At 41.4% G+C, this 72089-nt stretch overlaps 1 protein-coding gene across 1 annotated transcript; it reads right to left on the reverse strand.

Annotated features, from left to right (window-relative positions):
* Window positions 1-1323: 1323 nt before the first annotated feature.
* On the reverse strand, window positions 1324-55578 carry LOC139658270 (neurocalcin-delta A-like; the record flags this gene model as incomplete). The annotated part of the gene is made up of 5 exons (XM_071536355.1): window positions 55457-55578; window positions 53758-53850; window positions 51990-52116; window positions 2744-3158; window positions 1324-1351 (listed from the first exon to the last, which is right to left on the reverse strand). Coding segments are annotated over exons 4-5 (410 nt in total), but the record flags the coding sequence as incomplete, so codon positions are not given.
* Between the last annotated feature and the right edge of the window lie 16511 nt (window positions 55579-72089).

A 72089-nucleotide genomic window follows, 5' to 3' on the forward strand; every position in this document is an offset into this window, starting at 1 on the left:
TTCTGCACCTGCACCTCAAACCCTACAGAGGTTATTAAAAAATTACATTACAAAAAAACAAAAACAAACATGAACTGGCATGGTATGACTGGACCAACATTTCTGTGTTCAAACTGCAGCTAATTAGCAACTATCACTCATACAAACAAATTCACCCACTCACAAACACACACACGTGCACGCACACACACTCTCACTCATTAAGGTATAGCTATTCTACTTATTCAGACACTCTCATCCTCTCTCTCATCCTCCCTTCAGAGAGCCAGACATGGGGATTTGAGTCATGCTTTCTATTCTTTTGTCCTCGGAAACAGCAACACCTTTTAACGGAGGGTGGGCAGACGGTTTATGTCGACAAGGAGATGAAGAAAGCAGCGGTGGGTTGGAGTCTGAATCACTGCAGTCTTAGGGTAGGGAGGCTAATTTAACTTTGAGGTGATGATACGTGGGCAAATATTTTGAGGCATTATAGATTCATATTTCCTGGGACTGGCTGTTGCATCAGGGACAAAATCACTGTGGTTAACACTGCGGATTGTACACAGGTGCAAATGCAGCATGAGAAAAAGGCTGTTAGTCATAGCAAAATTACAAGTCTACATTGCCTCAAAATGTATGCCATTGATATTCCCTAATAACTCTTCTCTGTTACTGACCACAAAGGAAAATATCAAACTCTTAATTCACCTTAGCAATACAGAAGAGGAGTTTGTTTGATGAGCTCAACTCTAAATCTAGCAGCACCATTAGTGAATCAGAGTATGCAGGGAGAGACTACAGCTGAATATACTAAAAATACAAACCAGAGCTCCCTGCATTCCAGTCATGAGTGAGATACTGACGACATTAAACCAGGAAGAGCACAAAGCCCGACTGAGCTTTCAAATTCCAGTTGAGCATTTATCCCACTGGGGAGAGGAGCTGTCATGGAGGGATTCCCCCTGGCCCGGACCCCACTTCCACTCTAACACATCACCAATTAAGTTTAAATATGGATGATATAACATGGCCACACAGGAGTCGGATAACATACATGGCATAAAATAACATCTCGTCATCATTAAAGTAAGTAATATTACTCTTTTCTGTGGTTCCTGGCCAACTAACTCACAAATCTATCCATACACACAAGATGAGATTTCTGCCTAAGGAGAGGTGAAACTAGGTGAAACTGAACTGGGACAAATTAGCAGCTGTTACAGAATTTTGGAGAAAGAAATAAGTGTGAGGGGGAGGGGTCTCTCTCTCTCACACACGTACATGCAGAAGGTTTGTTTACATGAAAAGCACTTCGGCAGGAAAAGCCACCCCCACTCCCACTTTTCCCTCGTCTTCTTTTTCAGGTGAACTGAACACCACTGTACAGCTCAGATAACGGATGCTGAGTCTGCTACAAATGATGACAAATGGTGTTCTGTGTTATAAAAATAAAGGAATCAATCATTCTTCCAATGGAAAAATCTATCTCAAATGATCAGGGCTGGGTTTCCCAATTTTTTTATTTTGAATAATTGCTGGATTCAGATTTATCTTATTTCCAACAAAGAGTCAGTGCTATAGAACACTAGGACTAAGAAAGTTTGAAAGACTAACCTAACCTGTCTAACCTAAAAAGGCATTTTAGTTGACATTTACCTTCATGAATTACAACAGGTTACAAGAGGGCTTTTTACTCAGTCAGTGATTAAATATGAAAGTCCCTCCTCATCACTCCAGTGCTAAGCTGTTGAGTCTGCTAGAGAGACAAATGTTGTTGTTGGCTATAAAAAGAAACTGATCACTCTCTCTACAAAATATGCTAATGCGTGTACATAAAACACACATGCATAAACAGGATAATGTGAGACTTAAATGTCTGAGAAAACTAGAAAGACTGTCTTTGTCTTTGGTTCCATTTGCACCTGGTAATAAAGTCCCGGAGCAGATGGAAAACCAATCCAGATTCTGTTTAGATGAGGATAAAGCCACATTTAAACAGAAGTAAACATGACACGTGCCTGATTTTTCCTACCCTACCTCCATAGGCAGGTTAAAGACATCAGTTTCCTCCTATCTTGGATGTTTTTATTCTTGTCTTTACGTGTGGCTTGCTGCCCTATCTAGACAATATCTAAATGCATCATTTATTTACACTGGCATTTTAATGCCAGCAGTAAATGGGTAACTAGACTAAAAATCTCAATCAATCTTTACAGAAATCCTGTGTTAGTCAGAGGCAAAGCTTAATTTGTCTGTAAGGTCCCCCTCCCCCCGCGGAGTAGAGTTGTTCGTCCTCCCGTTCTTGAAATGCCAGCACTGTTTTTCATGAGAGTCTCATAAAGAGAGTGTTATGGATACAGTGGTGGTACCGTTTATGCTGTTTGTACAACGGTGTTTAACAATCATTGCCCTGGTCAGTGTTACAGTTTGTGTATGTGTGTGTGTGTCACCTGATGGAAATGAATTCAGGTCACAAAGAGCATTTGAGGTATCGTGAAATAGGAATTCAGAACATATAAGTGCAGCCTTGTTAACCTTGTTAATGTAATTTACTTCCAACTTACACGACTGAAATAAACAGCACAGCTTTCTTGCACCATCTCTTTTAAATGTTCACTCATACATCTGAGCCTAAAACTGTATATATGAACAGTGGAATGAATATTTTTGTATTCCAGCCCATGAGAACCACTGTCAGTTCAATATAAATGTCCATAGAAATACACTGAGCATGATGCATCCATCCACCCAGCATGCGCACTCACCTGTACAATCTCCAGCATCTCGGCCTTGCTGATGTATCCGTTCCCGTCCAGATCGTACATACTGAAGGCCCATTTCAGCTTCTGCTCCAGCTTGCCACGCGACGTCACGCTCAGCGCGATGATGAACTCCCGGAAGTCTATCGTCCCGTCGCCGTTAGCGTCGAACGTGCGAAAGACGTGCTCGGCGAACTTGGACGCATCGCCGTAAGGGAAGAAGTTGCCGTAGATCTTCTTGAACTCCTCCATGGACAGGTTCCCACTGGGGCAGTCCCGCAGGAAGCCCTTGTACCACTCCTGGATCTCGTGCTCGGTGAAGTCGGTGCTCTCCAGCAGGTCCTGCATCACCTCAGGACGGAGCTTGCTGTTCTGCTTCCCCATGTCTGTCGGTCCTGTCAATCACTCGGCTCACAGCTGGGAGGAAGAGAAGTGACAAGAGTATTGTTTTAGGCTGTGATAAACATCGATAGACAAATTAACATTTTACAGTGTGCAGCACAAAAATATGCATGTCTGCCCTAATTGATCTCTTGGGTCCCAGCTGAAAAACAGAGAGATTAAAGGAAGACAACTGTTTGTCTTAGACATACAAAGAAACACACATAATCATGTATAGACCAAATACTTGAACTACTTGATTGATTGATTGATTGATATGTTTATTTGAGTGTCCTGCACCATTTATGGTGCCCAGCCCATATGGGCTTACAAGACACTAGACAACAACAACAGTCAGGATGGCCACATGACACATCATAATATACAGTTCCACAAATTCAAAAAGAGAACACTTCATAAACATTCAATTTCCATGACAGAAATGACCTATGTTGAAATGTACTTGATTTACTTGACAATTGGCACTTATATAGCCTCAAAATAGCAGGATCACTGGCTGAATGGGTCAAATTCTCAGTTCATTTTAATCTGAATGGCTGATCCAGTATCACACGACTCCCTTACAAGACCCGTACTATCACCATAGCACCGTATTCTTGTTGCTACACCATCAGTAAGTCTACATAACAGCACAGTGGGCTGTTCTGCCTCAAAAAGAAGTCTTACTTACATAAAGATGGAATCAAATGCCCCACTTTTTACTGCTTACAACAATGTATTCTTGATACACTGTTGGTCGCGCCCCCAAAGGAATTACTTGGAAATTCATATTTGTCCTCTTTTCTGCAGTCAGAAGTCATAACAAATGGTCTGACAGCCACTCCTTTGAAAAACATTTTTTGTGGTATAATATACCCATTAAATTCTACTTTATAAGATGTTGGAAGGGGGAGGGGCTCTGTAACAGCTTCTGCTGGGTATTGGCTGAAGGGAAAGCTGCTGCGTCCTCAGGTGGCCCTACTGAAGCATGAACAAAAAATGTAAGCAAGCCTTCTTTTCAGAGTTTACTAGCTAACGTTTATCAGAATTAAAAACACTCCCTTCTTCCGAACTGATGGAACTTTCCGTGGAAAACAGATCACACTGAGTACACACAGCGCCATATGCCCTACACGGATTTAACTAGTCTATAAAATCTCTTGTGCACACATTCAGCTGAGGCTTAGATGGATATTGAGGGAGCTAAAAAAGGTGGCGCAGTCAAACGGCGTTTAAAGTTGAGCTGCTCTACAAACAAACCTTCAGATTCATAATCTCTTGAGTAATCATTTCTTAATTCTCTCCCTGGCATTGTCATGTCAGTGCTTGTGGTGCAGATCTTTATGAAATGGAAAAAGCTTTACAACCCCCTTTGCAAAGAGTGTGTGCAGTGGATCACATCTCCATGCAAAAATTTGAAATCTAAAATTAACACAAAATAACAATGAGTCATCAACATAGCTGAGGCAAAATGTACAGCCATATATTCTTCTGACAACATAAAAGTCAAGTGTCCATAAAAATGACTCTGGAAGCAGTGCATTCGCTAGCTGTCATGTTGACTGATTGCTTACTTGGAGGTGTCAGACAAGAGCTAAGAAAGGATTTGGTGACCCGGATATTCAGGTCATAAAACACCTTAAGGAACAGCCTTTCAACAGAGCATTCACAACTTGTTTGACTAGTAACTATTGACTGTTTCATAGCTGCATAGCTGTAATTCATTTACGACGCTGATGCATTAGGATGGCCAGCAGGCATGAAGTAGATTAATGGTATCAAACTATCATTTGAGAGAGACAAAGTGATAGACAGATAGATGGATAGATAGCTAGATAGACAGACAGACAGACAGACCAATAGATAGATGGAAAGGGAGAGAGAAAAAGATAAGAACAGAGTGAGAGAAAGAGATGAAAAGGGACAAGAGAGACAGTAGAAGACAGTTCTGTCAGTCTGTTTTCTATCAGTCTGTTTGGTGACACTGAGAGCTACAAACAGGAAGTGCCTTCTCCTGGTCTCAGTGAGATTGTGTTCTCAGTACAATTGAGACTGTCTGTAACCATGCTCTTTGTGTGTGTATGTGTGTGTGTGTGTGTGTGTGTGCTCATATATGTGTTTGGTCTGTGTGTTACCATATCACAGTAAATTGTCTTACAACCATATAAGACTGAATGGAAATGAGTTTCCCATAAGTAGTAATCTCACTGTTACACTTGTGCTGAGTGAAGCCAGTGTTTGTGTTGAGTTTATATCCTGTATATATTCAGTCTGTATGTGTTTATGTCCAGTATGTGTTCAGCCTCTGTGCAGTGGCCTGCTGGCCTTGCCTTGGCCTTCAGTCTGAAAAGGGTCAGGAAATGAGTCCCTTGTGTGTTCAAACTAGCAAGGTCCTTGAATACAACCTTGCTAAAGGAAACCATAAAAAATGACTGCAACCGCAGCAAGTTTCTCTTTCACATCCCTGAGATCATGTCCTCCACATTGTCTAGTTAATTCCTACAATCTGAGATTGAGAGAAATGAGAGGGGAGGAGTGAGTGAGCACTCCACATTTAAAATCTACCAACAAACCAAGTCACATGGATCAAAAAAATAGACGTCCTGTACTCAAGGTCCAATCAAGGCTACCACTGAGTAGAAATTCCACACTGTAAGCAAGGATATTTGAGAAGTGATAACTTATCAGAGTGTAGATTTATCTACTTTCACAGCCTGATGGAAAAGCTCAGACTAAAGCTTTGCCTAAAACACAGTGAAATAACCAGCCAGGCGGTTAATGCTGCAGAACAGCTTCATCATGCTTTGGTAAACATGATGATGAAAACGGCTCTCATGGCTGGGTGGAATAAAATCATAATCAAGGGGAACCATCACTTGAGAGGCACATGGATGAATGGAAGAGTGATTTTTGAAATGCATTATTTTTTACACTATCGCCTCAATAAGATTTTGTTTACATCTATCACACACTCTTGTTTGCTCAGCCATACTGAGCAAGGCAAAAACATTTAAACAGCGCACTGCAGCACATCGATAATAAGGTAAGGGGAAAAACATAGCAATATTTAGCAGGCAGTATGAATATCGATAAGAACAGAAGATAACCTGGAGACTGAAATCCAGAGTACCAGCAGGGAAAAGATTCTCTGAAGGGCATGTAGACGTTAGCCAAGATAATAATACTATATTTGGAACAAGGTGTTTAATCTGCAAGCAAAACCCAGGCTGCTGATAAAAGGTTAAGAAGTGCAAACAAATTACAAACTTAAAAGGTGGATACTTGTTCAGAACAGGAAAATAAATTGTTGGTGTGTAATAATGAGTTTATCCTCTCCACAACAAGTCCTTCACAGTTCCTCAGGCAATTCCAGAGGATCCTGAGGCTATTTAGACATTAAATTTAACTGGTGGTTACTCCCAGGAGGTTTTATCCATGTTGGCATCATGTTTCACTACCTTCATTTGGTCCTCCTTTCTGGCAAACAAAGGAGGCAGGCTGTAGTGCATTACATGAATTTAAAGAGCATCAAAGCTTTTATGTCCTGGGTTCTTACATTAGGAGTCAGGAAAAACAGTCCAAAAAAGACGGTCTTCTGATGAATCCCCATTTGGCACAAGCATCATGATGTTTTCATCAGCCTGGGTCCTGTGACTACACATTTAAAACCCCCTGGCTTTAGACAATTACTGCACTGACTGCTCTTTAAGGTGCTGCAACAGCAACTGACCCTTTGAGGGATTTCATTTCCAGGCCGTCGTCAAGCTCTTGACTAGTGAAATCCACAACCATGACCCTGTCCCCTGCTATAACACACTCCACACACACACACACACACACGATCTTGATTACTGACCCACTCTGCCCTGTCACCTGTTATGATACGCTCTACTTCCAGTCTGTGCACACACACAAACACACACACACACACACACACACACTTTAACGGAACCCACTCTACCTTGTCACCCCTAATGACATGCTCAGTCAACCAATAGCTGGCAACCCACTTGTGTGATGACATGGATTTTATTTTCAGCTGCTCTTGTGTGTGCATGTGTATGTGTGTATGTGTGAGAGAATGTGTGTTGAAGTGCTACTGTGTGTATATTTCAGATTGATAGCAGATGACATGTCTCTCATTCAGTCACATTCCCTCTCTGCAGGTCAGATGGAGAACCACTTGGATCCTGATTCAAATCAAACCCACTCTAACCAAATCAAATATGATTCAAATCAGGTCTGCAGACAGAAGTGGACAGTGATTCAGATTCAAATTGAATCTAATTCACATGGAGGTGGTGAGAGATTCAGATTCAAATTGAGTCTGGACAGAACTGGTTCCATGGCTCAGATTCACATTCAAATTACATAACCTACCCTCTTCATATTTACACACACTCACCAGTAAAGCTGCACATACTTTCCAACCACATCCGAAGTGGAAAAAGCAATCTGTGCAAATGCAGGACGTGACTGTAGTGAATGGCTGAGAAGACCATGATGATGGTAATAGCGTGTGAATACGTTTATCAGAAGGCTCTCATTCACTGATATGAGAATTATCAGTGAGGAGGCTGGAGAGGGAGGTGAGGAGAACAAAGGAGTGAGAGAGGCAGAAGGGATAGGGAGAAGAATGATGGAGAATGTGATGAAGATATTTGGACTAGAATTAGGAATTAGATGTATTCTTAAACTAATACATTTATTATTATACCTACCTATATTTGAAAAACAGTTAAAGAATGTCTGCACACTTGAATGTACCCTTTAAGCGTATGTGAATGTGCAGTGTTTTAAATATGTATGTATTATATTTGTTTTTTTCTATTTCTTTTTCACCCTTTTCACACACATACGCCCTTCTTCAACTTCTTCTCTCCGCAACACACTACGTTTCCTCCACATCTGCTCTTCTTTCTCCATCTATTCTACTTTTACTGCTCGGCAAACCTTTCCTACTCTCTGCCACCCCATTCACACACTCCTCCTCTTCCTCCTCCACCTCTCCTGTACCTTATTCCCTCCTTCCTCCTCCTCCTCCTCTTTTTTAATCCTACACATGGCCACTTCACTCTCTTTTCAAGCAGTAACCATAGAAACCTTCTGCAAAGACTCCCATTGATAAGCTTTTTGGCAGAATGCACACACACACACACATACATATAAACATACACATGCACACACACACTGCTGACATTCACATATACTGAGTCACTGATTGCAGGATGTGTGTGTGTGTTTGTGTGTGTGTGTGTGTGTGGGTGGGTGGGTGGTTGTGTGGGTGCAGGTGTGTGAGGTGAGTAGCAACTACCTGACTGCGATCAGCAGTTCTATGAAGCCAGACAGCTACAAAAAAAATTCTCTATGAGAAGCAGAGTCAAAATTCTGCAGCAGTTAATTGAGGGAATGAATAGACAAAGTGCTCCAACATTATGCTAATCGACCCTGCATGCATCCTTCATTTGCAGAAGCCACTGTAGCCTATTCTTTCAGAGGTTTTACAAAATTTTTGAAGTGAAATTTAAAGGTGCTGTGTGTAACATTTTTACGTCAAAAAATCATTACCACATTAATTTGGAGACATTAGTATACTTCGCCGAGAAGACTGGCAGCTTCTACTGGCCTCTACGCTGCATTTTACATTTGCCATATTTTGTGGAAAATCTACTGGATTGCTTTATGAAACAAAGAGAAATTGCTTCACGAAACAAAACAGGAAGAGGGCCGCTGTTCTTCCAGGGCGAACTGAGCAAGTAGCAACATCCTCTTTGCAACAGGAAGCAACAGGGTTTATGGGAAATGTGGTCTTAATTCTGAGAAACACTAGCACTAACAATACCACTGGTGTGAGATAGAGGCTGCCAATTGCCTCCACTACAGTCTCATTTGTTTATGGTAACTATGCCATGCTACACATAGCTCCTTTAATAGACATACTCTGAATCTTCCTGTTAAAAAAGGATCAACATTACAATTTAAACACAACTCCTCATGGGATGGAGCATAACTACAGCAGTACTTCAGTGCTACATCCAATGACTGCAGTAAAAAGTGGGACTACATGTTACACCTGTACTACGTTAACATATTGTATCATTTAGCCAAAATCAACCACTCTGCTTTCTTTCACTGACAAAATTGAAAGAGATAGGTCATGACTCCTCTTCAAATAAACTGTAAAACAAATTATAGATGGATATAGAAACACCCAAGAACACCTTCTAATGAACCAACCCATTCCTATAAGGCCCATGCAGCCTTGGCTCACCCCCCACTCCTAAAGTAACCTCGTCCACTTTAACAGCTGCTCTTGGGGAGAGGTGGAAAGGGCTAGGGCCAGCTGCAGCAGATTCCTGTAGAGAAGGAATCTAGGATGGAAAGGAGCAGGGAAAGAGGAACTGTGTGCATGACTCTGATGTTGTGGTTGAAGTGATAAACAATCCGGTGAACTGAGAGGACGAAGAGAAGGGCGGGGCTGCCGTTTCTCACCCTGCCATCTAGCTTTAAGTCCAAATGGTTTTAAGTGCATCAGACAGCTCAGAGTAGGAGTGCTGATCTAGAACCCATTCATTCATCATAATTTTAAAGGCTTAAAACTAATCTCAGATAGCTGAGGCAGTGGTAGTAATGATAGAAGAATCCCCCACTCTCCAGCTGTACCCTGCATTAATACTGCAGGGTTTTCCAAACAATTCCTCTTTGCTGTGGGGCACCACTGCAGCACAGCAGCGCAGTTGTGGGCCAGTTATAGTGGCAACATCTGTACACAAGGGCTGGGCCCCGGCCAATGACTTAACCCCAAGGATCCCATGGTGCTAACCCGGCTTAGAGGGAAACATAACTCTGTCTTAGCTGGATTCATACAGCACTCTGTCAGCAAAGCCTTGTACATTCCTGCTGTGCTCTGGTCTGCTCAAGCTGCAGCAGAGGATTCCTTCTAACGCTCTCTCACACTCTTTCTATATCGCACACACACACACACACAATGGGAGGGATAAAAAAGGCCAGATCCCACTAGAGGATCCTGGAATGCCAGACATGCAGACTAAGGCTACAGACCCTCGAGGAAGAGGAAGAGCTCAAATCTAACACCGACACCTTTTCATTCAACTCCAACAACACACAGACCCAGATGTTTCTGGATCCCACCTTTCAACTCACACATATGCTATGGTTAGTACTGGCTTAGCCAGTGTTGCAAGGCCCACTGGTGTGCTATGGGATTTTGCGTAAATGTAAAGAAAATCAATGCAAAACAAAACTGAATTTACAATAAATTAAATTTACTGAGCATATAATACACCTTTTATATTTTTTAAATTGGGTGCAAGCACAGCAGCTGATTTCTTCCCCGACTCTATTGTATGTTCATAAAAGACTTTTATTTTGTGGTAAATTATAATTGGTTTGCTTTGTTTTGTTTTGCTGAACCTCAGCCTCAAAATGTCAAGAGCTTTCTGTATGCATACATATGGTATTTATCAAATGCAGTAATCAACCCTTATTTGACTTGATGAGTCACTGCATACATTTCTGCATAGAAATGTATATGTAGATTCTAAATTTGCAATGGAAAATAAAAGTGGTTTGGGGCTGAAACCCCCCATTAATATGAGTGGTGACTGCACAAAGGGACCATAATACTGCAACCATAAAAGAATAGTTTTGGTTTGTGGAGAAGGAAAAGAAAGAGAAAAGAGAACAGGAAAGAAAGAAAGAGAAAGTTTCTCAGGGAAAGGGAAGAGGGCGTGTTGGTTTTTTGTGTAAGACATCTGTACTCTTGGTACTCTTAGTGCAAGGCAGCAGCTTCAGTCTCCAGAACAATGGATACCAGGAACAACAGAGGGGGAGAGACAGAGAGAAGGAGACAAAGACAGAAAGAGTGTGAGAGAGAGAGAGAGAGAGAGAGAGAGAGAGAGAGAGAGAGATTAAAATAAGAAAGAAAATGAAAGAGTGCTGATGAATGGACAATGTGTCTGCCTTCTCTCCATTGGGCCCCAATAGACACATAGCTGCAGAGATCCATAGATGGACTACAGCACAGGCAAACCAGCGGGACACCATCCCTCTATTATCACGCTGTGGTCCTGTTACTCCATCATCTCACTGTTTCCATGTCCCAGCGGGCCCAGCAGGAAAACCCTAAGAGGTTTCAAGCCATGTGTAATAATAACAGATAACTCAAGCCACACAGTGCTTCAAACTAAGCTAATTAAACACCAAAGTGGCTGTTTCAGACAAATTTGTTCCAGGCAAGAGAGTGTCACTCCAAAAGCGACACTCTCTCCACAACCATACTGAGGGATTTTTACCCCCAGCCGTCTAAATTTGGAGCTAAACCAGTCCTAAGCCCTGCAACATGCTTCCATTCTAAAGAGGCTTCAAGAAGGAGAAACCTCCTTCTCTCCCCCCCCCCCCCCAAACTTCCTGACAATACTCTGAGGTGAGATGGGAAAACAGAGACAGGCACTGGCAGACTGCCATGCAGTAGCTGGCTAGAGGGTGACCCAAAACGGGGGTGGATGGGTTTGTACCACTTGGACAAAAGCCAACTCTTCCAGGGTCTGACTCCCTGATCCTTTCTTTTTTTGTAATAAAATAGACCTTACTTGGGTAAGCTCTCTCCTTTTAATTCAACATCAAACCTGAGGCAGCAGACAGCCAGCGTCTGATGTCTTGTCAGATTGATTGGGGCTGCTAGCTGGCTAGCTAGATGCTGCCCACAGTCTTTATTTTCAGCCCTTGTACTTTTAAATGGCCTCCTTAGCCTTCATTAGGTTGCTATGGTAACAGACCTGATATGAGGAGGAGGAGGAGGCAACCAAGCATCACGCCTATTGATTCAGGGGAAGGAGAGTAAACCAGTGAGGAACACAAAACATTTCCTCAAGTCATTTTCATAATCAACTGAAGGGCTGCGCAATTTTATCTATGTTGTTGGGGTCTCCTGTAGAATTTTTGCCTCATCTGTAGAATTACAGTGTACTATCAATGTTAAAAGCATTAAATATGGATTATATAATACCTTTACTATTTGTGCTCCTTGCTAGCATTGGATGTGTGAATGCATGTTAGACCCGGAGTTAAGTGCTCATAGGTTAACACTGGATAAAGCCTCAATTACATGGAAATGCATTAAGGCACAGCTTGAGTGTCTAACTTAGAGTTACTTAAAACTGTGTACTAGATTTGTACTAGATTTGAAAAACCTCTAAAATGATAACACCACTTGCAGGATAGATTCCATCAGGAGCTCCTCATGTTTGTTTTTCTCAGCTGAACCACATTTGACAACTATTTTGGTGGAGTGATATGAGAACCAGCTCTGGTTTGCGTGCATATGCAGAGTCCCTGTTCTGCTTCTCCTCCTCTTTGTCCAACAGGAAATGACCCCTGCCTTGTACTCTGGGGTCGTGACTAATTTGTTTGGCTCCCTGTCTGTGGTGCCCCGGTGGGGGCTCTCTGCCTGCCTGGCACAGGATCATTGGACCTGGTTAATTGGATGGATGACTAACCCCTGGGGCCCAACAGGGAAAACAGAATAGAACAGAAAGGCATGTCTCTATGTCTGCTTTTGTAGTTATTATGTGTCAGTGATTCAGTCAGCTAGCATCTTCAGCAGCTTCACCATAACAGGTTGTCTGGTCCGACTGCAACCAAACTGCTGTGCATGGCTCACCCGGGCTGAAATACACCAAATTATATTTGAAATGTGCTCAGTTACATTTTTGGAGTTGATTGATCTCAACTGTCAAGATAAAACCAATTTGGTTGGCACAAATCTGTAAAAAATATCAAATAAAAATATCAAATCTAACACTCCAGGTAGAATAAAGAAAACAGATAAAAATGACCCTTTCAAACTGAATTAAAAACAAAAGTACTGTCTCCTACTGAATCACACCTGCTGGAATAGCCATCAGCATGGCGAAAGATGAAGTGGGATGGCTGTGAAATCTGAAAGTTAAGGGCTGAAGCTGAGCTGTACGCGATAAAAGATGTTTGCAGAGAGCAACCATAATAGCTGGAGAATGTATGGTAGCCAGCTATCATGTCTAACATTATTAATCTAATATGCATTATGAGAAACAGAGAGGAGAGAAGGAAAAAAAGGGAGAAAGGGAGAGAGATAAAATGCAACTGGGGCAGAGCCTGAGCCTGGAGATGGCTCTGACTGAAGAATGCCCCTGGGGATCCAAACAAAGCGCGCTCCGCTTCCTGTGGTCAAAGAGAATTATAGAAACAGGAAATAGCATCACGGAAAATAACAAACAGAACGGAAGTTACATCACAGCCGAGTTCAGGGGTCAGGATGAACCCAGGGAACTGGGATGTGTTGAGCAGTGAAAACATTTTCAAGTGTTAAGATTACAGTAGAGAATACAGGCTGGTAGGTGGCTGGAATGAGTCATTTCCACACTGAAATTAAATTACGTAACACTTCACAATGTTTTCCCTGTTAGAGTAATAATCTGCAACTTTTTCATATTAATAAATATCTGTTTTGATACTCTCTATCACCAATTGATACCATACAATAGTGATTCATCCTATAGCTGGTTATGAAAGCGTTTACATTTGCTGTTCTAAACACCTATGAGCTTTCCCAGGAAAAATCCTCAGCACAGGAAGTAATGCATTATATGTTTATGGTAGCAGCAACAGCGGTTTGTTTGGAATAAACAGAAGAAGAACTGGGTAGTTAGCATGAGCAGCGATATGGCTAAACAGAAAAACCAAAGAGTGGTACCTATAGAACCTCAAATTCATCAACAGATCCAAGGAAAAGGAAAGAGTAATTGCTCAGAGGAAGGCAAGTGGGAGGGACCTGCTGTCAGTCCAGTGACATCACAGTACTGGTGACATGTTGTTAAGTGATCATTGTGAAATGCAGTGCAGAACACCAAAGCAATGACCGCTTATCACCAAAGATGTCGCCAAAATCATGAAAAACAAGAATCTCGAGGACTATCCTTCTAACCTTTAAATAGAAACCCTGCTTTGGCAACCAGGTACTTGCCACCACCTCAGTATTACCCACATCCAACAAGTCATACATCATTATCACAGAAAACTGCGATAACATCTGCTGGCTAGTGTTACATAGCCCTCATGAACTGCTTTTGATTGGCATATTCTTTTCCCTCCATGGCTTCTGTCCATGTTTTCAGGCGGTCTCCCACAGCAGTTCATTGAGCATCAAACCCAAGAACTCCCACAATGGACCAAATGGAGGCCAGTGAAGGGTTGCTGAGGTTGCTGCTGCATTTTTTCCTCTTGCTAGCATTAGTATGTACCATCATAAGTACTTTCACACTGATATATTAATGAGAATATTCCTCTGACAGTAGCTTTAAAGCTTCACTTTGTCGGCCTCTAGCTTAAACAGTAGCAGAGATCTTCATCAGCAGAACTGTCATAATTCTTCCATTGAGAAAATAAGATAACTGCATTGTAATCCATAATTATATTGATCACACATGCACGCACGCACATACTCTCTCTCTCTCTTTCTGCGCCCTCCAGTGAGAGAATAATAATTACAGTTTCTCAGGGGGAGGCAGAGTGACTAAGAAAGGTACAAGGTTAGCAAATGAAATGATCAAACAGAACAACTGACACACACACCCATTAATCAACAGTGTGTCTGGGAAAGCCACTTTGCAGCGAGCTGTACTCAGGGGAGTTGACTTCCTACTTTGGTTGTGGTTTCCTATCATTAACCTCAACAGTGAATCATCAATGTTTGGCGAATACTGGCCGTTTCTAGGAGCAAAGAAATAGCTGCAGTTATTTCAGTAGTGTAGGAAATCAATATCAGACAAGAATGTTGCTTTTTGCTTCATTAAAAAATGGTATGGTTTCACTTTAAACTCAGCTGCAATGATAAGAAGGTGCAACTACACTAGCGTTTCCAATCCACATATGACTACATATGCAGAAATAAACCTTGATAGTTTTGTGTTGTGGAATTGCCTGTATGTACAGCATATTGCCTGATTTCTCACATTTGTTCCTCTCTTTGAGACAAAAACGATTCAGATGTGCAGAACAAGAAGAATATACTGAAGTGATTGACAGCTTCCTTAACACTGTAAGAAGAACAGCTGTTGTCTCTGGTAGGCTTAACCTAGTTGGCAAAGAAGACAAATCTAAAAGTTAAAACTACAGTGTCTTCATTTCCCTAGAGCCTGCAATGTTATGCTTAAAAGACAAGATCAATAAATTACTGAGAGACAGTTGTCAGGTTGACGATGATTGTCAATGCAAGAGGGAAAAGGAAATCTGATGTCCATGTGGATAACAGACACATTTCTAACACCGAGTTTAAATGAAATGTGGATAATTCATATGTGAATACTATCTGGATATGAAGCATATGGAACTGCAAAGCGTAAAGGGAGAGTCAGTTTCAGAGCAGTTTGCTGAATGTGTGGCCAGGCGCAAATGAGTCTATGTCCTGCTATCTGTTACAGGGAATAATTGTTAAGTAATATCTCACACTGCAACCCTGGCAACCCCTTACACACACACACACACACACACACACACACACACACACACACACACATCACACAGTAATGATGCCTCATTGTGCTCTGTAGAAGTCTCTCTGGGCTGCTTTCATTACCTCTGCTGTCTTCCTATTGCTGCGGTTATATTCTCTCCTTCCCATCTCTCATCTCCTCTTTGTTTATCTCATTCTGCACTTCTATTGCTCTCTTATTATTTTACTCTCTGCATTTTACATCTTTGTCTCCCTCTCATTGGTGTCTTCTCTCTTTCACCCTTACCCTTCTTTCCTTTCCTCTTTCTCTCTCCCACCCCCACCCTCCCTCCTTCCCTCTCCACCCGGTATGAGCTGGCCCTTGGCTCTGTGCTCCCAGAGATGACGCTCCCTGATAGAGTCTACTGGTGTTAATATCACAGACAGTGTGACTCTGTCAGAGGCCTGCAGTTCAGTCAGAAAACAGCTTTGACAGATGAGGGTGCTCTGCCTCACTGACTCCAGGCCTCCCAACAGAGAGAGAGAGGGAATGAAGGCACTGTGTAGAATCAGGCAAACACACACACACACACACACACACACACACAAAGACAGAGTCATGGGTTTAAGGAAAAAATGGGCTAGGACAGGGTTAGATACCAACGCTGACACCCATCAAACTCATTCATATATACAGAGTCATGGACGATTCTCCTTGCAGAGTGACTGAGAACTCAAGAGACAATCTCAGATATCCCATGAATATTGAAGGAAAGGCCTCATCAGGCATTTGTCAAATCTAGGCAAAGCGATATTCAGAACTAGCATCAGTGAAACACTGAGCTGTGTGGCCTCACCACTATCTTTGTTGGGAACAACTTGGCACAACAACATACACCCTATCATGATAAGAAGGAACTCCATTTCAATATCCCCTCTCCGCGATAGCATCTTCATTTCTGATAGCTCACATTATACACACAGCATCAGAGAGAAATTTCCAAGGAGATATTGCATTCAAGTGATTTTCGAGTGACAATTCAGTGATAGCGCTGTTCCCTACCGCCCCACTCACCCCAGTACGGCATGCATCCTGACTGCCAAAGATCTCGGCACAAGCACAGAGGAATTCTAAGTAGCTCTGCATCCGAGATCCATCACCTCCTAGCTGCCACACTGTCATTTGGAACACTCCCTTTGGGACATAATTCATATGCTATATTGTGAATAATGCATTGTATTGTGAATAATAATATCTTCCACTGTGGTGCAGATGGGAGAGCTGCTGCTGTGCTCCATGCAGGAGCCAGGAAGACAAGAAAACAGCTAGGTTCAAATTAATGTCACCAGTAATTGGACAGCATTTTTTCATGAATATCAAATCAGAATCCTTACAAAGAGCATTTCATCCTCTGTTATTGCTTCTCTCTTCTGACCCCAAAACTGTCTGCTTTGAATAGAAAGCCCACAGGGTCAATGACAGGGTCAAGTCAGCTGTAGATTGAAACTATAGCTACTTCCTGTTATCTGGATGCTACAGGAGAATGAATGTCTTCAATTGGATTTTCAAATGGAGGAGGATAAAGCAGGCTAAAGTCAGGGCACACAGGCAACAATTTGATTTAATGCCAATGCATATTTTTTTAGAGAAACTATTTTTGCTCAACTATAATTTCTTTTGCTAGCCCCACACAGTGACTTTGTCCCATTTGAAAATCCTTTTTCCAATTTTGACCAGATTCATGATCAGAATCACTTTAATTCCCAAATACAACAAATGCTGAGGAATCTGTCTTGGTGACATTGGTGCACAACCTAAAAATGGTGCCCATTTATCTTGGATTCAAAACAACTTCAAGGCCACAGTATCTCTCCTTTTTCTCTTGACTCTGTCAGAGAAAGGGTGATCTGTTCTTCTCTGAGTGGTGATGTGAGGTAGGACAATACTGACTCAAATAACCTCCTTCATGTGAAGACAGAAGTAACCGTCAATAATGGCGGCAGGCGAGTCCCTGGCTGACCCGCCATCAGGGTGATGAAAGGTAGTGTACACTATTCCTCACAAGTATACATTAGGAAGTGACAGCTTTTGGAAAGAGGAGGAAAAAGGAGGGAGTGAAAAGAGAATTACTCTGTAGCCGTGCTCATTGGGTCAGGGCGTGTGTGACGACATGAAGACATCTGTGTGATGTACCATCATCACATATCAATGCATATACTGTAGAGCAAACAAACAAACATACAGACATGATGTAGGAAACATCACCATCCAGACAATCCAGACAACGCATATACAATAGTAACCCACCACCAACCAAACACACACACACACAGCAATATCACTAATGAGGAACTCAGCATTATTCATTACCGCTGCATAAAACAGTGTGATGTAGAGGGGAATGGAAACACCACTCATCTGCTACACATACACATAGTAAGTAGACACCTTTCTGAGACATTTATAAGAACATCTGAATAACATATTCACATCTGCACTGGGCCTAACTCTTTTGTCATTTCTTCCCTGGTGGCTGCATGAGTGCAGGCACACACACACACACACACACACACTCGCACCATCAGTATGAAATATGCATGTGTGTGCATGTCTGCTCACATGCGTACCACTTGCTGCTCAGTTTTTATCATAAGTATCTAGCATCTGTAAATTCACAATAACCATCGGTGCTCGGAGCCAGTTCATTACAGCTAACAACGTATTGTTGAATTGCCCCACTCTATATGGTGGTAGTTATTAAAGCACTTAGAGTGTAAGATTTACACATCTACTGAGCTGGCATCACACACATTAGAGGCAGTTTGTCATATCATGCTGCTATAGCCCTTTAATCATGTCACACACACGGCTGTGATCAGGATGCTACTTCATATGGGAGAGATGCTGAGGCAAGTCCAAGGAAAGAGGGGGATTCATTCACACTGCAAATTGCGGCACAGCACGGGTACAAAGGCAGCTTTCTCAGATAATGTTTTAAAATAAGAGGAGAAATTAGCATCAGGAAAAAAACATCCATTCTCATATTCAGCTTTGATCAGTAACGTCTAGGACAAATCAAGCTACAATGTCCTGATGCGTGTGATGTTTTGAAATAACCAGCAAAACATCTCCCATTTAGACCATTGTGAGGTTTTGTCATCACGCAACACACAAACCAACATGACATGACAGCGTGTGTGAATTCCACTGTGCGGCTAAAAATAGAACATCTGTTTCTCATTGTTCCCCTAAAGTGATGCATGGGAGCCTATAGTCCAAGGCAATCCTTCAAAACTGATCTATGCGTTTGTGTGTCACCCTATGTGGGACCCTTTTAGTGCGAGGCAGTCCTTTAGAGCCCTGTCCACCCCATGGAGCTGGGGCTCAGTGAGTGACCTCTGACCCCTAGATAAAGAAGCCTATTGGAGGATGACAAAGAGGACGGCTGGCCAGCTGTCCCTCGAACCCACCACTAACGTGTCTGCCTACAAGCACTCACTCAACTGGTGCATCACAGAAATGAATGCTTTCATAGGGGATGGTGAGTGAAACTACTTACTATACACTGCTGCTCTAAGGTAGACTTGTATAATTTATTCCTACGTCCAATGTCTTCTTCCTACACAACATATACTCTGGCTCCTCTCTGCGCTGACACACCATGTCTATATCCATATTGCCTTTCTACACATCTTCTGCATAAACTCAGCTGAAAAAGACTCCTCTTCCGGGACGCATTCACTAGGGTGAAGACAGATAGAAAGCATCATACGCTAGCGTCAACAAACGCACCTTTTTGTTCTCAATGGCTACAGGCAAACTAGAGGCGTTAAGTGGTGCATCAAAACAGTTTGACACAGCTCCCAGCTTCAGCTCAGAACTCGGCTCATTTTTGGAGCGTTGACACAGGGAACAGGCGACAAAAATACAGTGTTTTCTATGAACATCGATAAACTGCAGGAGTGACCAGCTGATCTGCTATTTGTCCTCCTGTGTTGAGGCTTTAAATCTCTTCATGTGCAGGAGATTTTTCATATACCGTGCATCAAAACGCTCTCCATCTGTCCAGGGATTAAGGAGCTAGCACTGCAGTTTGTCTAATGTAGTCTGCTCTTATGTTTAATGTTATAAATATGCCTAATGTCTTTTTTCTATATGCATCATTTTGCTCTGCTTACCATCACTGACAAGCCCCAGGACACAACCACTCACTTACTGCTGCTGTAGGCCAGTGCATTCCCCAGGCATCAGAAAAGTCAACAGAAAAAAATTCATTCATCATATTCATCAAATTCATCATCAAACTCCTCTTAATTCATATCTGGACGAATACAATTTTAATTTTAAAAAATCTTCTCCTAAGTTTGTAGAACAAATGAGCACTCTACACTATTAAGTTGGATCTACTAGTCCGAGGAGGGCACCTCGGACTAGAGGGGTGAACTCAGTGACCCACACTTCAACACTAGTCTAGTCTGCGTTTTGGCAACTGGTGCCTCAAATAAGTAGAAAACATACACTGACTGCACAAATACACTTGTGATTTGGTGTAACATAATTCAAGACACTGGCAATGTTGCAATCACCAACTATGAAACAAACAGCTTAGTGGATACAATGAATACACAATGAATCAAAAATACACATAATATCTCATAGTGTGTCAAACCCAAGGTGTCAAGTACCTTTTGGCCATCACTGACATCAAATTCACCAAGTGAAGTTTTTGTTCCTCATTTTAGAGCAGCAGCTCTAACGTGAATGGTGCTCACGTTGAGTGGGTGTTTATGTAAGTGCGCCTCCTAAGTAACATGTTCTAGTGCCTCCCATTTATCATCGCTGCTCAAACTCAAAGTTTAAAACCTTTTCCACTTCAAATGAAAGCCATACGCGAAACCAAACTGTAAATTACACCATAAAACATAATTTAACCTCTGTTAAGTTAGCCTTACACTGAGAGCCAATTGCTGAAAGTATTACACACCATAAGCTTTTTCCTATGGCCTATAATCTAACATTACCAGCATAAAACAAGCTGTAATTTTGTCGGTAGTTGTTGCTTTTTAAAGTGCAAAACCTGAACAAGTTTGACAGGTATGGAATGAATGGGCTGTTGGACATCTTGAACAGACAGAATCTCTTTCTCTTTGAATAATATCAGTTAAATATGCATCAAAGACAAAGTGCACTCCTTTGATATAGTGCTACAGTATTGAGAATACTCTGCACTAAAAGCAGCCATTATTTTACACCTGATAAAAGGATAAGAGGATACCAGACAGATACAACTTCTCGCCGCTACACCAAGAGCCTCTCTGTCTCTCCATCTCTTGAGTTTCTTTCTCTCTCAAACTCTTCCTTTCTCTGTCTCACTCTCTCCCTCCCTGAGTCTGGCCATAAATCACCAGTTACATAAACTGACTTCAAGTTGGTTTCCACCAATGTTACATGAGACTCCTTTTAGTGCAACACAGGATGTTATAGAACCATTACAAGACCAAAGCCTGGTTCATACGGTTCAACCAGACTCATCTTGTGTGTGTGTATATAGCAGTACGGTTTATTTCCCTGATTTGTGTGGCATAATTTATGTGGGCATAAATATATTACTCAAATGACTGTGTGTATGTGTGCTTTCCGCTGTAGAAAAATACTAGGAAGGATGAAAGTCACCTTCTTCCTATGTGACATGAAATTACAATTAAATGAGCGTCCTTCCCCTGATTGCGACAATCTATTTTAAATGCATAAAAACATTTTACTTCATTGTCTGGTTGCACTAATTGGGCGTGTGAATGGAACACAGACTAGATTGGCCTCGAAAGTGTTTTGTGTAAAACCTCATGCAGCACTGGATTTTCATTTTCTGCGCACAGATATAGACGCACACACTTGTACCACCCACATGTACACCCACCTGGAGCCACATACACTCACTCAGATATGCACACATGCAACTGCCACTCATCACTCATATATTCACCCACCTGCAACCACACACTCTCTCTTTCTCTCTCGTTCTCACACACACACACACACACACGCACACATCTCTCTCTCACACACGCACACACGCACACACGCACGCACACACGCACACACACACACACACACGCACATGTACATGTAATCCCAGGCAGTGCTGATGATCTATGTGCAGAGTTCTGCCTGTAATAACAGCAGAACAGATAAAAGACAATGGCAGCATTGGAGCTAATCACCTCCCACACATGGGAGGCTGGTTTAAGTCTCTGTCACCGCTGGCTCTGATCTGCCTGGGGACTGGACTCGCCTTTTGCCTCTGGAGGTCCACAGACCCTCCATGTACACAGCACAATTAATCAATCAATTAGATAATCGTATATCGTGATTTTATGTTTCCATGATTAATAACAGTGTATTTTGGTGATACTGAAGTTACATTTTTGATTCCCCTGAAAGTCCTGGTGTTGTATATCAAGTGCTTCCATTACGCCTGACCAATCACAACCTTTGAATGCGCAACATGCACCAGGTGACCAAAACGAAAGTTAAGATGGAGAAGCAGGCAGGTCTGGTGGGAAAGAAAGAGAGAAACCTTATATAAACAATCTTTGAAAAACATAGCAATGAGCAAAGTGGAAAAGAATGGATCAGCCTAATGTTAGAGAGGAAAACCCTGAACATAAAATCATCGTCTGTCATGTGGAGATACTTTGGTTTTAAACCAGATGCAGACAAACTACAGATTCTGTGCAAAATTTGACTTAGGGTTGCAGCTGCACCCCAAAGCAATAAAACAGTAAAGAAGTTTACTATTTGAATTTTGAAAATAAGGACTGCAATATGAATATAACAGACTTTGTAGCTGCTGCTACTTTGAGAAATATGGCACTGAAAAAAGTGAAAAGGTGAAAATATTTGTTAAGGAGCAAAACTGAAATAAAATAATTTTGTTTCCTGAACCCAAGAAAAATAATTAGGATTATCATTTTTGCCATAATCGCACAGCCCTAATGTACACCTACTGTCTGCAAACATACACAGACACACACACACGGGGCAGAAAACACACTGTAACACACACACTAAGACACATAACCCTGCAAACAAGTTGAGACGACGTCCGCAGTCATTCTTAGCTGCTACCTGCATTGTTTGGCAAAATCAGGATCTAAATATATTTCTGACATCAATTCAAAACAGTTTCCAAAGCTGTTCAATATATAATTTTACCGTGCCATAATATCACATTGTGAAAAAATTTGTGCTTGTTTGAGTTGAGGTTGAACTTCAGCCGCCTCATGTTGTTGTCTGTTGCTTGCTGGGAAACATTCACAAGCAGACACACATACATGCACTGAAAGAATCATCCTCTGCTGCAGGATGTGAGATAAAGCTATTGGCTGTATGCTAGAGGTGTGTGTGTTGGTGTTGCTTTCTTTAGAGCAACACTGTCTGCACACTCAGCTTAGTAATGAAATGTCTAAGACACACACACAAAAAGTAAGACAACAGCATGCTTGGGCATGTCAACACACAGAAACATAAAAGGATTCATTTATGGATGAAAGAGATGAAAAGACAAGACAGACATATATATATATATATATATTCATATTATCCTTCTCCATCTTTAACCAAAATGGCCTCATGCAGCTCTTTTCACAACAGGAAGACACTAGTTGTTCTGAATGATGTTCCCCCTGACTTACAAGACATTTGGAGCTGGTTAATCCTGACAATATACACTTGAGTACATACACACGTACACTCAGAATATGCACACACACATTTCTTCATTTTTTTGCTGTGTAGTTTTTATAAGCTGTTGGTGTCGGAAATCTAAATGTTATGTGTCTTATTATTTTCAAGAGTGCTTCTGAGCTCACTTCTGTCTTTCTCAGAAAGCAAGGCGAAACACTACCATCATGAAAGATCATAACAGCACAACACAAAGGAAACAGAAACATTCCTCCTCTAGGAAAGGTAAATGCAAGACCACCACCATCGATGGGAACCTTACAATGACTTGTTAGCATTTATATTTGCCTGACCTTTTTATCTGCTATTTACAGATAACCTACAGCATCCTTACAGTCCATTTAATGTGTTATGCTGCTTTAACCTGTCTCCAGAAACATTAGAAATCCAGTCGAATCAGCATGGCAACATGCTGATTTGTGTCACTACTCTACTGCACGGTGCCTGTGTATTTTATCAGATGTAGAGAATAGATATCTGCAACTCGGTTGCTTCAGTTACAGTGGCAGGCAAGACCTGTTACGCGCTCTTGGCTTGCCTCCACTTCATTAAGTTAAAGTAGGAAAGTCATGCTGAAGAGGGAATGAATGAGAGGAAGAGATAAAGTTAGAAGAAGATAAATTCTAGAAAAAGGGAAGAGGAGAGGGGGAGAGAGGGAGAGAGAGAGAGAGAGAGAGAGAGAGAGAGAGAGAGAGAGAGAGAGAGGGAGAGAACATGGAGTATCATTCAACATCCAAACCACCCTCGTTATCTCTGGTCCTCGAGGATCGTTTGCCTGCTCGCTGCGTTTCCCTTCGCTTCCACCCTGTTTGGGCTAAATGTGGGCTGGCATGCTTTTGTCTGAGGCATGCAGGGAGATGGTGGTGGGTGGGGGGGGGGGGGAGTTACATCAGACTTAGCCCAACTCTTCCAACACCATCCAAATCCCCCCCCCCCCCCAAAAAAAAGACAAAAAAAAAAAAAACTCCTACTCTCTCTTTCACACATATACTCAGACACATATGCACATACACTGCAAACATATCCATCATTTACATTAGCATTGAATCTTGAGTCTTTCTTAGTACAAGTGAAAAAAACTTGCCAATGGGAGTGAGATAATTTCACTTGTTTCCAATGCACTACTTTTTTTTTCTTCTTTTAATCAAGAAAATTCCCGAAAGAAACACTGCTCTGGAAACAAGTGGCATTATGTCATCCCACTTGCAGAAGCACCCAAGATTTAAAGAGTAACTGTGAGAGTAAATGAGTTGTTAAGACATGTTCTCTCAGGCCTCTCCACCCCCTCTGAGGGGAACTGGTGGCAGCTGCTCTGCCCCCTCTTCGCCTCTCACTCCCTGCTAGACAGAGGCAGCAGCTCCAGCCCACTACTAACATTAGCAACGCTTTGGGGGGAAAAGCCATGTGGAGCTGCCCATCACTTCCAACTACACAGCACATAACACACTCAGGCCCTGTAGTGATCGCTCTCTCACTCTCTCTCTCTCTCTCTCTCTCTTTCTATCATTCACTCACTTCCTGGAGGGGGCAGATCTGGAAACAGATCTGGCTGTGTGTGCCGTGAGAGAGAGAGAGAGAGAGAGAGAGAGAGAGAGAGAGAGAGAGAGAGCAACTAGTCCTCCAGATCCCACCCTGATCAGGGATCTCCTTCTTCAGTCCCTAGACCTGAAACCTCAAGCTACATTTCTGCAGTTCTTTGACTGTGCAGTCTCTTAAAGTTTAGCAAAATGGTTGAAGTGAATCCATTAGAGTTCCTCATTTAACCAAGAATGCACATAATCGACCCTCCACATACACACGGAAAGGCTCATTCACTCACTGCTGTCTTGGAATCCATCTGAAATACAACCTCCCTTCTGCACAAGTATGTGACTCACAACAATGCAAAAGGAAGGCAACACAAGCTGCAAGCTCTCCTATATCCAGCTCAAACTCGCTGTCCATCCCTCTGGAAGCAACCAGTGGCTGCTACAGCACACAAGAGCACACAATACACACACAAAGAGAACACACAGACAGCTTACCTCACTTCGTAGCAACGTACAAGCCTTTCAGCAGTCCATTACCCAGCACTTTCTCTCAAAACTAGGTTTTCGGCAGCAGCACCGACAGAAGAAGCAACAGGCAACAGAGAAAGGGAGAGAGCACCAGAAGGAGAAAAGATGGGAAAAAGAGAGAGAGAGAGAGAAAGAGAGGGAAAGGCACAGCAGGGGGGGAAGAGGAGGAGAAGACTGAGTGAGTGAGTGAGTGAGTGAGTGAGTAAGTGAGGCAGAGCTAGCGGCAACTGACGACTCTCAGCGACTCCCCGTCCAAGCAGGAGGTTTGTTAGAAGCCCACAAACTAACTCACTCCTCTGCCTGCCTCCCCAGCTTGACGTCAGCTCTGTCACATGACCTCTCTCTGGTGTGGTGGGGAAATGAAAGGGGAGGAGAGAGAGAGACTGAGAGAGAGAGAGACTGAGAGAGAGAGAGACTGAGAGACTGAGAGAGAGAGAGAGAGAGAGAGAGAGAGAAGCCTGCGTTACCATGGTAACGCACACTGCACCGAAATGATTTCAATAGGTCATCTGACACACACACACACACACACACACACACACACACACACAGTGCTACTTCTTATATACAGAAAAGCTGGTAAAAGACTGGCTCAGTGCTGCTCACACTGAACAATCTAAGAAGGAAGAAGGAAGAAACGGGGAAGAAAAGAGAGAAAAAGAAAGAGAAATACATAGAAATATAATTAGAGATTGATAGAAATTGGTTAAGAATGATGCATGGCTTCCAATGTGTTTCCAGCTCTCAGAAATAAATGCAATCAAAAAAGGAATGTGCACCAGTTAAACTACACTTTTGAACTCCTGTTTTGTCCTCTTGAACCAAAATAAGCAGCATGTTCTGGTATTTACATTGAGTTTGTTTTTACTACATGTCATGACCTTTTACTGAGGGGCTCAGTTCAGTACTGCCTCGTATCACATATACAATAGCAAGGGTGGAATTATTGTATTTTTAAGGCCTTTCTTATCTTATTTTTCACAGATTATTTCAATTAGATTAAGATCTCTATCAGTAACAAGACCAGTTCAATATACGTATGATGACGAACAGTATCTGTACAGGGGAGAGAAAGAATAATGCAAAAAGAACCCAGAAAAAAAAGAAAAATAAGAAATAAATAGCTCTCATTACTTTGGGGAAGTAGGGAATACAGTAGCTGCAGTTTTAATTTCAATTTTTATTTCATAGGACCACAGAGACAGGCTGCAGCAGCACACCTCAACACAAAGATACCATTTCAAGTATTTCACTTTATGATTAACAGCCGATCAAACAATAACACTGAAGAAGAAACAGGAGTGGGGGTGCGAATGTGACTGTAAGTTACAATTATATCCCATAAGCAGAGAGTATAAAGACATATTGTTGTCACTAATGAAGCGCCGCAACAGTGGTAAAGTGTTGGGAGACATTACATGTCAGAAGCTTTTGTCGATTTTCACTCAAGTTGAGTTGGGATTTTTGTTGTGAGAGTCAGCCTCTTAGGTTCTGAATGAGAAACCAAAACATAAATAAATAAACAAAAACATGAAGTTTGACAATGATGGTTCAGTTCTGTTTCAGTGAAGCCAGTTTTGATGCAACTATTATGCCAGTTTTTTCTTTTTGCTGAATGTTGTCATTTGAACTGGCAATGATACATAATTTCTCTTTCAGCTCTTGCAGTGTTGAGATAATTTAACAGAATGTCAGCTCACCCCTTCAATATTACAGATTGCCAAGCCAGGATGGTGTAACACGAGGGACTGAAAGCAAATATGAAGGGAGAGAAGGAGTTTCTGATGTGTGATGTTTGAACAAACTAAAACATTTAAGCCCATACATCTTGATTTGTGTAGGTCCACACAACATCAGAAAACCTTCTTTTGGAGGGATTACATGTCTTTCCTGCAGCAAGAAATTGAAAACATTTGCAATTTGTAAATTTCAAAAAGTGCATCAAAAGTGTCATATTTATAGTTTTCCAATTAGTTGTGCAGCCCTACTGTCAGATTCACATAGCCATTGACTTTTTGAGATTTGTGTCTGTAACAGCTTAGATGTGCCTTCTGTGGCAACTAAAAATGATTTGAAATTGGATATTTTATTTGCATGTTATATAGACAAATAGTAATGCTCTGTATTCAGTATTTCAACATTTTTACATGCTCAATAGTTGAAGTGCAACACCTCCCTTCTACATCCATAATGTGACATAGCCTAGTGTTAAGATTATCTGGGGCAGGGTTTGTATATCATACAAAAAACAAAGAATGAGGGAGGGCAGCGTGGGAAGAGAGAACTATTTTGGGGCCAAACAACATCCTTCCTTATCCCATCCCCCTCTCACCCAAGCTGTGAGTATGGACAGCTTTGGTCTTATCACGTTCATTTGAATAGCATCTGCTGGCCAGTTGAATGGAGCACAGTGGGGCCCAGAGCAGAGTGGGGTAGCGTGGGGTGGGGTAGGATGGAGGGCGGGGCAAGGTCAGCCGAGTGAAAACCACCCCCACTGGACCGCTGTGTGCAGGGGTATGTGCAGCTGGACTGGCCCGGGTGGGGGAGGGGGCAGAGGGAGTGAGGGGGGGAGAAGAGTGTATTAAAGAATAACAAACTGTGGAGAAAGCGTGAGAGTCAGATAGAAAGAGAGAGTGAGAGAGAGTCAGAAATATAGCAAAAGACAACAAAGTTCAAATGCCACATAAAGCAGAGAGGGAGAGAGAGACAGAGGCGACAGCGAGACAGAGTGCAGTGAAAGTAATTTAATAAAGCCCATAGCTGGGATAAATGAGATTGCTTGGCTCCTGCTGAAGACCAAAGCAGAGACAAGACTGAGCGCTACCAGGATATAAAGCAGCCAAGGACACACAGCTCAGATGATGTAAGAAACAGAAATGAGAGTCTGATTGTCAGGCGGGTAAATTCGTAGACGGGTAAATTATTTAGACTAAGGCCTGAGCCATGGGATTAGCTGGCTGTCTGGGAGGTGACTGCCTTGGTGTGTGTGTGTGTGTGTGTTAGGATGTAGGGCGTGCAACAGGCACTGGAGGGAATTCCTTCCTCCTGAAGCTTCAGGAAGCAACAGCATGGGCGGAAGAGAAAACAACTTCTCCTTCCAAGGTAAACCCCTTAGAAGTCGCTCCTTTGAAAAAGGAAATACTCTCCATTCTGTGCCAATATCAGAAACTCACTTTGGAATAATTCACTTATAGGAAACAGCATTTTACTCAATTCAGCTGAAGCTACCAAAAAACTGTCAAGAAAACACGGTCTGAAATGATGGGTTGGATTGGAGGGTCTTTTTTCTTTTTTCACTAAGCAGAATGACTCCAGGAAAAATATTTTAACTATGCAAAAAAACATTCTCAAGTGGACACTAAAATGAAAGGAAACTGCAATGCAAGAGCTTGTTCTCCAAATTATGATTCCTCCCAACATACATTTTTATTTCATACACTTTCATTAGACAGGTAATATTGCCTTAATCCAAAACAAAGTTATGTACAAAGATGATTTTACTAAGACTATTCTCTTTCTATTCTCGATCTGCTTGATAATTATTTAATTCATGATAGGTTATATGATCATTTTCTACCAAAAACGTTATTTTTTGGAATGAGAAAATAAGATCCTGATATGTTCCTAACTCTAGTGTATGCACTTCAGTCCACACTCAGACGCCCCAGTCACACTCTTAAAAAGGATGTGCCATTTTCAGCACATCCTTGGAAAGGAAAACACAGTGTTTCTTTTCAACTTAACACATATTAACAGTGAATTAGCAATATGTTATATCTTTTTACGAACACATCTTTAACAGGTATTGTTGAAAACTAACACAACCGGGCTACAAGCATGCTCATGGTTGTATTGAAAATAACAGCCTTTTGTAAGAGTGAAAGCTGTTTTTGGGAAATAGACCCAGAACTTGAATGTTCGACCTGTATCAAAGAGCTGCCATGTTACTCTCCCAGGCTGGGCTGGAGGTATTAGATAACAACAGATTATAGGGCGGATAATCGGCTGTCAGGGAGGGAATGTCCGGAACTGCTAACAAGGTTTGATTATGTCTTATCTAACCCATCAGTGCATGTACAAAATCATACACATACACACACACAAATGGATTTATAGATAGCTGTGGGAATTGTGTAAAAGCTCACTTAAAGCTTACACAGTAGCTCAGGTTTTCCCCATCAAGTGGAAGTTCCTGGACAAAATTTGGCTTGCAACAGGTCAGCATGTTCAGATGTAGCCGCACTGTTGCTTCATCCATAAGGGGAACTGCTTGGAAAATGCTGCATCCATGTATAATACAGGACAGATACAACATGAGGAGACTTCTACAATAGGTATCAGTGTAAAAGATGTGGTGTTACACAATTACAAGAAGTGCTGCTTTGCAATCCAACTGCCAATTACGACACGTACAGGAATCAGCAGAAAGCTGGCTAGCCGACAGGGAAGTGAATTCATCTCCCACACACCATATGTTGACTAATGTAACAATGTCCTGAGGGGACAGAGAGGGAGAGAGAGAGAGAGAGAGAGAGAGACATTCACATACACCCATGCACGCACACACAGACACACACACACACACACGCATAAATGTGCGGTCATGCATAAATTCACACACTCCAGGAAACACGCTCTGAAGCCTAAATGAGCTCTACTGTACCACGCAGTGAACGAAGACAGATTACCTCTGACGGCACACACTTATCCTACAGCCCACAGCTGTAGTCAGTTAGCCTCTTACAAACAGTGTGCGCTACACACAGCTGTTCACATAGCTTTACGTCAGTACAGTAGGTTAATTCACCGCTCACCGAAAGGAGTAGACGAGCACATCTTTAAAAAAATCTCTTTTGTGTGTTATGTAATTACAATACATGAGGTGGGCGAGCCGATGCACCTCGCTGAACAGGCTAATCCAATGTACCGCACAGCTTGCCAAAAGAATTGACGAAAGCATCTTAAATCTCTGCGTTGCTGTGGAGTTAAAATAGATGATGCTAATGTACACTAATCAAAGACAGAGGTATTGCACATGAAAGAAAAACAGAATTTGTTTACGGAAATTAAGTGGGCAATAGATTATGTCTTTTAATAGGTGTTTTACCAGGTATTATATAATTAAGACTGCATGGGGGAGGAGATGTAACCTGTTCAACACTGAAATAGCTGAAAAACCTTTGAAAAAAAGAGGTGCATTGAAAAAACACAGGAGGTGCAGTCCGGACTAAAACAATAAGGATTGTGGGTAAATGACACAGCATGCATGCAAGTTGTCGCTACAGTGTTAACCCCAGTGTGTAAATTTAGTACACATCTATCTAAGGACAAGACATCATGTGTTATTTCTGAGCATATTTTTAGTTTGCCCACAGAAAAAAACAAGCTAGCTCTCACTCAAACATCTTATGAATGAGAGCCGTGATTCAGATCCAGGAATGTAATCTTTATTGAATAACTAATATGGAGTCCACCCCGAGAGAATGAATGCTTCTTCCTCCACGCCCTCACAAAGATTTTTATGACTGAGATCAACGAAGGATATACAGTGTGTGACGGTACAGTGAGGTAATGTACTGTAATGTAATGTACCGCCTGTTAGAGTGCCAGACAGAGAGACGTGTGTCTGTTAGTGAGTCCTGAGTCGAGTGTGAGGTGAGCGGATGAAGGGAAATAAATCACAGCAACAGAGAGGACAGACTCTGAATACGAGGAGAGAAGAAGAGAAGGAGGTGGATCGAGGTCGGTTGGCAAACACACACGCACGCACGCACACACACACACAAACACATACTGACACGAAAATGCTCATGTATAAACTAAAATATACACACATACATGCACCCAAACTCTCACATACACACATGGATGAGGTGGGTGTAGTGTTAAGCGCTTGGCAGAGCTCCCTGGTATGAGAGAGAGAGAGAGAGAGAGAGAGAGAGAGAGAGAGAGAGAGATTGGCCACTATCCTCTTCCTTCTCTCCCTTCATATTTGCTTTCAGTAACCCACGTTACACCATCCTGGCTTGGCAACCTGTTATACTGAAGGAGTGACATTCTGTTAAATTATCTCAACACTGCAGAGTTGTCAGGGCTCTGGGCAGTCGGGAAAGTTTTTTATAGTGGAAGTGATGAACGCCACGTTTTCTCTGAAGCATTTATTGGGAAGCGATAAGCTGAGGCGTTTTGGCAGTAGAGAGTGAAGAACTGGTGGATGCGAGTGAAAATGACCAAGATATTATCATAAGAACTTACTTTTGCAGGAAAAATATGTTTGTTTTGCAGAGATGAACTGTCTATCCCATTCCACTGTGTTTGAACAGGTGCATAAAAAGATTTATTCCAAATTTTAAAATTTTAAGTGTCAAAACAACACTTAAGCTCATGACTCACTCCATCTGCAGTAATTCCAGTGAAAGTCAAGCTGCAGTGGTAATAAAAATGGTTGCCATCACCGTTTGCTATCCTGAAAACTGTCCTCCATCTAATCTTCATGTATTACTGAAGCAGCTGCTGTGGCTTATGCAAAAAGAAAATGACAAGCTAATGTACTTTTAGGGTTTTCACAATATTACAATTTTTACATCCAAAGATTATGGCTTGGATGAAGAAAATAAATTACAAAACAGGAGTGGAGGAAGGAATTCAAGAGCTCCAAAGAGTGTGATAAACAATGTGCGATGTGTCTCAGGGGTATCTAAGCAGAATTTATGACCCTCTCCATCCTTGGTATGCTCACCAGCTACAAAAATAAGAATAAATACTGTCCATGACTCTCCCAAACTCCTTAGCTGCTTCTGATGGGGCTATATTTCTTCATAATCCTGAGTGGTAACAAAAACATTATTCACTCAAATAATTTATTTAGACGCATTTTTACTTGGGGATTTGCAGGAAGTGGGGGTGTGAAAATCAGGAAATTAGGAGTGAAAAAAAGGATTGTTATACAATCAGTGAAGTGTCTCAAGAGCATCTCAACAGCTTTTACAACCCACTCCATCCTTGGTGATTCAGGAGCTATAAACAGCAGCCAGAAGGTAGACTGATGACCAATCTCCCCCCTCTATTGTTCTTCATGGCAGACAGCAGGCCCGATGCAGAGAGAGGATTAATCGTAGCCCACAGTCTCAGTCTCTCTCCCTTATCAGAATGGAGCAGGTTGGGAGTTGGGAGCAAGAAAAAGGCACATCACCACCTCCCCTATGAGTCATCCTCTAGTCCTCTGCTCACTACTGCTGACACACACACACACACACACACACACAGATGCACACACACGGATGCACACACATCCTCCCTGCTGTCTGCCTTGCATCAATAATATTCATACAGGAATAGAGCTGTTGTCTCTGCATATTGATGATGGTCTACTGGCAGGGAAGGGATGGATAGATGCAGCTTGCCTATCAAATGTCAGAACGGACTGGGCTCATTGCGGAGCATGGACCTCAAGGCAGCCAGCCATGACACATTTATTTTTATCTGCTAGGCTTCCTATGAGTCAGGCACTTCCTCGCAACTTGTGGACAAATACTGCGACTTATTACATTGATAATCAGAAGGTGCTATAAAGTAATTGATTGTGTTTTGACCCTAACTTTGTTTAGACAAAATGCAATTGGACAATCTCCTGATGATCAAGTTATCAGCAGGATACAAACTGCACTAACATCGGTGTACGGTTCAAATAAGGTTGATCGACAAGGGTTATGCAATGGAAAAAATGATGATAATAGTTATCGATGAAACCATCTCAAAGGGGGATGTCCAAGCAGTAATCTGTCATATCTTTGATATAAGCAGTGTATAACCATATGAGGATCTTGGGACTCATCACCACACTGGAACCACATCAGATATGAGAGGCCAAATTAAAGCCGATCAGAATGTCAGAACAGGGGAGATCAATATAATAACAGCTGCATGCTTGTTGTCTTGTGATGCTCCTTCAAAAACATACAATGCAGGGAGGCATTCCCAAGGGTGACTTAGTGACAGGAAAATGTCCCTGTTAGACTGGATTAAATTATGGATTAATAGAGGCAGTGTTAGATAGAGAGGCAGACTTGAGACTGGAAGGTTGTTGGTTTGAATCCCCGGACTGGCTGGGACAATGTGGGTGGGGAAATTGTAAAGCTCTCCCCTACCTCAACAATTAATGGTGCCCTTCTGCAAGGCACTTGAAGTATAATTTAATTTTTTCCCCTATCGCCATTAATGTCCATGAAAAGCCTAAACCGACCAAAGGAAAGTGTTGAAGGAAAGTGAATGTATTCAACTGTGTGAATGTGAAGCAGGGAGTTGCTGGAAAAGAGCAAGCATGCTCAAGTCAACTTTCCCTGGATAAATGAGGATCACAGACCACTGAAATGAGGATCACAGACCACTGAAATGAGGATCACAGACCACTGAAATGAGGATCACAGACCACTGACCACACTCACTAAGATAATGAAAGCGATCTTTTGGTGCAAGCAGGGCTGGTGATACTGGGATTCTATAACTGTTTTTTTATTTTGTAATCACAAATTTGTGTTCCACTCATATTCCCAAAATACAGACATGTGTCCATATCACCACAGGGGTAATGCTGGTGGTTCTCAAAGTGCTGTCTGCGGGCCCCTGGGGGTCCTTGAGGAGGTTCCAGGGGATCCCCAGCAAAATAAGTTAAATTTCACTATAATTTGATTCTACAATCCAAATTAGAGGATGTATATAAATGACTATTGTAATCACAAGTACAGTGTAGACAGTTACACAGTTCAATACTAATTTATCAAGAACAAAAATCCTCCCATATGGAGTCCCTGGGATTTAATTATATCTAATGGGGGTCCGTGGCCTAATGTGTGTCTATTTGAGGGTCCATGACATGGGAACATTTGAGAATCCCTGAGCTATGCTCCGGCCTTTACTCCAGAAACATACAGTACTGTACAGTATGTAGTCCAAGGAAATTTTCTCTTCCACCTCCACCAGCTCTACTCGTTAACACTTTAAGTAACACTCATCACCAGCACAGCGGTCTTTACTACTGTGAACCCCTGCTGAGAGGGAGAGCCTGTCAGAGAGGGTGAGGTAATCCTCCCCAACATAACCTGGGTCAAATCCAGCCTCAGTGGGGCAGATCCAGAGGCCGGGCTTAAGAACTGGGCAGCAAGACACAAGCATCACCATCACCCCAAATAAAGAAATAAAAATACAATATAATTTACATAAACAAATAATACAGAGTACACATACTGTTAATATACTGAAGTGTAATTATGTAACAGGATCAATTTGCCAGGTGCAGTAGCTCTGCCATATTGTAGTCTTGTTTATCGTAACATTGCTTGATCAAAGCACGTGGGACGTTCGATGTTCCTTAAAAAACAAAATCTCACCTGAAAGCAACTGAGGAAGATGTAACTTAAAAACAATCCAGGTCTCACATCCACCCACAAATACCCACACAACAACAAAACTGAGCATGTGAAAATCTTGAGCCCACATAAGTACAACTGACATTCAAATACGTACTGTACAGAGGTCAAACCCTCTTCTTCTATGGTACATTTTGCAGCAGGCCTCAGATATATGAAAACGTGACAGTATCATCACTTCGAGTAAAGTAGGGATAGATACATCAGATCCTGTGTATTGGTAACTGTATGTGTAAATAGGGTTGAGCAGTATCAACTTGTAAATAGTACATTGCAACTGACAGCTAAAATGATTTCCATATGCCACCTTCTGTCCAAAACAGCTAACCTCCATCACTTGTGCTGCTATCATTTTAATACACCATTGGTCCACTATGCTATTACCTTGGTGTAAGAGTAGTAACTAATGAGATTCAAAAACGAATGATTACCTTTGTATGATCATTTCAAAACCACACTGAATGAAGTTCCTTTGATTTTAAACAAGCTCTTAAATAAGCGGATGTCATCTAAAGGGAGTTCAGGGCCTCCACTGCCAGCAGTGACCTTCCTTAAGTGTGTGTGTGTGTGTGTGAGGGAGAGCTGCTGTTTGCTCTTAGTTTATGCAAAGGGCCTCTTGACTGGACAAGTGTGTGCAGTGTGTGTGTATGTGCATGGTTGAGAAATTAGAGTGAGCATATGTGTATGAAAGGGGCGAAGGGTATTCAGGCACGCACGGCCATTTATTTCTTTTGATGATAGTCACACACACACAGACACACACAGACTCATAGATAAGGGGCGAGTGTGTGTGTGTGTGTGTGTGTGTATGTGTGTAGTGTTCTGTGCTTGGGAGGAACTGGGGGCCTGGGAACTGTGTGGAAATCACATTGGGCTTCTCAGAGTCATGGGAAACAACACTGACCAAAAACAACAGGACTCATACGTAGCTTGACCACCCAAAATGTCACTATTTAAGACTAAATAAAATCTTACACCACTTCCTCCAATAGGTAGAAAGAAGAGAGAAGAGTACATACTAGCTACTAATCTGTGGTTTCATATCAATTTAGACAGCTTTTCAGATCCGCAGGGTGAGCTGAGGCTAAATGGAGAAAAACATAGAAGAAACCCTAGTACCATACACACTGGTCTCTGGCTTTGGTTAGTGTGTCATAATGTTCTTCATGTGAAATGTTACAAAATTGTCTGTCTCTATTGTCTGTATCTATAGAAGAATAGACGTGGCTGTGGCTTTGACTGTATCCCGGATGATTTTCCAGGGTATAAAAGTACATTTTATGTTCTTTCTAACTGATAGAGTTACCATAGTATCATGCTCTTTTAAAACTTATCTTTGGGCCACTCATACAAACACAGCAGTGTGTCAGTTTATCAAGTTCAAACAAAAGTATAGATTTTTCGCTAAAGTATCGTTATACAGTATATATATATATATATATATTTGTCCCATACATTTGATACCAGTCTCGCTATTTTGCACGAAATAGGACCACAAGTCAAACTTAACGGTGAAAAAAAACAGGAGCCTGTTTTCGGCCGCATGCTCGGACACACACACACACACACACACACACACAAACATATGTACAACCCACACTCAGATCTGTTTCTGTGCCTGTTGTACAACAGTGACTGTTATTCTTTCACTGTTTAAACTGTTCGCACTGTTTGATAGAACCTCTTCTGTTTTTACTCGAGTGACCGGCCTTTGTGCTCTGCTCTGTAGGAGTGAGACACTTCCTCACCCTGAAAGTGATTTTAAAGAAGAATACAGAGATAGCACGTTTGTTGTACTTGTCAGCTTCTACCTTTATGTTGTATGTTGTTCTTTTTCACTGCCTCTGATTACCTTGACACTATTTTCAAGGGTGAAAAGTTATTGTTTTGTTATCATAAAAAATAGCAATATAGATCATTCAAAAAACTGCTATGCTATTTTGTATGCCTATGGTATTTTTTTTTTGGTTTTTTGCTGTGGTATCAAAAATGATGTCGAATATTTATGTTTTTACTGGTTGAAGTTCAACATTTTGGTATCGCGACAACCCTAAAGTCCACAAAGTCAGTCTTCCATTCACTGTCAAAGGAACAGCTGATGTTCACAAACAAGTACAGCAAGCATGTAAAAAGTAGGACTTTTACAAGCAGATAAATTAATATAGTATTTGCAACCAAAAAGATAGGCTTGATTCTTCTTGGTACCAACCTGTGAGGTGAACTAGTGCTGTATGTTCAGGCACAATCTTCTGCCCTTCAAACCAAACAGCCGGTCAGATCTGAAAAAATGAAGCAAGTAAATCTGCATCAAATAGTTTAAAAAAAAAAAAGAGTGTCTAATTTATGCACTACATGATGTGTGAGCACTTTGTCAGGCACTTTGTCAGGCAAGTTAATTCAAGCCTCCACAATTTGATGGTGGAAAGAGCTGCTTTTTAGAGTGAATTAGCCTAATTAATCAGGAATTATTGGAATTAACCATGGTCCTTGAACCCTCTATATTTAGGCCAGAGCAGGGGAGAGATGCTGGAAAGGTTCCAATGCTCTGATCTCCTCCTGGTCCAAACAAATGCCTCTAGCCAATCTACAGCACTTAGGTTCCCAGACCAAAAAACAAAAAAGACTGGTGTGAAAATGGTGTAATACCCCCTGGCCTGCATGTTAAAAAAAAGCATCTGTTGGGAAGAGCAAGTAAGCAAAGTCCTCATGGATCCAAATGGTTGTGAGAGCCACATCCACTATAAAACATAAATATGGTACATTATATGATGTGATGTAGTTACACGTTAGAATAAAAACACTGAGGTTGCACCACATCATTTGTTTTCAAATTAATTTTTCAGTGCACTTTTACTGTACACATTTTGGTTAGGTAATAAAATATAATTAAAGTAGTTTTTTTTTTCAAATTATCTTTAAAATATTTCACTGAGCTGTGTGACTGATAATAGAGAGAGAGTAAAGAGAAGTAAAAAGAGATAAGAAATCAGAGAGAGATAGTGTAAGAGTGAAAAAATAAAAATAAAAGACCCATGTGTTTACTGGAGCATCCAATCACACCAAATGAGAAAAGAAAAAAGAAAGAAAGCCTGCTTTCTAAAGAGACTAAAGAGTAAAAAGAAAGCCTGCTACTGTCATGAGTGTAATGAGTTTCACCACAAACATGGTGGCAGAGCCGTGAATAGAGGCTGTGAAAAAATAAATGACAGTGGTTCTATTTTCCAGGAACCGAGGATTTCAGGATTATTAATGTGTGTTTCACTGAAATTATTCTTCAGCATACAATTTGAACACCAAGCTACATGGTCTGCTCTCTGAAAGCACAAAGTGTATTTCTCAAACACTACCATACAAGCCAGTGTCATTTAATCTCTTTCCTGTTAGGTGCCTGAAGGAGGGGAAGGTATGAGGAAAGCTACCTTCTGTCTTGTACCTGCTGAGGAACAGAACAGGTCCTGAGGTTCCTGTCCTCTCATTTCCCTGTACTCTCTCAAATAACATGACTCCTCTGGCAGAACACAGCTTGATAACCTCAAACTCTGCAGGCTCACTGACTGCTGTGTGTGTGTGTGTGTGTGTGCGTGCGTGCGTGCGTGTATAAGTGCAAGGGAAAGACATATCGACCATTATCCAACATTTTTGCTTGTAGAGGGGAAGAAATAATTTACTCCACACAGAGACACATACTGAACAGACAGACATACACAGACAGACAGAGACACAGACAGACACACGCACACACACTCCAGGCATGCTATTTGTTTTCAGGCAGCATGGAAAGAGAAGAATCACTCAATGTATAAAAAGTGATTCCTATTCATATACATATCAGATGTTAATTTGTCTGGTACATTTCACTCTAGTTGTTACATTCCAACTTTCTGAGTGTCAAGCACTGTCCACTGATTAGATACTATTTCTCATGATATCAAATACCGCAGTTGTCTTGGTTGTACCAAAGGAGATTACCATAATACACCAGGAAGTGTCTTTTTTATCCGTTCCAATTCTACAGCACTGCAATGCAGTAAAAAAGTATTCTTTACAATGCAATGTAAAGAATATACATCATTGTATTGCTGTACCGCTCCATTAGATTATACTGCAGCCAGTCTGAAGGCACTGCATAACTGCACTGTTAGTATCCTTCCAAGTAGCCTGATGTACTAATAATTCCACATATTTTCTAACTTGACCCGAGTTATTCAACCTGGATTACTGTTACTGGGGGAGGTCCTGTTATTGTAATTACTACAAACAACATCTGAAATTTTAATCTAGTACGAATCTGGCATTTACGTAATTTCCGTAAATCTGTAAAGAAAAAATCCAGAACAAATGACCTACTGTTTTTTTTGGTAGACTCATAGATCTGAATTGACATCTCTGCGGATGATTTTGTTGGGTGGCAGATAAGCAGAAGTGTAGACGTAATTTGCGGTAAATCACAGAGATCCTTTATCTTGTATGAAAGGTTGTCTATAATTACAAAATTTCATTACAGGACGTCTCCCAGTGAAACTAATCCAGTTTAAATCGTGCTTTATTGTGCTTGAACTACAGGATAAGAGAAAATGTGTTCACCCACTCCGCTAAGCGCTGCATCTAAAGGCAGCAAAGACTTTCCATGATGATACTTCCTCTTGGCGTCTGAAGAAGTGAGCAGTTCTTCCGCCTACCTACCATGAAAACTGCAGTAAGAGTAGAGGCTGTTTGAGGACACACACTCCGGGTGAACCAGGACCTGACGGAGGGATCTATACGCTGGCCGAGGGCCTGAAGCCGAGGGCTTACATAAGAAGACCGGCAGGCCCATACGTGTGTATAGTGTAAGAGGTTTAATACAGCTCTGACCATATGTGTATTACCAGGGTGGCCATATATGCTCTATCATATCATGTGCTATGTTTTGACTGCAGAGGTCAGGGAGGTCTGCACTCTGCTGCCCTCCTTTATTTCTCTCACGCTCTCTCTCTCGCACATACTCTCTCCCTCTTTCCCTCTCATCTCAGTGGGTTCCCATCGGTTCCTCCCACTCTTCTAATCTATCTTTCCTATCCTCTTCATCTGACCTCATCTTTTTTTTTATTCCCTTTTTCATTTACATTACATTTAGCCGACGCTCTTATACAGAACAACTTACAACCTGTGAGCAGGAAGGGATTCAGTGTGTTGCATCACATGACTGATGATGGACTCATTGGCTAAGGGGGGGATGGACCTGTGATATTCTGGTCATAGCACGGTTTCTCTAACCTCTAGGTCACCCTGCCACTCTAGATGTTATGTTGAACAGCACATGGCTGATTCTGTCTGGTGTCCTTCCCCTTGGGAGATTCAGTGTAGGTGCTGCAGACATCAAGGTTGCACTTGAAGCTGGCCTTGAACTCTGGACCCTAAGAAACTAATTTAACAACAAAGGAAAACCTACCATCTTTTCTTTCTGAACTATTTGGCCAGACATCACAGCAGATGACATTTTTGAAACTAAAGAATGCTACTTTAAAGGTGAACACAAAATGTAAATGAATTCACTGACATACCTGTCCAATAGCTTAGTGTATAACACAAAAAGACTAGGCTTACATTTACTAACAACTGGGAAAAAAATTCTTATAAAGACCTCAAATCCCCCTACATACAGTATGTTACAAATCACTGTGAACAGTAGAGACACAAAATGGCATTGGGAAAAGGAATTGCTTCTTGTCCTTCTCTATTCTTCTCTAATCTTCAGACTTTCTCCAACCCGAGATGATCAGATGTTCAGAAAACCCTGCAGTACTAACGCAGTATATATGCATGGTGGAGTAATAGCTCCGGTAATAGCTCCTACTGTAGGTCCAAACATGAAGTGTTGTTGATGTGGCTTTCCCAGAATAGTTAGTCAGTGGGCAGGATTTGCACTTTGGAAGATAATTACACACTTAAACCACATCTCATCAAGAGATCAACCACACAGTGTTGGTTAATTATGTGAGGAAGCATATCCATAAACAGTGAGTTTGGAGCATGCTAACGAGTATCAGACGCCAAGTATCTCTAGTATTTGGTTCAATACCATGGGCCATACACATAAGTATCTTAGCATAGGCTTGACCCAGGTATGTAGCCTTTAATACAGAATGGAACACAAAATGCCTCTGAATACATTCACCTGTCCAACTGAGAGAAGAGAGAAGAAGAGAGAAGACTATGCATGAGGACAATAAATTACTGCAATACATTCTGTAAATTCTGTAAAATACTGTAATGAATTTTCACTCCAGCACTCTGCAACAAACAGCAGGGAAGGAGGGATGAGAGATTGCTGCCTGAGGAAAAGCGAGGATTTGTACCATGGATAACAGTCAATCTATCAAAATGCATTCCAACAACATTTGCCTCTACCCACTGATACCTCTAAATCAAAGGGCATTATTTCTCCTGGTAAGGTGAAACCTGGTTTGGCTCAGGGGTACTCTAAGAGAGCCACGAGTGAACTCAGAACCACTAGCATGCATACACACACACGCTCTCTCACACACATACACACACATACACAAACACAGCAACGAATTGGACATATTTCACACACCATTTCTGAAACTAGACAAACACTAATGACCCAGAAGTTGGCCCATCTGACAACCCTATATGGATAGGGAGTTCTGGCTCTATAGCAAAACTAATCAGTCACTTTGATGGTAGGGAGTTAGTTAGGGAAAGAGAGGGAAAGAGGGGGAAAAAAGGAAAGAAAAGAGCTAAAATTAGAGAAAGTTGCTTCAAAATCCACTAGCGAGTCCAATCTTTGTTTTCTGGCAAGAGATCATATTCAGTCCCATTACATCACCTCAGAGCCATTTTGGCAGGCCAACAACAAGTGAAAGCTATAAATAAGAGGTTATTATTGTAATCAGGCAACAGCCACAGACAGTGATGAATGTTATAATGACATATCGTAGAGAATAACTCAAATTTCATGAGGCGAGAATATCCTGGTTTTAAGTGCAACAAAAAAATATCTTTTCACCACCATAGCAGAGAGGCATTTTCATTTCTTTCAATTCATTTTTTGTAAAGATGATGTCTTCTTTCAGTGTCTTAAAGTCCCTGAGAAACTAGTCAGCTCCCCTGTGGAGACAGATGATTTCAGTCTCAGAGAGAGAGAACAAGGGACAGAGAGAGAGGGAGAGAAGAGAGAGAGAAGAGAGAGAGAGAAAGAGGAAGAGACTAAAGAATCAGCAGAGTAGGAGCGAGAGATGTAAAGGAATAAATATACTTAGACAAGAAAGAGCAGAATGAGTTTGGGGAGCTCAGGTTCTGTGTTTGAACATCATGTGACAGAACAGGGAGACCTCAGCCTTTTCATTGATGCCATGGCAACCCGCACTATGCATATGGCAGGTGAGAAAAAAAGCAGCTGGAATCAGGTATAAAACCTCACACAATATTCAGCTGAGAGAACAATGGAGGATCAAAACCACTGTGTGTGTGCATTCATGCAAAATATCAAACACCAGCAGCACTGTCAACTGAACAAGAAGATTATGTAATTCAAGGGATTAACAATTTATTAGCTATGAGCTACCACATTCAATTTAGGTTCTAGTGACAGAAATGTATGCTGTGGTCTGCCAACAACAGTACAGCCTACAGACTGAAAAGCACCAACTGCCTTAAACAGAGGACTGGATTCCACACAGGTCACTGTCTTGGGCAGATATTTCACACTGCTGTGTGAGAGAGCCTGAGACACCAGTGACAATCTCTGAAGCTTTCCTTAATGAGCTGCTGTGCTAAATATGAATGGTGAACAACTCCAGCTCCAATGACAAGAGCGGAATTTAAACTTTTTCCTTTCATACTCGCTCACTCACTCAATATACAATTTCCACCCATAATAATAGTATAACTGATATTACAAACAAACAAAACACTAAAATCAGTGATCAAATACATACGTGTATCAGTGGACAAGGGATGGTGTGCGTCTTGTGTCATGTAAGACTGACTGGCAAATCCTTTCAAAGAAGATGAAGGATGCTGCAGTTTAAATGTATGAAGCAGAAATCTCAGTAATGGATTTGTACTGAAATGGCAGGGAGTATTAAAAAACCATAACACACAGGGAGAAAAACAGAGAAAGACGTAACAATGTAGCACTAATCTCCTAGGACACCAGCCCAGGCAGTGTGGGTGTCTGGACGAGACACGCTCGCTTGCTCATTCGCTCGTCCGCTCAATAAAACTGGGCTGCAGCTACAGCGTGTTGTCTGCCTACCATATTCACCGTGGTATACTCCTACATGTAACCCCCTCCCTCTTATTCTCTCGCTCTCTCTCCCTTCTTCTCTTTCCTACTTGCGGCAGACCGGCTGTCACGATTTCCAACCCACTCATCAGCGTTCCTCTCATATAACTGTCGCTCCAAGAAGCTTTCATCCTACCTCTCCTCTACTGCTCACTGGGTGGCAAACTGGAACATTACATAAAGCAGAAAATGTGGGCCTGATTGATGTGCGTGTGTGTGTGTGTGTGTGTGTGTGTGTGTGCATACACATGTGCAGTCACATCTGTGTCTATTCACCTGCATTGATAAATGGTTTTTGGATGTGATATGTCAATTGTGGACCAAAATGTAGCTTGAATATAATAGATGCATACTAAAAAATGGGAAGGAAAAAAGGAAAGACTAAGGTTTTCAAGACTTCTGAAGGATCTCATAAAGGATGACTTATAATCAACAGATTTTTATTGCCTAATTAAATTCTTACACAGCCCATTAAAGTGTTTTTTGTGACAACCTAAAAGGAAATATGAAATATCCAGTACTGTGTCTCCTGACTGAATTTCATTAGTGTCTTTTTCCTGCCTCGGGCTCCTGGAAGAGTTCCAGTAGTGTTATCTTAGCTACTGAAGGCTGTTGTGTGACCTCAGAGAGTCGCCCACCGCTCTATGAAAACCACCCCACTTCAAAATACAACATGAGCCTCTCAAAGGGCTGAGAAAAAAACAGATCACAGCACTAAATTATATTAGTGCTTTCTTAGCTTTCTTTATCTTTAAAGTTTTTTCAAGGTTATTGTCTAAGTTTTAGGCTGCACAATATTGACAAGAAATCTCATTTTGATTATTCTTTTTTGCTAAGTCTTGGGATTTGATGTGAGTAACTATGCATGTAGACATTTCAAAACTTGAAATGAACTTTTTCTTGGGGAAAGGGGAGCTATGTGTGCTTAGGGTTGCTCTCTCGGTACCTTTTCTTAAGAAGCCAATTGGAGCACTTTATTTTTGCAGCCCTATTACCCATGTTTTCACAATTGCCAGAATCAATTGATATCTTAAATGAATGTTCACTGATGACTTTATTGACAACTAGGAGTCCATACTTGAGGGTTCAAAATAACATATGTTTTGTGTCCCTGAGAAAGCCCCTCTGACGCCACTGTATACCCAAGTCTTCACACTTGGTTGAGAGTGACAGCCGTTGTTCCAGCCACCAAAGCATTCTCACATAGTGGGAAAGCCCTGTGCTAATTCAGGGCATGCCCATGGACTCCTGGCCAGCCAGGGTGTGAAGCCAAAGCCTGTCAGGGAAGCTTTGCAACTCTTCTCAGCTCTCCCAACACCACTCTTGTCACTATTAATGCCACCGCTTCTGACAGTCTGTCAGGCCTTGGCGTGGGGGTGTCACTATCTAGTTTGTTGTGAGGTAATGGAGTGTATTTTTTAGATGTTTTATACTCAATGAAGAAGTTAGTTTTCTTATTTTCTGTCAGAAAATGTACATCCACCAATAATTGTGAGTAATATTTTTCACTCTTCACACTTGCCTCTATAAAAGCATTCGGCTGTCTGTCTGTCTACAGAATGTCTTTGTATGGTCTCACCTGTATATCTGTATGTGTGATCACTCCTACATATCATTGTGTGCAGCAACGTAGTGGTAAATAAAAAGGTAGGTAAACTATGATCCCCTCAATCAGTGATCATCATAAGGCATCACAACCACCAATATAAACAAAAGACCACATCCTTAATGCTACTTACTGTAATGTTTACTATGAATTTACATAATAAAGTGTGGTGCGTAAACTCCATTCTACAAATAAAAGGTGGGTGAACTGAGTTTAGGTGGGTTTTCCCTCCACTACATCACTACTTGTGTACATATCTGCCTATGTTTATCTGTATACGTCTGTCTATGTCTATGTAAAACAGTGTTTGGGGTGGAGACCAAATAGGCCTCACAGTGAAGTTTAGCAGCTGTTGTAAAAGATTACTCACACATCAGACGTTAGCAACAGCAACAAGTGAAAACAACCACTGCTGCTATTTACTTTATCACTCCAGTGACATTTATTGCTTATGGAGGAATGGGTTTTGTTAGGGGCAGGTTGTTTCAGATCTAGTGGCTAGCAACAGAGTTTTAGTTTGTACAAACAGCAGGACACTCAGGGTAGATATACAGTCAATAGCATAGGTATCGGGACAGGAAGCTGTAGCAGATCTATTTTTATAGTTCTCATTTCCACATGGATGCCAGTAAAGATGCATAATGAAAATCTTAAAGTCTGTTCTTTGCCCAACATCCATATTTTAATATGACACCCATACTGTGCCATAGATGAGTTCAAAGCCAAATAAGGGGGAAGCAGAAGGAGATACAGACAAAGGGGGATCACAGTCAAAAGCCACAGCTGCTGGCCATTAAGGGAGATTCATAAATGGATGCAGCATGATATCTTGTCCACCAGGGCAGATTTTCCACACTGACTTCTAGCACCTGGGTGATGTTGACAGAGGAGCCCACCAAAAGAGATTTCTTTCATCGGCTCCAGTGGATCTCTCTGTCATTTGGGACTGGGGTGTTTACTTCTGCTCTTCTTGTTTGCCCTCAAAGTCCCCAAAGTACTTGTAAGGCCCTTCACATCTAATATGGAAAATTTTTAGTGTAAGTGTAGTGTATCCTAGCAACACTGATTTGACTCATTTGTTACATCTCTACGTGCAGGTTTTGACCCCGATTTCCACTGTGAACACTAGCCTTGTGATACGACCATGACAGTCTTCAGGATCTATTTTTACAACACCTATTACTAAGCTAATTCAAAACCTTTATTCATCGAATTAACGTAAAACTTGACTGACTACTGTCGGTGAATACTGCAAAATGCAGGACAGATTCCATCCAAATCCTCCAGCTCTGACCGTGTGTGAAGGCAGAGTGAGTGATATGACTCTATTTAGCATCAGGCCCTGCAGCCCATCACCAGACTGTCAAACACCGGCAGTTGGTCTCTCTCTCTCTCTCTCTCTGACCTTCTGAAGAGGGGAAAGTCATCCCAGACAGACAGAGACAGACAGACACACACACACACACACACACACACACTAAGCTGAGTTATCCCAGCCAGCTGGTCTGTACAACTGAGCTGACATTTGAATGGGAGGCCACAGAGGGATGTGGGTTTTCAGGCATACCAGCAGTAGGGCGTGGTCAAGGATGCAGTGTTAATCACCAGCAAATCCTCGAAAACAAATATGACTGCCATTAAAGATCAAATGGTAAAGACAAACACTAGAGTAAAGCTACAACACTGAACCATGTGGGCCGAACCCACATGGCCTATGTAACGTTCCATTAGGAAGCTTAACTTTGGTGTCCAGCCAATTAAGGACAAGATAGGAGTGTTTATTTTTGACTTTTAATGTCAGTGGGATACCATCCTAAACTATTTTGTCAAGTCACAAAGACAAACTGAGACTGGTGATAATACTTGCTATCAGAGACTGGCTTCACCTTCTCCCTATGGTCCTCTTTTACAAAACGGTTAGCTTAAGGGAATATGTCCATCTGACATTATAAACAAATAAAGGGAGAGATGGAAAAGAGAAAAAGGCTGACGTGACAAAGACTGAGTAGGACTCTAAACCACAGTAATGCAAATACATGGTATGAACCTTAGCCACCAGAACCCCATGTGTTTAAAACAAATCAATGAGTGCTTTAGAGCACTGGCATTTCAGCATCAAGTCCTTTGTCAAATCTAATGTCAGCCATTGTCACGGCCTCACACATTGCTAATCTGGGGTGTGTTTCCCAAAAGTGTCCTTGTCAAACTATGGTCGCAAGTTCCACTGGAAGAACCGATATTGGCAAAAATACTGCTTCTCGAGACCGTCATTGGAAGAAACATTCGCAGCCACCATCATAAAGTTGGGTAGTTGCAACTGTAGCCTAGTTTGTCATTAATTGTTGAATCCTCCTGACAGCATCATTGCGGTACTGGCACCTAATACAACCAGGAAATGATTATGTGAGGTTTGAAACTGTAGTCAATAGATCTATGCATTGAAGAATGTTTTTTTTCAGCGAATGTCTTAGTTACGACAAGACTATGCTGACAAGGCAGTTTTGTGTTTATAGGTGTCATATTATAAGCAGTATATACTGTATATTATATTTGTCATGCCTTTTTGGTGAGCCTACTCCACTTTTTGTGTTCATACTAATTAGGCAATTACCCTCTTCCTTTGTGGCAATAATTTAGTAGTAAAAGAAAAAGGTTGAAAAACACTGTGTTGGGGGGAGCTGAATTCCTATGTAAATTCTCCACCACAAACTCCACTCCACCACAAATAGTTGATTTACCTGAATGTCAAGCCCTGTAATTTAATGACCAAAACCCTCATTATACTCTTGGAGAAACAGGCTGTTGAGCCTTTGCACAATGTTATCAATTATCATGACTGGATTACCTTGATAATCTTTTATCTTAGTAAGAGCTGCATGGACCCACTGTGGCAAATGTTCTAATGATAGATCAGATGACTTTTCCAATAAAAATTATATAAAATATATACTGTATATAGAAAATATAGTCTATCTATCTATCTATCTATCTATCTGTCTTATATCTCCGTCTCCATCCATGACACAAAGAACCACCTTTTGCCTGTAGAAGTTAGTATTGGAAGAAATTTTAGCACTCAAATGACTGAATCACTGACACTGAATAGTGTCATTAACAATGTTGCTGGAACTATATTGGTGCGAACTACAATGGTGCCGATTTGCAACACTTGTGACTAGGTTGCTAGTTTCTCTAACCATCATTCGTACTTTGGTGGTTAGGCAGAGACCTCTGTCATATTTGGGAAACGCACCCGATTGGTTGGCAGTGCATAGCCATGACTCATAGGTCAGAGAATGAAATTTGACCAATCATAAGGCCAGGTGTCACCAGTCTGTCATCCCTGGACTGCTAGGCCTCCGACACACATGAAACATGGTGGGTGCTTTCCATTCTAGGTTATCACTCTATTCATGGTATGAATGCCCTGCACTTTCCTTCAGTATATTATATAAAATTACACAAGACAGATCAAATAAGGTAAGATTAAATAAAATGAAATTAGATGAAAAAAAATAGACAACCAGACAGAGACAGAGAGACAGGGATTTCTACGGCCAATCTAATAAGTCAAAAAACTAGAAGCATAAGCACATCCATTTTAGGTGCTTGGCTGGGGATATACGTACATTAAGTGAATGGAAAAGAAAAACCTACTAATATTTACTTTCTCAACCTTTTTACTGATCCAACTCTTGGTCGGGTCAACAACACAGGGACCATGTGACACAAGGTCACATGTGAAGTAACAACTCCTGTGGAGTGGAAAGCACTGCTGGTGTGTCCTGTCACATTAAGTCTATGAAGGTTCATGATGGATCACAGCAGCAGATGGGTAACCTAACCACATATGCAAAACGATATGCATGCTTTTTGGAGTAGCCTTTACCCAGAGTGCAAGAGTAGTAAAAAGCAAAACATCTAAAACATCTGTTTACAAGCGTAATGACTATTCAGAAGAGGTTTCATCATAACAAGCAATATAGTTATTATAGTGCTGGTCTTTACACAGCCTTTGATTGCACCTCTGAAAACACAATAAAACAATAAAATTACTTCTTATATAATCCATTCCATCCGCATGACCATATCCACAGCAAAGCCCAGCAGACGCCATACTTTGTAAGACAGCTCAAGAAATACAGAGTCAAACAACGCCTCCTGGTTCACTTCTACACACTCATCACAGAGAGCATTCGCACTTCATCTATTACAGTTGGGACAAACCAACGTGCAAAAATTACAGCACATTGTCAAAGAAGCATCCAAGGTCTCAGGCTTGCCCCTCTCCCTATTGAATCCCTCAACACCGAGATAGAGATCACTTCTTCTGCTCTCACCCTGCTCACCACCTCTGTCAGCCGCTGCTGTAAGCAACACTGACCTCCGATACATCTGACTTCATGAATAGCTTTTTTCTGGCAGCCTCGTGGTTAGAGAAGCAGGCTTGTAAGCTCACCAATTTGAATCCCCAGACAGGTTGGGAAAATGTGGGTGGGGAATGTGAATGGGTAGCACTCTCCCCTCCCTCAACAACAAGTGTAAAGGTGTCCTTAACTCAGCTGTTCCAGTGGAGTTTCTAGGTACAGTAGAAGACTGTGGTTGTACCAGGCAGCTCCCAGGTGTGAATGTGTACGACTACATGAATGTGAAGGACGGTGCTGGAAAAGAGCAAGAAGGCTCACTCGACTTTCCCTAGATAAATAAAGGGGGGAAACAAGCTTTTCACCATTCCACAGAGGACTTTAATATACTCCCATTACCCCCACATGCCAGGCTGTTCATGTGTCACATAGCATGTGTTGCTTATGTGCTGTGCAGTTAAGCTCATGTTACACACTAAACACAAGACCAAATGGAAAGAATAGCTAATGCAATACACAAATTCTTGCATTCCTGCAAATTCCACTGCTTTTGGCTGTGTGGCTATTAAAGAATCTGAAACTGATTGGCATCAATTCATGAGTGAGCCACATAGCTACACACAGAAACACTAGACTCACTAATCATCCACCCATGAATGGATGGAGTGAGGAGGTGTAGTGTGCCAAGCCGTCTCCTGCAGGCGGTGGGCAGCACATCATGTTCCCTGGTTCAAGCTGTCACCACCACATCTCCATTGTGGGAAGCATGAGGCTGACAGCTCCTGTTTGATCTCAGCCTCTCAGCCGCTCTCTCATGTGTCGAGGAGAGCAGGGGCACGAGGGAACAAACACTGTGCTCTGTAAACCACAGGGTGGGTGGGATAATGTGATATTTCTCTGTAGAGTGCTTCAAAGATATTTTATGAAGGACATGCCTGGACATTTTGAGTTTCAGTCGGCGATATTTTTCATTCACCAGACACTTGTCACTTGGGAAAATAGTTTCAGCATTTCTTTTCTTAAGTTTCCCTAGTAGGACTGGTTGGTAGTTCTCATTGAAAGCGGGGGGCACAACTAGCTGCAAGATTGAGGATAGCTGTGTCCTTGGTTTCAATGAGGAATGCTGACAATGCTAACTATCCATTCTGGGGAAAGTTAAGAATGTAGAAACTGTTTCCCACAATGTGACCGGTGTCTGATGAAGAAAAATAACCGACTGAAACTCAAAATGTCAAGTGTTGTCGTTGATGTGTGGCTATTTGAAGAGATGCAATGCTATCAGCCCTAGTTGAATCGTTTCTACTCTTTCTAGTCTGCTCTCATCCTGCTCACCACTGTATAGTGAATTTGTCATTCACTATACACATTCACTATAGACTGCATAGTAACTAGTAACTGATTTATGGATACACTAGCAATTTGTAGTAATTTCTTTATACACTGTATTCTATGAATGTATAATAATTTGTCATTCACTTTACACTATATAGTATAAATATATGGTAATTTGTCAATAAATATACACTGTATAGTAAATGAGAAAGTTTTGCTAATCTGAATGGGGGCATGTGAATGAGGACAGGTGTGTTGAAGGGAAACCATGGACTGAAAGAATGTATATAGATATAGTTGCACAGGGTGTGTACTGGTAGCAGTTATAAGTAATGCAATGCTATAATGTAACAATCATATCAGGTAAAAAACTTTAAAACAGTGTACATCTGAAGTGAATTGATATAGGAAAACTGGGTCATGAAGAAGCAAGCATGGTGCTTTGTAAAGTAATGGGAGAGGATAATGTGATGTTTCTCTGTAGAACCACTTCAGGGATGTTTTATTATGTGTTGATGGTTAGCCATTTATATTGATGCATCGTTGCATAACATTTGGCTTACACCATACTGTATAGTCATACCATCAGTGTTTCCATTCATTCAGCTGCAGTGGGCCCCCACAGCTAGAAAATGTAAATATAATGAAAATTCATGTTCTAGTCTTGCTCAACCCATGATGAAAAAAATACAGGTGCAACAGAACAGCTATAGATACATCATGAATATATATCTAAATAAGAACCATTCGTAAACTGTAAAATCTCCTGGAACTGATCCTGGAATAGGCCCTGGAGTGAACCAGGGTCACAAATACCTCCAGCTCTACAAAAACAATTACATGAAAGACTTATATCATTGCACTGTGACACTGTATAGTCAGTGAGAAAGCTTTTGTACTTCTAAATGTAATGTCATGGTGAGAAGTGTGCGCTGAGAGGAAGCAATGCCATGAGATTACTGAAGGTAATCAGACATTACTGCATGGATTATTAAAGAGTCACTACGCTAGCTTAAGTTACATACTTAAATTCTTCAGATAACTCAAGAAATCTGCAGGGAAAGATATTTGTTTTCATCGGGGTGTTCAGGTTCTCATTCTCAACTCTTATTTTGGGTGGCAAATCCAAACTATCCAAACCATTTACAGTCCTGTCTCCTGGGATGTCAAGGAGTTTCATTGGAAGGTTTGTGAGGAATGGGGTTTCAGTGAGTCTTGTGGGTCCCCTTTTGAAAAAAGCACATGCCTTTAATTAGGGGCAAAAGATTAGACCCTATTATTAGACAGAAAAGTACTGTGCTCTTCTTTAAAATACAATACCACTAGGTTTGCTAGACTTGGGACATGGCTGTATTTGAGGCAACCCCCGATGTGTGAAACTGCTTGTACCTGTTTGAAAGTCACTTAATACCAAAGGTAAGTTTGAGGTCTGTATACTGATGCTCTTTTGTATTAAATCCGCTGCAATAACTTAACTAGCCTGCTGAATTGCAGGCTACTTGTAAACCAGGTGTCAGTGACTGTTTTACTCATCTTATCATCTATCAGTCCCTCACCTGTGGAATGTGGGGCCGCCTGCAGGCCAGGTGAGGGGTCTCAAGCTGCTGTCTCTCTCTTTCTGGTGGGAGAGTTGTGAGAGTCTTCCCTCATCCACAGATGATCTCAACTGAATGTTATCAGCACCTGAGGAAGGATAAAAAAATACTTTTCTTCAGATTTCAGTTCTTCTAGCAATACTCTTGTGGATGTGCCTGCCACAGGTTTTGGAGTCAAACACTGCTTCAATGAACAATATGGTTTAATTTGCAATCGATCATTGTGTGTGTGTTTTGACCTGACTTCAAAGTGACTGGGTGTAGCTACAGTAGTATTCAATTGATTCTGTTTTTGCGCTTCTTTGATTTATGGATGCGTTTGTGTGTGTGTGTTTGTGTCTGTGTGTGTTTGTGAAATTGTGTGTGCAACTATGTGTCTGTTTCTCTCGGTATTTCTGTGTATGTCTGCATGAGTGAGTGTGGGTGTGTTTGTGCGTTAGTGTGTATCTTAGTGTGTGGTTTCATATCAGTGACTGAGGTCCAGACAAGCATGACCTGTGTGCTTCAGGATCATTGACCCACTGACCTAACAGAAGCCTGAGGTCCTGGTTTGACATGTGACTCTTACCACGCTAAGAGTTCACACATCAGGTCAGGCGGAACTGACTGAGGGCCTGATGTTACCGTATGACCCGCCTCTTCTCACAAGCTCTGGTTGTTCACTGTATTAGTGTTGGCACAGAGGCTGGCTGACTGCGCTGGCCTCTATTCATATTGTCCCTCCCAGCAGACCTAAGCAAAATGCTCGTTTCAAATATGTGAACATCACACAAATCAAACAAAAACATCAGATGCCCTTGTCTGATTTTGCTAATGATATATCCACATTTGAGGTTGTTCAAGTTGTTCAAGAAATTCTAAGCATCTGAAATAATTCACAATGTGGAAAGGCTTTTTGGCCAAGTCTACCTAAAACAACTATTCCTGTGGGTGGTGTTTCAACGTGACACTTCCACTATGACTGCCAAAAATGTTCAATATGAACAGGGAATATCTGGGATAGCCTAGTGAAGCTAGTTATGCCTTGAAAGGTTAAATCACTGTCTTGCAATAATAGCTACAGTAGAAGTCCCTTCAGCCTGCATCTATACACGACACTACACTAATACTGCAGGGGGTTTGATTGATACCTCTGTACAGGAAAAAAGGCTAGTGGAGGCTTTTATCCACAGCACCTTACAATAGAGTCCATATATACTCTGTGTAACAGGTTTTGAACCCAGGTGTTGCATATGGGAAACGCATTTTAACAGCCCACCAAAGGAGAATCTCTCCTTACCAAGAGAGATATTTAGGCGTATAAAGTCTGAGGCAAGACTTCTCTCCTAAATTTCTTTTTTGTAACAATAGAGAGAGAGAGAAAAGATTGAGAGAGAGGCAGGACGACATGTAGCATATCATTTGTCATTAGACAACTGATCCACAAGGACACCGCGTGCTTTTATTATTGGATGTACTGACAAGCAGAAAATAGCTCAGTAACATGCACCTCACTTCAGTTTGAAAAACACGTCACGTCAAACACGTTAAAATCAGATTGGTTTACCGTTACCAATTTGAGGGAGAATAAACAGGCACAGGATTTCCCTTGCAAAAAACATTATGACAAGCATCATATTTCCGAGAAAAACCCCCAGAGAAAACAATGTTTTTCCCCCATCATCATCCCCTTGTTAAATTTGACCAAATGTACAACTAACCACTAAGAGCAGCAGTGCGAAACGCCTACCTCTTCAGCCTGTTGATGATGACTACAGCTGACAGGAGTGTCACTCTGCCTGATGATGTGCGACCTGCCCCAGATGTCGGCTCATCTGTCTCTCTGTAAATGGAATGAAACGAGGAGATAAGGTGAGAAATCTACTTTGCACGAACAGAGTGTGCTCCCACCTCTTTCATGTTATTGATCTCCACCAACCTGCACCGTGCTAATATCGCAACAAGATGTGTTTTACCTTAATTTAACAACATAAAACATCTCGTCATACTAAGGTATATTTTCAGAGACCCGCTGAAAAAAAGTTGTTTACATCTATTGAGGGACATTAATTAGGTTCACCTGTGACTGCTAAACTCACCAGAGATAAAACTTAAACGCCACCGAGCTATTCTTAATTAATATCAAAACTGAGGTTTGACCTTTTGGTCTGCTGTGAACAAACTGTGAGCTGGAAACCAAAGGCACGCAACCTAGAGGTCTGACATCCTTGCAAGCAGCAGTTGCAGGTGGAGGTGGGGTTATTGTAAACAGGAGGTTGGTGTACTGTGATCAGTGATGCAGGGGTAAATAAAAAGGTGATTGAACTACTGTATGACATCGAGGAGGTGATCATCATAAGGCCAACACCTATCAATATTAAAAAATCAATTATACTCTCAGAAAAGCAATGATTTATTGCTAAAAACCCATATTCTCATATAACCTACGAATGTGTGATACTACTTAATATTAATCAAAAACATTTATGCCTAAAAATTTGGATAAACCATTCTGCAAATAAAAAGGTGTTTAAACAGAGTTTAGGTGGGTTTACCCTCCACAGGAATACTATAATTTCAATATTATTTCACTCCCCAGAAGTTAACACAATGAGAGAATGGGTAAGGTAAGTTTCACTGTAACGTTACTCACAGTTACCTCCCCAGTAAAGAGATCATGCAATTCTACACCAAGTCATATCTAACAACAAAGTACTAAATCTTATCAACTATGGCTCTGTGTGTCTATTTGGTATGAAAAATGTTGGGCATTCCTGGACTATAGCTTACTAAAACTTTCAGGTGGTGTGGTAATTACACCTTTAATTCAGCCTAAACACCTCCAACCTGTCTGACCACAACGCAGGAAGCTGCCAACAATCAGCTTGTTTTGCTATCAAACAACTGAAAGATCAGTAGGGTAACGCTTTATTGTTTTAGTTTGTCTCCGCTTACAGCAGAACCTGCTCAAACCTTAAGCAGATGTAGATACACACTTAGAAGTGAATAGCAGTGACAAGTTGATAGACGTGATACGACAAACGTAACTACAGTGTTACAAACCCTAAAACACCTTCTGAGAAAATAAAAGTATGTTATTATCGTACTGAAAACAAGTGTGAGTTAGTTTCTACAAAGCTCAATTAGCATACCAAGCTAAAGTGCTATTGTTTTTGGATGCGCCAAAGCAAAGCTACACAGGGTTACAGGTTACACTGACCAACTGCACGAATACTGAGAACAGTAACCGTTTTCTAAAAGTTACTATGTAGACGTAATTGTATCATACTGATTTAAAACTATAAGAAGCCGCACTGTGTCATTTTAAGTGATAAATGTTACATATTTGAACACGAGTGTTGACTGCCTATGGAGAGGAAAGAGAGGAAATAAGGCGTTATAACGACTATAAATTATTTATAAGTGGTTAGTTAAAATAGGAAACTTACGACACTTGGTTAGCAATGTCCCCAGGAGCGGATTCTTCATCAACCGGTAACTCGGTAACCTGTCGGGTCCAGACTAACAGAGGAACACATGTACCTCCAACAAGTGTCAGTTTTAGGTAGCCAGATCAAAGATGGTATATTGAGAAGATGAGCCACATATGCTAAAAACTGGCTCATCTTCCGGTCTGCAAAATTTGGCTCTTGTCTTCACGCATGCGTTGTCAGAGATGGTCGTTACCGTAGAGACAGATTTGACCTGATATAGACCTGAAACACAACTTCCACAAAACAGCTCATTACAAAAGGCAAAATTAGCTCTCGACGTTATAACAATACTTTCGGTTCGGGTGTATTTTGGTCCAAATAAACCTTAGACATTTTAAGGGACGATATCTACAACATAATGCCATATCTCACAACTTTTTCATCTGCTGACGTATGTGGTACCCGGAAGAGAGGTAGAGTGAGAGTTCTTGCTTCATCGTCCTCTCTGGCCAGGTTCTTGCTCGGAGTAAATTTACTCTTTTTTAGAGGAAGGCAGAGCAGCGTAGCCTACGGTGGGTAGGCATATCGCTTAATTTATTCCTCAGGAAATTAAATATTCAGTAGTTTTTATTTGACTAGTCATTTAACAAAGTCCAGAGAAGACGCTGTAAAAGTCAGTTCGAGCTGAATCATTCAGGTTCAGATTTTTCTACAGGAGTCTGGTGACATCAAGCGGACATCTAGAGAAGACAGGGCTTACTCTTTTTACTTCTGACGTAGGCTTAGGACAGAATTGGCCTGATTCAACAGGCTAAACAATTATTTTACACAGTAATTATAAAAGTGTCTGAGGAGAGAAAAGTCAGATCAGTTTTCTCATAGGTCTGTTTACAACAATAGCTTATCACAGTGGTTCTCTTAAACTTGTTCAACTAAGGATCCAAATAAGAAATGTAGTCTCTTGTCCAGCTCTGGGCCCCAGGCTCATTGTTCATTCATATTGTAATCTGGGGACTAGTCAAAAATGGCAACCTGCAACCCATTTTGGTTGCTAATCCATACAGCATAGTAACCTTCCCAGAGTGTTTACAACTAGCCATCTTTCCTTTCAACTGGCTATTTGTGATCATTTCTGGGATAGGGAAGGGGAGCCAAATGCCAAATGTATCTTAACCTTTAACTTTTCAATCAACCAATCAATCAACCAACCCAAACCAATCAATCAATCAATCAATCAATCAATCAACCAAAATATTTGCAATATGCCTAGTTTGACAGGCAGGGTACGTTAATGTTTATAGATATGACCACCAGGTGGTGATCAAGTGCTTTAGGCCTACTGATCACACCGTAATAGAAACTTGAATATTCCCATTATGTGCATCTCACTTCAGTTATAGGTAGGGGTGTAAAAGATTAAGGACTAAATTTCCTACCAGATAACCCACTTCTACAGTTCAAAATATATGCCATGTACCAAGCACTTTATCCAACTGTCCTCACAGTATTTTGCTACATAGAGTCTTAGTTTGGCTGGTTCTAATGGTTGTCAAACTAATTTATTGCGAATTTAGCTCCACTTGACCAAAAATAGACTGCACACATATGTCCGCAATTTGTGTGTCTGTAGCAAGCATCAGAAAAAGAAAATACTGTGTGTGTGTGTGTGTGTGTGTGTGTACACGCGTGTGACGTTCTCTATCTCATACTGTCTGAAATGTCTCTGGTCTCTAGGTCTTGGTCAGGAGAATGTAAAATGTAAAGTAGTTTACCCCATATAACCTCTGCCTTTGTTTGGGATGAGATGTAAATGATCACACTGTAGAACCCAGAATACCAGTACGTTCCTAAAGGTTAATTTATGTTGCTTTTTAAACATCAACCAAACCAAACCGCACTGGATCACATGTACTGTAGATTTGCCATGTTTTTGTAGTAGTCAGATTTTCTTTCCTCCCTCACGCATACATCAAGAAGGCCTGTCCATAAATCTACTCTCACTTTAATGAGTAGAGAGGCAATCAACAAGAAGTGATGCCAGGCGTGGTAATAAATTCTGCAGGGATACTAATTGGGGTTTTGAAGGGTCAGAGGACTGAGCCTGTGACATAAACCACTCTGTCACATGCTACTCACATTGTTGTGCTCTTGTGACGCACTGATGCTTTGTAGCATCAATGAATCTATTAAAATAATTTTACATATATATATTAGATATATTAGATTCCAAAGTAAGAAATACAGTATTTCTTTTAATAAAAATCCGATGTAACCATGTACATTAGGATGAGAGGTGATTAAAATCTACATAAAACATAAAACATGGACCTGCTATTTCTCTTTAGGGGCAAATTTCTTACATATGAGCTGATGTTATCCTTCATAAACTATATAGCAACCCCCTCTACAACTGGTTATTATAGAGCATGTGTATTAATGCTGCATATTGTTTGGCTTTGGTAATTAAAACATTGTTTTTGGAGAATCTCTCTGTAGCATGTGGGCGTGGTGGAAGTAATGTAAAGATTTCATCATCCATTATGAGCCACAACAAATCCCGTTTTTGTTCGGCTGAATCTTAATTATTGTTAATCACAATTAACTGGCCAATAAACTAGATATGATTAATGGAGAATGGAGGCCCAAATGACCATTCTTTACCTCAACAAAACACACAGGCTGAAGCCAAAGAACTGTATAATAAGTAACGCTCAGTGATCAGAGGAGAGTATAGAAATGGCCTAAAAACAAAAGAATGTGTCCGGAGGGGAGAATTACATTTATCAGGACTGCAGAGAGAGACGGGATCAGAGAAGGATAATTCACAGAAAGCAGGCTTAGTGAAAAAGGGGAAAAAGAACGAGAGGAATCTGAATAATAAAAGAGTCAATGTATGAAATACGAAAAAAAAAAAGTTTTTAATTATTTCGGCTGTATTTTGGAACATGAAATTGCTAATTATGTCAACAATGATTCCGTAAAATTGTTATCTCCAGAAAAGATTTGCTCATGCCTTTTAAACCGTGCAGCATTTTTAAATGAATTAATTAGGCGATCACAGTAATTACTGTTTATATTGTTGTTAATGAGCCCAAAGGCAAGCGAGCTGCACTCATCCAAATTACACTCATGAGGCACAGAGCCAAGAAAAGGTCCAAACCAGAGCGTCGCATGTTAAACATTCCCTGAGACTTCCTGGTTAACAGATAACCAGAAAGAGGACAAAAAGAATACGGAATTACACTCTAACTTCACATTTCTAATTCGTAATTATTTCTGAGAATAAAAAAATACAAAAAGTCAAGCAGCTTTAATACATTTTCTTCTCCCTCAAAATGATTTGTTACACTGATTTCCAGAAATGATCTGGCAGCTCTGGAGTTACCTATGTGCTTAAAATAGGGAAGTCAGATCACAATCATCGTGCCATTTCCCTCATTTTTCCCTTTCTTTTTTCATTTTGTCAGGCATCCGTCTCAGGTTTTTCTCTCTGTCTGTCAAATTGCTCTGACATTTACCGGCCGCATCTTGCCCACGTTGTGTTTTTTATCGCATGTAGAAGCTATCCGAAGCACAATAGCTCAGCTTTATATTGGAAAGGTCTTATTGTAAATATGATAATTCCATCAGGTCCTGTAATCAGGTTCTGTGCAACAGTGACTGCAGCGCACACACAAATCACTACCTGAGAAATTCCTCCGCTTTTGTCTTTTATTATTGAAAATGTCAAAGCAATAGAATGTGCAGTAGTATTATAGTGAAGAGTTTGAATGGAGGTCAAAGCACTTTTCCCCCATAGCCGCATATTACAGACTGTGTGGATGGATAGATACTACTACACCTCCATCTCTCTATAGATCTCCTTCTCCTCCCTTCTCCCTTTTACTTTTCCTTTTTTCCTTTTGCCTCTCTCTCTCTCTCTGCCTCCATCTTCCTCCCATCCCCCCAATCTTCCCTCATCACCTAATAGCACTCTGTATGGATGTCAAACGGCCCATTCAGCTTGTCAAGGTGTTGACCGTGGGGTGACATGTAAAACTGTGCTGCAGCGTGTGGGAGAGAGAGAGAGAGAGAGAGGGAGAGATGTTGCACCTGTGTTTCTAGGGGGTCACCCAGAGTTGATGAAGTCTTCCTGCAGCCTGCTGTAACAGAACAGGGATGGGATCTTCCGTCGCCTTGGCAACCATCATGCTACCCCCCACCTTACACGCACGCACGCACGCACGCACGCACGCACACACACACACACACACAACCTGTCTGTGTCTCCAGACACTGACGGCTACTGTGAGGCTGACTGAGGTGTTTTAAAAGGCCCATCACCATTAAAGCAACAATAATAAAACATCAGCCTGCACAAAGCATCTGAAAAGAAGGATGGCTGTGAGGGAGAGCCACAGTTTTATCAAAAAGGTGTTTATCAAAATGGCCTTTTACTGCTTTCATGTGTTCCCATATGCTCCAACTTCTGAGTTAGAAAATCGTAAATATACGACTTGTCGCACATTCAAGTGCTTTTGATTGACAATAGTAGTAAAATGGAACCTGTAACAGCTTTATTGGTGGATGTTGTTTTATTTTAGAAATCAAACGGCCCAGAGCTACTTTGTGCTGCAGCAGCAGATGAAGAGGAGAAAAGGCATTTAACTGATGCTTTAATTAATTGATTAATGACAAAAATACATGACAACTGAAAGTTAAACAAAGAGTGGAAATGGAAACATACAACAAAACTAATTATTCACATATAGAGAATATATACAACAACATATAATTATAAAATCCGTGACCTTATCTGTCAGATTCCATTCCATGCAGGAGGCACAGAAAATTCCCATTTTCCCAGTCATATTTACCACTTCATGTTGTCGTTCATATTTCTGACAGCACTTGAAGGCAGCAATAGTTTCATCAAGACATAAAGGAAAAAATGGTAGAGGCAGATGTAGCTGAGAGCTTCTCTTATTGAGACAGAAGTCTAAGAGTGAAACAGGGACTAGAGATGCACTATGGGTTGTTTTCACTTGTCCCATTTTGTGTCCCTAATGGAATTATGTTGCGTTCATGTCATATGGGAAGAAGTGTAAGAATGGGATGACACTTCTTTGGAAGTGTTCACGTGTTTGACTCAAATTGTCTTAATTTGAAATCAACCATAAACAAAGCGCAGAAGACATTACTCACTTTTTGTAAGTAGACTTGATTGTAATACTGTGAAAATAACCGATAATTTTGATTTTTTCTTAGACTGCAGACATTTGTGGATTCGCTGTAGTGTTTAGCTCTTGTGGTGACATTTCTGCAATTCTTGACGCCAAGTGGGAGAAATCAGAGCCCACAAAAAAGTCCTATTTATCCTCCTTTACCACTCAGAGGTTGACATGATCGGTTTTTCCCAGTCAGCAGGTCATGTTTATGCTAAATCCCATATGACATGAATGTGGCATTAAACTCAGTGGTTACTGGGAGGGATGCAAATTGGTACCAATAATGGCCACAGAGCGTCTGTGTCACTCCTCCCACCCTCAGCAGGTTCAGTCTGAAGGCCGGCAGCTGCAGCACCAACATGAGAACAACACCAATCAGCAGCAGTGATTGAGACGCTGCCGCAAACTGTTCTGACTGGGACCAGATGTAGCACAAAACCCTATTTACAGAGGGTCACTCACACACACACACACACACACACACACACACACACACACACACACACACACACACACACTCAGATAAACACACACACAAACACACACTCATCTCATACACACATACACGCACACTTGTACACTGAAAGCACACACAGTATAAGTATACATGCAAACACATACATATATATGCGTGTACATACACATGTATACACATGCGAACACACACACATATGCAATAAAAGTATGTACTGTACATATACACACACATATACAAACACACGTACACAGGTATGTAAGCATACACACATTGAAGAATACAAGTATATACTGTATGTGCACACACACACTCACACAACATACACCCATGCATACATGCATGTAAACATGTACTACATACACAATAGTATTCATGCACACACACCCACACCACACACACACACACACACACCCACACACACACACACACACACACACACACACCACACACACACCACACACACACACACACCCACACACACACACACACACACACACACACACACACCTGAGATACAGAAGAACAGAGTGATGTGTGTTGCGTCCGTCTCAGGAACTGTCACTTTCTTAATTAACAGTCATTTCCGTCGCTTCCCCACCAGCTGTGGGTCTGAGCCAGTCTGCTGCAGGAGCCACACACACACACACACACACCACACACACACACACACACACACACACACACACACACACACACAGAACAAGCCAGGACAATGAACTACTAGATTACAACATGTGACTATCCCAACCTGAGAGAAGCTGCAGCACAGAGCGTTTTATTTATCTTCAAGGTAATGTCTGGAGGCTGTTTAAGTGACTGACACTTACTGCACTGCAAGCAGGACTCAAAATCCTAGCAAATAATAGCTTTAAAACAAAAAATAGTAAAATTATTTATGACAGTCGCCAAATATATATCTTTCCTAGGTATCTAATTCTGGCTACTTTCTTCTTGTGTCTTTTTGTTTGCTATTTTCCCAGATTAAAGCATCAATCAGTTGAGAATTACAGTAAATCAAGGTGACACAAACAAGAAAACCATATTTTCTACCTTTTATTTCTTAGTCTTGCAAACCTCACACACACAATATTTTTTTCCACAAATTTCCACAGATTTCCACAGAACCAATATCATAACAAGATGAAGGCTGTAAAAAGGAAACCACATTCACTAAATGCAGATCGGTCATTTTCACAGATTAAGAAAAATCGGATGTAACGTAATTATTTTAATATGAAATATTAATAACTTCCCTTACATTCTCTCTCTCTCTCTCTCTCTCTCTCTCTCTCTCCCAGACGTTTATCTAAATAGATGCTCTCTAATTAATGTGTCTGGTGGCCTTATTATTCTTTGAGGGTGATATTTTCCTGTGATGAAAGGCAGAGAAGGTCAATTTTAACAGAGACCCATGGGAAAGAACAGGACGAGTGGAGCCTACGGTGTGGTGTGTGTGTGTGTGTGTGTGTGTGTGTGAGAGAGTGTGTATGTGTGTGCTTACCTGTGTGTGTATGTGTGAATATAGTACATTAAGGTGATTGAATTTGCTTGTGTGTGAATAGATACTTGTAATATTGTAATAAATCCTTGTGTGTGTGTGTGTGTGTGTGTGTGTGCATGTGTGTGAGTGTGTGCTGTTATCCTGCATTTTGCTGTCAGGCTGTCTTTTGATTTGTGTCTTTGTCTTTACTGTCATTTCCAGCTGATTTACTTCAGAGAAGCTATAGCTGAATTGTATTTGGACTGAAAACAGCATAATAGAAACCAGCGGAATAACCATGCATGAAAGTAATAATAGAGGGATTTTTGCTCAGTCTATATGTCTCTTTCAGTCAGCGGGGGTTCTCATGCAGCTGGCTGGTACATTTACACTTAACTCTTAACTAGACTGACTTATAATATGTGTAAAAGAATAGATGAATATTTGTGAATTGCACAAGTAGCCTAATAATAGATAAGTGTACTTGGACTTGATTTGTGGGAAGCACAGGTGTTGAATTTTGTCTGTTACAATCACACATTCCAATGTATGTCATTTAGTTCCATCTTTAATTTGTTGAAATTTATTTTTCTTAAAATAAGTGGAAAAACGTTCTGTGTTTGCAATGTAGTTTGACTTTCAGGAATTGTCTAGAATCAAATGTCAGTATCTTGAAACAAGACAGAACAAGACAGATCACAACACTAGTATCAAGAAAATGACTCCCAAGGGAAAGTGAAATTATGTCACACCATCGGCAGATTTCTTCACTTATTTTAAGAGAGAAGATTTTAAGACTGGTTAAGATGGATATTTAGCTTTCACTGCATAATCATCGCAACTCCCCATCACACCCGCATGCTCAGAGATGCTTCATGAGCTCCTAATTAACTAAACATAAACACTAGAACAATGTGGAACATGCAGCACATTGTAAATACATATATACTATACTGTATATCTATATACTGCTATATTTTTTCACAGTTGCATGCTTACTTCATAGCTCTCCCTATAGGTTATGGCAGTTCTAATTCATCACATAGTAGGATACAGTAGGGATGGGTAGAAAAGATGGCAGGAGGACAAAATGGGAAGATTGTTGCTAGTGCATTGTATGTGCCTTGGCCCATTGTTCTACAGAGCATCCCCTCTATTCTCTATCTCTGTCACCAGGGTAAAACACAGTCTGCTCTCTGTTCAGTTTTGGCTCTGAGAATGACAATGAAGTTGTACTGAAGTCAATAATTATTCAGCAGTTACTTTTGTGACAGACAGCAGTACTGACATATGAATCGAAATGAAGTCTAAATGAACAAAAAGATATTCTGTTTAGTGTTTCCAAAATGAGATATGTCTCGGTTTTTAAAATCATTTTAGTGGCTTTACAGTATAATGGAAATGGGAGAGTGACATACAGCAAAAGTCTTGATTTGGGCGGCGGGCGGCTTAGTAGTTAGAGAGACTGTCCTGTAAACAGTGTAGCCAGGTTAAAGTCTCCTTTAGCAAGCATCCACCCTGCTGAAGTGACTTTGAGCAAGACACTGAATCTCTACCAACTACTGCTGGTCTGTAGCTGAGAATGACCTCTGACCTCCCTGTGTTGCGGGGCAACAGAAAAGAGAACTTGCCTATGAGGTTCAGTAAATTTCACATAATCACAATCTGGATTATTCGTACTTGTATGGACACGTCTGCATCTCAGTGATGCTGCATGCAGCTCCGCTCTGTCCTCGCTGTTTACCCCTGAGCTCGGCTGCTGCGACGGTGGCTGGTTGAAACCTACAATAATGAGACCTGCAATTAGCACTGGCCAATCAATGGGGTAATTGCAGAGCGAGACTGATGGACTGTGAGGGGAAAGGAGGGGTTTGCTGCCAGCACCATATCGATTTACCTCAAACCAATTAGTTGGTTTCCACCACATTGGAGGATTGGTCCCCAGCCATCTGTTTCTATAATACAGAGAGAAGCTGCAGAGAGACAGAGAGAGGATACTGTTGTATATGTATGATGTACAGATCCACTTACTATCTGAGTGGGACTGTAGAGGAAATCTGACATTAGGACCTTTCTCCAGGAACATACAATTTTGTGAAATGAGCATGAACTCTGAAACGCAGATTACATGTTGTGGACACGAATTATGTGAACATCACGTTCCTCCACCATGAATTGGAGGAATAGCACAACTTGGACCTGCCATTTTCACCTGTTGGTCACAAGAAAAGGTGAGCTAATGGTAAAGTTTAGGTTTTTGGTTATGGTTATGGTTAGGCAAAAACAAACGGGTTAAGGTTAGGATAAGGGTTTATTCATGGCTAAATAAGATAAACTTTAGCCAAAAATGAAAACTTCACCCATGGTAGGAATCTACTTGGTATGTTGGGAATTGAACCATGGTCATCAACACCCTTACTTTCCACTGCAGTATTTATGTCAGACTACTTCCTCGTGGTGATAAAACGGATTTCTCTCACTTTTCATGCATCAAGCACATATTTGTATTTTAAGACATTGTGCTTATTTCACGAAATTTCCGGAGGTTGAAATTAGCAGATAGATTTTTTGCCATAGACACACAGACAGAAGTAGTGATGAATAGCAAGTATATCAACTTGACATTAACATGCTCACACACACTTATAGGCCTGTTTATGAATATGCCTCGGTTCTATATTTTTGTGGCTTGCACAACATATCCATGCTATAAAATCATCTTTGACCTTATAACTAAGATGACCTTAGCAGGACCAGCATTCTTTGGGGAAACGTGTTAAAGCAGAGGACTCAGTAGTTCCACATAATCAATTTTCCTCTGTTTACATTTTAAGAATTAATTCTCTCAGACAGGTTGTACTCCACAGCAACTACTACTCCCAATTAAGTCTTCCTCTCTGCTCGTTATCACCTCTTTGCTGAGGTGATTCAGTAATGCAGAGAGCACACAGACACATACAGTAGACCGGGCCTGGTATTGATTTGGAGAGCTATTTCCAAGATGTCTTTTTTCATTTGTGCGGTAGTAATGTGCAAAAGGCCAATCTCTCCCCAACTGAAGCCATTAATGCATGCACCCTGTCCACCCAGCCAGAATAATAGAGCCACTTGAGATCAGCACATTGACATTACAGCATTTTTTTTTTTTTTCAGGGACCACAATCACAAAAAAATTATTTCCTGCTTTTCACAGAAAAGCTAAATGGATCTCTAATTATAATGACCTTCCCTGAAAAGGCTGGGCCGTAATTGGAAAACAGCCCTAGAGTACAGGCCATGTTCTTCAGAAGTGGCTGGGATGGAGGAGAGAGGGAGAGAGAGAGAGAGAGAGAGAGAGAGAGAGTGAGAGAGAGAGAGAGGGAAGAGGCAGAGAGGAGCAGCAGAGATGGGGGAATTGTGAGTTGTGCGGTGGATCAATTTTGGCATCAAAATGGCAAAATAATGAAAAATATAAGAACCTTTTCCTCTGCGTCTGTTTCTCCCATCTCTCTTTCTGGGTAAAAACAGGTTGATTATATAAATACGCAGGGGTAAAGGGGCACAGCACTGATGGCACACTGAGCCTGCAGAATGAATGTTGTTGAATGATTAATTCAACGATAAATATTTCACAAAGACTTAGCTTGTGTGCTTCTTCTGTACTTTTCAAAAATGCAAAGGCCTATTTCTCATCTTTGAGATTTGAAAAGAAAATAGAATGTGGGGAAATTTGGCCATAGCGGATATGCCTATTGTTCCTCTCTTCTGGCTGATGAGTCTGCTGTCTTTTCTGATGAATATGAAGTCTATATGGCTCGCACAGCGTTGTCCCATACAGTATGTGTGTGATGCTCAGAGAAACTTTACTAGCACGCTCCCCAAGGGAAGAGATAGAAACAGGGAAAGAATGGTAATTGCAGCAGAAAATTAAAATCCTTTCAGATAAGTTAGAGGCAGCATTTTGTTCAACTCGTTTTCCTCCCATACCATATTTACATATTTCATTTCTGCAACTGAATTAACATAGGGTGACTGTACCCGTGCTTTTCATTACCCGACTAATAGATTTTAATCTATTGTTCTGTGCATTAATTTTCCTCAGACTCATCAGAATGTGACACACTCGCACAGAGAAGCTGCGCTGTCTGTCTGCTGCGCTGTCTTTCCTGCTTCCCTTTCTTCTTCTTTCAGAAGCCATCACAATGGAGCCGCGAGCAAGAGGAGAAAACTGCTTCCTCAAGCACACTCTCTCCTTCCTTTATTGTCTTCAACAAAGCCAGTTTATTAATCCAAAGGGGAAAGAGAGGAGGGAAGGGAAGAGAGCAAAACGGGGAGAAAAGAAGAGAGAGAGAAAGGGAGCAGGGTGGAACAGAAAGGCAAGTCAAAGCAGTTTTGAGTTTCATCTCATTTTTCTTTGAGAACTGAGGGGTGGAAAAAAGAAATCAATTATGGAGCACACCTGAATATTATTTCGAGCACCCAGCCACCCACTCGCCGCCCGTCCCCCAGAAAACCAAATTACTCAGCAAACTTATCGCTTGCTGTAGCAGGTCTGGTATTAAAGAAAACAATCAAGCAGGCCTGGATTAATCTCTGACAGGCGCCTTATCTTTAACTTGCACCTTTGTTATTTTCTGATGAGCTGCTCTTTTTTTTCCTGCCACATTGTACCATACCTCACTGCCCCCTTTCATTTTCTCTATGGGCCACGGCAGAGGACCTTTCAGTTTATTAAAAAACCCTTTATTTGTGAAGAACAAAGAGGAGGCGAAGGCAAACAATAAGGTCAGGCAATCTCCTTTCTGCCAGCAGTCGCTCACCTGTTATTTGGAGTGTTATCAGTGCTGGGGAGGGATTCACTGTAGGTGAGAGAGACAGACAGGACGGCAGACGCTGCTGCTGCTGCCGCCGCCGCCGCTGCTGTGTGAGAGGTAAAAAAAGCTGATTGACATATATCAACCTCCAGCCAAGGACCTTTTGGCAGCTCTTCATATCAAAGAAAAGAAGCCTCTGGCCGCCGCACACCACCGCTGGATTGTTGTACAGGAAGTGGAGATTCAGAGGGCAGCGCTTGATAGCACAGACACACACACACACATACACATTATACATATACACACATGCAACCATATAAATGTGTGCACGCTCACACACACACACAAACACATACCCAACACAACTGCATACACCCGTGCATGCACAAGAACACACAATTGAATTGGGGCACATGCACACACGCACACACACACACACACATCAGCAGTGTCATTTGACGTATTCTACCAGAGCGGCTGTAGCCTCATTTAGCCAGCGGCTGATGGAGCTGAATAGAGGAGAGATGCCTTACAGATTGCTCTTCATCACTTACCACTGACCCTTCCACCTCCCACCATTTGTCCTTGACAGCCCTAAACAGAGAAGCACCTGCCAGATCCGGCCACAGCCACACATCTGACACATGCTACATGGCCCATGCAGTTGACAGCCTGTCAGGTATTGATTGCAGGGACAAATTGCATGCATGCATAATGATGTGTGTAGAAAAAAGATGGAAATGTGATGGAACGTCTGTGTCGTGACAATAGAGGGGTGTACAACTATTTGTGAGTTGTACATTTTTCTGTTAAAGTAGGAATAAAAAACATGACTTCTACAATACTGATGAATCATACTGCTCTACAGTAATAGATCTGCATGACATAGGGATGAGCGGAGGGAGCGTTTTATTTTGACTACAGGTCAGCGCTCTGTAATGTAACACTGCATCCCATTGGAAACATCCCAATAGCTTCTGTGCTCTCGCCCCATCCCATCCCGCCTTGATTCCATTAAATTCTCCTCATCCCAATCTGAAGCAGCATCGACTGTGACAAGTGTTGCTGTTCACCTTTTCCCTCTTATCTCCCTCCTTCCAGAGAGCTTTCTCTCTTTCTCTCTCCCTCTTTCTCTTTTGCTCTCTCTCTGGGTCCTCTTATCTCCCTCCTTGAACCTCCTGGACTCGCCCATGGTGGAGAAGGAAGACATGCAAACAAATGCACACACTCACTCACACATTTATGCAGATGATACACAACTTTACACAGCATTAAAACCTGGAGACAAAACTTAACTGAATGAACTTGAATTGTGTATTTTAGAAATCAAAAGATGGACAACCTTCTTCTGCTCAAATCAGATAAAACTGAAATACTCATTTCCGGCTCTAACTTGCAACAAACTCATTTATCAGACCTCTCTCTTAGTTTCAATTGCTGTACAGTTGCTCCAGAGGATTCTGCCAAAGATCTTGTTATCTTTCATTCAATCCTCTCCTTGGACAATCTCATCAAGGCAACTTGGTTGATGGGTCGCTCGATTATGGGTGGTGTGAGAGGCTCCGATTGCATCTATGTAGCGCTCTGCAGCTACAAAGGTGAACAGGAAAATCATGTGTTTTATGCTGCTTTGGTTTTCATAACATTCCACTGTTTTGATGAGTTACCACAGCTAGCTAGAAAGCACTAATTTAAAATAAACAGATAAAACTCAATAACATTACTTCAGAGATTACCATCGACACCAAAGATGGATGTTACCATTGCCCAAGCATAGTTCTTGAGATGTTTATTCCTGTAGTCTTTCAAATAAACGTAGAGGAATGGGAAGCTTTGAATGGCTGGAATCAACTTCTTGCCCATTTTGCACTTGCCAGGTGGCACTATTGTTCATGAAACAAAATCACATCGTTAGGAGAACAGGGAGGCACAGAAATGTAATTGGCTGTTGATCACGAAAAGTTAAGGTGTGGCGACAAGCTTGTTGACCGTCCACACATCGGCTGAGTTTCCCTTTGCACTCAGCTCTATAGGAAATTAATGGAGTTTAGGTGACTGAGTGATCATGTTGCTCACAGTGTTAACGCATGATTAAAAATTTAATTTAAACAAAACTCAGCAGTCTAAGTACTGGAAACCAGAACCCAGACACAGATTACCCTGGTCTTGGTCTTCCTTTGTTGACTCCCTGTAAATTGATTATAAAGTCCTTTTAACATACAAGGCATTAATGGCCTTGCGCCTCAATATATCACTGATTTTGACTACATATATTCCTACCTGTACTCTGCACTGTACAAGTTTCTTGTTGGAGGATCAGTAGAGTCTGACAGTGACATATTTTTAAAACAACATGAGTGGCGATTTCAGCTAATTAATGGTGTAAATGTCGGTCTTTTCAAGTCACTTTGGGATCGGTTGGCTTCAAGAGACTTGGATTATGCTGCACAAGCTCCATGGAGCCATTTTATGGTTATTTTCCGTTATTTTTTGAAGACTGAAGACAGGTCCCTAGCAACTTCAGTTGTTTTGGACAACGCTGCAACTACTTCAGCTGGCAAGCTCCGGGACTGTTGTATGGATTAACAAACTTTACCCAATTTTCCACTGGCATGGGGGTGAGTAGATAATGACTCAATTTTCATTTTTGGGTGAGCTATTCCTTTAACATCTGAGAATGAATAGGTTACAGTGGCAGGATAGAAGCAGGATGAGGTGACATCTATGATACTGTATATGCCGGCATACGCATGTACACACACACACTTAGGCCCTTCCATGTAGAGGAGTAAGGGTGCAATTTGATGCATAAATAAAATAAAGTAAAGAAAGGATGAATGTAATGAATTGCTCCGCTGTGTCTGTGGTTAGCTGAACTGGGCTCTTCCGCTCTTGGCTGTGCTCTAACGAAGGCCTGCAGCGGCCACCACAGCCTCCTCACCGTGCTTGTTATTCACAGCACTCTCCCATTTTCTTCAGCACTGGGAGGTAAGGTGGAAATGACAAGGGCCCTTCTCTCTCTCTCTTTCTCTCTCTTTCACTCTTTATCCCTCTCTCTCTCTCCCTCTCCCTCGTCATCCTCCACAGCCGGGGCGTCATTGTGGCCCTGTGTGTGTATTGTTTGATGTTGTTATTGAAGTAAATAGACGCGGCAAACACTTGACACAGTTGTTAAACAGGGAGCGTCTAAATGTCTCCTAACTCAACATCAAACACTATGCTAATGTCTGTTGCATTAGTGATAGGGAGCGCAGCGGAGAGGAGGGCTGAGGGAGGGGAGGGTACACAACCGACGCAGCTCAACGCAACGCGGCACAGCACCACACGACACATTATAACACAACACACCAAGTGCATCACACAACCAGATTATGAATTCAGAGGAGTGGCGTAAAGTGGCTCCTCCATGACGCTCTGGTGTGTTTTGGAGAGGTTTGGCCTTCTCTGGATACGAGTGCACAAACACCTCAGAAAAAAAAAAATATATATATAAAACATAAAATAGTTAGCTACACTTCAGAAATCCTTTTCATTTTCCACAGTTGCTCAGCTTATCTTATTTTCTGACAATGCTGATCCCGACACCCAGTGGGCTATTTATTCAGCTTCAACACAAAGGGTGAGAGACAGGCTGACAGGTAAATTGCTGTTTCCCCACTATAGTTGCCAAGGAAAATGCATTTACTGTAATCATTTTTTGTTAACAAGGAGAATGCTATCTCCACTTCATGCCAACCAAATTATTCTCTGAATGGCAAATGAGGGCTGTCAAGCATCCAGAAATATCTACATTGTGCGTGAATGTGTGTGTCTGTGTGTGTGTGTGTGTGTGTGTGTGTGTGTGTGTGTGTGTGCGTGTGTTGTGTACCACAGCGTGTCCATCAACCTCTCTTGACCCCAGTGTTTTCTCCTCCATTCACTCATGTTTTCCTCAGACAGGTCCCACCGAGCTGTCTGCTTTTATGGCTAGTGTGTGTGTGTGTGTGTGTGTGTGTGTGTGTGTGAGGATTTATGACATCCTGAGTGATGGTCTGACAGGAGGTATGATCCTCTCAGAAGGCTGCTGCTTTCAGACCCTGCTGTCATCCTGGAGTCTACCTCTCTTTCCCTTTTTTCTTCTGAGGAGGGAAGAGGAGAGTGTCTCCCCCCCCCCCTCCTTTCGGTCTCATTTTGCTGCTATCTCACTTTCTCTCTCTTTTGCCGTTTCTTTCTCTGTCTCTCTTTTGTCTTGTCTCTCTCTGTTACTGTCCTCTTTCTTCCATTTGGCAGTCTTCTTTCAATGCCAATCTATACTCTTTTAATGAAGAAATAACATCTTCCTTTCCTCCCACTCGTTCTTGATTATGCAAGAGAAAAAGAGTGGGATACATACCTAAAGAGCGGAGGAATCATCCGACGGAAACGAAATGAAAGAAGTGACTGACAAGCTCAGACATTAACAATAAGTCTTTGACCAAAACAATGCCAATGAATGCTTAGGGGAAAATGAATCATCACAACTGCCCTTATGAAAAAGAACAACAGTAATCCTATAATAAATTTTAGAAGAACATCACAGCAAAACTATAAATCACAATAGAAATATTATAGGAATAATATAGTGAAACCATAGGAAGTAAAAAAAATACCATAAAGTATGATAAAGTCACAATAAACTCACTACTGAGTACCATAAACACACTATAAGTCC

The sequence above is a fragment of the Centroberyx affinis genome, unplaced genomic scaffold (assembly GCF_046629955.1).
Source record: "Centroberyx affinis isolate AG114_WGS23_722 - 3 ecotype Tasmania unplaced genomic scaffold, CSIRO-AGI_Caff_v1 ptg002860l_1, whole genome shotgun sequence".
NCBI lineage: Eukaryota > Metazoa > Chordata > Actinopteri > Beryciformes > Berycidae > Centroberyx > Centroberyx affinis.